The 72,089-nt window shown below is 38.4% G+C and overlaps 2 protein-coding genes and 3 non-coding genes across 5 annotated transcripts; 1 reads left to right on the top strand and 4 right to left on the bottom strand.

Moving 5' to 3' along the window:
• Nucleotides 1–12,487: 12,487 nt before the first annotated feature.
• Nucleotides 12,488–14,064, top strand: LOC110886082 (serine/threonine-protein kinase WAG1). The gene has a single exon (XM_022133843.2). The coding sequence runs from the start codon at nt 12,527–12,529 to the stop codon at nt 13,988–13,990; it is 1,464 nt and encodes a 487-aa protein (XP_021989535.1). The 5' UTR covers nt 12,488–12,526; the 3' UTR covers nt 13,991–14,064.
• Nucleotides 14,065–16,101: 2,037 nt separating this feature from the next.
• On the bottom strand, nt 16,102–21,017 carry LOC110886081 (leucine-rich repeat receptor-like serine/threonine-protein kinase At1g17230). The gene is made up of 3 exons (XM_022133842.2): nt 17,294–21,017; nt 16,813–17,196; nt 16,102–16,539 (listed from the first exon to the last, which is right to left on the bottom strand). Exons 1-3 carry the CDS (start codon nt 20,253–20,255, stop codon nt 16,454–16,456), a joined length of 3,432 nt encoding a protein of 1,143 aa, XP_021989534.1. The 5' UTR covers nt 20,256–21,017; the 3' UTR covers nt 16,102–16,453.
• Nucleotides 21,018–35,124: 14,107 nt separating this feature from the next.
• Nucleotides 35,125–35,231, bottom strand: LOC118483468. Its single transcript, XR_004870757.1, has one exon. It is a non-coding gene; the product is annotated as a small nucleolar RNA R71 (small nucleolar RNA).
• Nucleotides 35,232–56,440: 21,209 nt separating this feature from the next.
• LOC118483631 lies at nt 56,441–56,528 on the bottom strand. The gene has a single exon (XR_004870918.1). It is a non-coding gene; the product is annotated as a small nucleolar RNA snoR109 (small nucleolar RNA).
• Nucleotides 56,529–56,843: 315 nt separating this feature from the next.
• Nucleotides 56,844–56,972, bottom strand: LOC118483617. Its single transcript, XR_004870904.1, has one exon. It is a non-coding gene; the product is annotated as a small nucleolar RNA snoR86 (small nucleolar RNA).
• Between the last annotated feature and the right edge of the window lie 15,117 nt (nt 56,973–72,089).

Genomic DNA, 72,089 nt, shown 5'->3' on the forward strand with positions numbered 1-72,089 from the left:
AATCAATAATAATAAATTAATAATAATAATAATAATAATAATAATAATAATAAATTAATTCGTAGCATGTAGTTATTCTAAAATTAACAAGGGTCGAAATTTACGGGTTGTCAGTATTTCATCCGGTGTCAGTTCGTTACCGTTTAACGCTCGTCAGGTTTTCCCGCAACCACCATCCGCGTATTGTGAAGCCAAATAGATGTCCCTAGGTGTTTCGAAGGCCTAATTAAATTAATTTCCGTCTTAAACACTATTTGTTATCGCCTTAAACGTTTGTTAATTGCGTAATTAAGAGGCGTTAAGTATCGGTTGTCACACAAATCGCTACTACATGAGGAACAACTTTACGCCATGTTGCTCGCTAATCGCAATCGCTATTCTCGAACGCGCGCGGACTGTGAATGATAGGTTTCTGTATTCTGACTGCCTCTATGTGCATCTAGGTGAATTGCGTGCTTATATGCTTCTGTGCTTATGTGCCTTACGTGCTTATGTGCTTCTGTGCTTATGTGAATCTGTGATTATGTGCATATGTGTTTACGTGATCGTGTTCCTGAGCTTTAGTAGTATTAGACGTGTGAGGTGAGATTCGATTTTATTGAGATTGAGCCCTATGATGATGTCTGTTGCAGACAATGTCATCATCTGGACCTCGTCATCCCCGAGTTACTCGTCAGGAACAGAGAGACAAACGCCTTGCTGCTCTCGTCGCTAAGCAAGTGGCAAAGGTAGTTCCTCAGATCGTGAGTGAACTATTCGAGAATGTGAGCAAATCGTCTGAAAAGTCCAGGACCGAAGCTCCTAAGGCTACTCCCAAAGCTGCTTTTAGCTTCAAACAGTTCAAAGCTTGCGGACCGAAAGAGTTCACTGGCGAAGATGGCCCTACGGCTTTATTTCAATGGTTCGACTCGATCGAGGTCACCCTGCGTCAGAGTGGATATCCAGACAATCTCCGCACTCTGAATGCTACCGACGTCTTTCAGTCCCGCGCTATAGACTGGTGGACAGCTGAGAGAAACAAACGCGGAAACGACGCATCTTATGGTCTGACATAGGATGAGTTGAAGAACGTTATGCTCGAAGAGTTCTGCCCTCCCCATGAGCACCAAAAGTTGGAGGACGAATTCTGGCATCTGAAGCAGAAAGAAGGTGACAACACTGCTTTGACTGCTCGCTTCAAGCAGCTCAGTATTATCTGTCCTGATCAAGTCAAGACTGCTGATATGACGATCAAGAAGTACATCCGAGCTCTGTCGGATTGTGTTGCAGATTTTGTGCATGCTTCAAAGCCAGCAACAATCGAGGAAACTTACCTGCTCGCCGCTGAGATCAACGACAAGCGAGTCAAAGCTGGTTTTTGGGATAAAGCTTCGAAGAACCTGCATTAAGCTACCACCGCCGCATCTGCTGAAACCGCCACCGCTTCTCAGTCTTCGAAGTCCTCTCGTCGCAAGAGGAAGAACAACAACAGCAACTCCAGCAACAAGAACTGTGCTGTCACTACCACTGCTGCCCCGCTCCAAGCCGTACCGGCTCAGCAGCAACCTCAGCACCGATCAGCTCCAACACCAGTCACCTATGCACCGCCTGCAAAGCCTGCATACACTGGCCCCCACCCTGCTTGCCCGACATGTACTTATCATCACCCGGTGGGTATCGCCTGCTGATTTTGTGTGCATTGCAATATGTACGGCCAATTCACCGCCAACTGCCGTACAGGTCCCCGACAAGCACCAGCTTAAGCTACTGCTCATCAAGCTCTGCTTCCCGCCCCTCAAGGCCAACAAGCGGCTCAAGCACTCGCGGTCAACGCCAGAGTCTGCTTCGCGTGTGGTGATCCCAACCATTTCGCGAACATGTGCCCAAATAGGGTTGTGAAACAAGAGCCCCAGCAGCAGCAGCCTCAGCAACAGCAGCAGCAGCAACAACAAGCCGCCTGCGCCAGAACTTTCCACATCAATGTGCGCCAAGCCCAGGCTGACAACAACGTGGTCAATGGTACGTTCCTTATGAATGGTATTTATGCTTCGTGTTAATTTGATACTGGAGCTGATAACTGTTTTGTATCGTTTGAGTTCGAAAAGCTCTTTAGTCGTAAGCGCTCCCATCTCCCCTCAACGTTCTATGTTGAAGTTGCCACCGAAAGAACCGTCGCTGTCAATTCTGTTCTTCGTGATTGTACTATTGAGCTCAACAATCACATCTTTCTGATCGACCTTATTCCGATGCAACTCGGAAGTTTTGACATCATAGTAGGCATGGACTTTCTTCGTGAAAACCATGCTGAAGTTGTGTGCTTTGATAAGATGATTCGATTTTTTCTTGCTAGTGGTGATTTATTGTGTGTTTATGGCGAAACTGCTTCGAAGGGTCTTAAGCTCATGTCATGTGTCCAAGCTAGCAAGTATCTCTGCAAGGAATACAGAGCTTTCTTGGCTAACATTGTAGTAGCGAAGAAGGAAAAGAAAGGAAAGACAGAAGTGAAAGATGTCCCCGTTGTTTGTGAATTTCCTCAGGTATTTCCTGATGATCTCCCTGGCTTACCTCCAAGTCGTGATATCGACTTCCGTATCGACCTCATTCCTGGAGCCAACCCTGTTGCTAAAGCTCCTTATCGACTCGCTCCATCCGAGATGCGTGAACTCTCGAGTAAGCTCCAGGAACTGCTTGATAAAGGCTTTATTCGCCCGAGCACCTCTCCATGGGGCGCGCCAGTCCTTTTCTTCAAAAAGAAGGATGGGTCGTTCAGGATGTGCATCGACTACAGGGAATTGAATAAGCTGACAATCAAGAATCGCTATCCCCTGCCTCGAATTGATGATTTGTTTGATCAGCTACAAGGGGTTACGTGTTTCTCCAAGATCGATCTACGTTCAGGCTACCACCAGTTACGCATTCAAGAGGAGGATATACCCAAAACCTCTTTCCGCACTCGATACGGCCACTATGAGTTCGGTGTTATGCCTTTTGGTTTAACCAACGCACCAGCGGTTTTCATGGATCTGATGAACCGCGTGTGTAAACCATTTCTTGACCGCTTCGTCATCGTGTTCATCGATGATATCCTGATCTATTCAAAGTCGAAAGTCGAACATGCGCAGCATCTACGTTTGGTTCTCGAGCTACTCCTAGGGAATCGACTCTATGCAAAGTTCTCCAAGTGTGAATTTTGGCTGGAGGAGGTTCAATTCCTCGGTCACATTGTCAATAGTCAAGGTATTCACGTCGATCCCGCGAAGATTGAAGCCGTTAAGAGTTGGGTTACACCTAAGAACCCGTCTGAAGTCCGTTCTTTTCTCGGACTAGCGGGCTATTATTGTCGATTTATCGAAGGGTTCTCAAAGATCGCCGTGCCGCTTACCTCTCTCACGCATAAAGACAGATCTTTTGTTTGGGGAACTGAACAAGAGTCTGCTTTCCAAACCCTCAAGCAAATGCTTTGCAATGCACCCGTCCTTGCTTTACCCGACAGAAACGATGACTTCGTTGTCTATTGCGATGCCTCGAACCTTGGTCTTGGTTGTGTTCTCATGTAACGAGACAAGGTTATCGCTTACGCATTTCGTCAGCTCAAAATCCACAAGAAGAACTATACAACCCATGACCTCGAGCTAGGCGCAGTTGTTTTTGCATTGAAGATTTGGCGACACTACCTTTATGGTACAAAATGTACGGTCTTCACCGACCATAGGAGCCTACAACACATCTTCAGCCAGAAAGAACTTAATATGTGCCAACGCCGATGGGTAGAACTTCTCAACGATTACGACTGTGAGATTCGTTATCACCCAGGCAAACCAAATGTCTTTGCCGACGCTCTAAGCCGACGAAGCTATCTGCATAGCACCCACAATGTTCAAGCCCAACATCACCTCGAATCTCTCATCCACGAAGCCCAACATGCTTGCTTTACCGAGCGTACTTTGAAGAAGGAAATGATTCATTACGATGGAGCCCATCTAGTGAATAAGTCGAATGGGATATTCCATTATCTGCACCGAATTTGGATCACTAAACGGACCGATTTACGACAGATTTTGATGGACAAAGCCCACAAATCTCGATATTCTATTCATCCTGGTGCCGATAAAATGTACTAGGACCTTCGCTACAAGTACTGGTGGCCGGGCATGAAGAGGGATATCACTCTCTATGTTGGGAAGTGCCTGACTTGCTCGAAAGTCAAGGCTGAACACCAAAGACCCTCTGGCTTGCTCGAACAACCCCCGATCCCTATGTGGAAGTGGGAGAGCATAGCTATGGACTTCATAACGAAACTTCCACGCACGCCATCAGGTCACGACATCATCTGGGTTTTCGTTGACCGATTGACCAAATCTGCTCATTTTCTGCCAATACGAGAAGACTACAAGGTAGAAAGATTAGCCCGAATCTACACCAATGAGATTATTTGTCGACATGGGACGCCTCGCGACATCATCTCTGACCGTGATGCTCGGTTTACCTCGCGTCTATGGGAAACGTTTCAAACCGCACTCGGTACTACGCTTAATCTAATTAACGCTTTTTATCCCCAAACCAACGGTCAGACTGAGAGAACGATCCGTACCCTTGAAGACATGCTCCGTTCGTGTGTCATAGATTTTGGTGGTAATTGGGACGCTTACCTGCCTGTAGTAGAATTCTCGTATAATAACAGTTATCATTCCAGCACTCAAATGGCACCGTTTGAGGCTTTGTACAGAATAAGATGTCGGTCACCTATTGTGTGGCACGAGATCGGGCATTCGCAGTTAACCGGTCCTGAGCTATTACAAGAAACAACTGACAAAATCCTCCAGATAAGAGACAATTTGCTGAAAGCTCGGAGTTGTCAGAAAAGTTACTCCGATAGATGACGTAAGCCCCTTGAATTTCACGTTGGCGACCATGTACTCCTAAAGGTATCACCTTGGAAGGGTGTGGTAAGATTCGGCAAGAGAGGGAAACTCGCGCCTCGATATGTTGGACCCTTTAAGATTCTGTAAAGGATCGGAAAAGTGGCCTACAGACTCGAACTACGGAGGAACTTAGCAACATTTACCCGACTTTCCATGTGTCTAACCTCAGAAAGTGCCTAGCTGAGCATGATCTCTATGTACCTCTGGAAGATCTCCAAGTAAACGAAATACTACACTTCATGGAGAAGCCTGTCGAGATCATGGACCGCCAAACCAAGCAGCTTAGACGCTCGCGCATCCCCATTGTGAAGGTTCGATGGGAAGGCAAACGAGGCGCAGAGTTCACTTGGGAACTTGAAAGCGACATGAAGGAGAAGTACCCGCAGTTGTTTGTTACGGCTGAAGCCTAATTTCGGGACGAAATTCCCTTAACAGGGGAGGCTATAACACCCCGTGTTTCAAAAGTCAAAGTCAAAGTCAAGATTGAAGTCAAAGGAAGAAAAGATTGCTAATTGCGATCTGCCACTCCTTGCTCAATTCCTGTTTTGACTTCTTTGACTATTAGATAGTCTATTTATGCTTTTACGTTAGTTGTATTATGTGGAGTATTTATTAATAATCGAGGTTTGATCAATGTTTATCGCATGTTTTATCGCTCAACGCTGATCGCAATCGCACTCGCAACTCGAATTACACGTTCTGGTTAATGATCTTATGTGTGTGTGCCCTTTATGTGTTACTTGTGCATGTTTATTTATGTTTATGTTGTGGTGATTAATCGAAACTCAATCGCAATGGAATCGCAAATGCTAAACGCAAATTAATTAGGATGATTGTATGTTAGATATAGTAGTTGGGATTAAAAGTAATTTGAATGAGAAACTCTATCGCATCGCAACGCTCAACACACGAATCGAAACTGCAAAAACTCGCCGCGCCATGCACTCGAATCGAGTGGCCAGCCGACCGAGCTGCCACCCGATCGGGCTGCCACTCGATCGACCAGCCCTCTTTTCCTCTTTCCATTTATGGAAACCCTATAAATACCCCCATATGTCAACATCACTTGATGTTGACAGATCTCGCCCTCTCAACTCGCTCCAGCCGCTATTTCTTCATATTTCTCGCGATTCTTGTAAGTTTTCCACCTGAATCTTGTACTTTCTTAATCTACACGCACTCCTACAGCTTTCTATCTTTCGAATCTTAACTTTTAACCGTGAAATCACTAGATTCAAGGTGTTCTAGGATGATGTCGTCATGGTGTTCATAAGAACTTCATGTTTTGGCTTCAATCCCTCAAGAACAACTAAGATCTGAACAATTTCCATATAAATAAACAAAGATCTTTCACAGATCTGAACATATTCATGGTGAAGAAGGATTGGAAGATGGTTTCTAACTTTCTTTCAACTCTTTTACACTCAATGCACTCAAAACCGATAGAATCGGACCTTGTTCTAACCTTCTACTCCTTCTTGGTGATGTGTTGGCTCAAGATCTGAGTTCTACCAAAGAGACAACCGATTCTGGGTTAAGCATGAACAACCGTCACGAATATGTGAACGGGTCGGATTTGGGTGATTCCTGTCCGATTGGGTCATAAGGGTTTTGGCGAAGTTCTATTGCTTAGCACGTAGTCACAACGTCTCGATAAAACGCAAACTATCAAAACAACCAAGTGAAGAAGACGAGCAGGTCATCTGGGACGAATTGTCGTCTGATCGGATTGCCGTTGGATCAGATTGCCACCCGACCGGACAGCCACCCGATCGGCTTGCACCTTGGGTCCCACACTTAACTTTTATTTCAACGATTGAAGTTTGAACATTGAACGGATTACGGTCCGATCAGATTGCCACCCGATCAGACTACCACCTGACCATGTGATGTTAGGACTTCCACACTTAAACAATTTTCAACATGTTCAATGCATACGGATTGCCACCCGATCGGATTGCAATCCGATCGAGTGACAAACTGCTGTGAACTTGTTCTCACGGAAGTGTCCTACCAATCGGATTGCCGCCCGATCGGACCGTCGTTCGATCGACTGACCTGAAAGGTAGAGATACTTATCTGTTTTCAAAATGCTACAACGAAAACTTCAAAGCACAAGCCATCATACACAAACACATCCATCCCAAACGAGGTAACAATCCAATCGAATGGTCACCTAATCGGATGACCATCCGAACGGATTGTCACCCGTTCGACCGGCCACCCGATCGGATTACCGTCCGATCCACTGACACTTCGCACCATTTTACGCGTCGCTTATCGTTTATGCTATCGTTCTGATCAGGCTAATCTCGCTCTAAGCGCTCCCTTCAATCCATCATCGCTGTGAGTATACTCGAACCCTTTTTGCTTTACGCACTTTTGGGTGTTACATACGTTACTTATTCTAAATCACATCGAACACACTACGCAATACTTTAACGCTAACCGCTACCGCATGTTATACGTGACTTAATGAATGCTTTTTTGTTATGTTTACACATGGAATGCTGTCTACCTGCCTTAGCAACGATAGTACTATAGTTTGGACTCAACACCTGTTCACTCAGGGGTTGTTAAGGACAATTAATTACATGACTCACAGTGGTGAGTGTGTATTACGAACTGCCTTGGGCAGTCAACCCGCAGTCATTGGTATCGATAGGTTCATGTCGATAACTAACGTGCTTCATTTCACACTGTGTACGTGCTGGTTATGCGTAATCGATTTCGAACTCTATTATATCTATTAAACTTGTATGCTCACCTTTACACTATGTGTATTGACTTTTACTTTAACGTATGTGGCAGGTGCTTAAAATGTTTATATGCTTGGCTTGCTGTGAAATCAAGGCTAGGAAAGGTCTAGAAACAAATAAACGAATTGTCTGTATTTGAAATCTGAGTTGTCAAAACAGAACAATTTGACTAGATTTTATCTATAATAATTATATTACTTCTTATGTCATGGTATGGGATGTGATGCTTTAAATAATTGGTAATTATAGTTGTTATGAAAACTTCTGGACAATCTGTTTCGCTCAGTGCCGCGTCCCGTTGATTCTGCCATCGGTTGGGGTGTGACAGATGTAATAACTTAAAAACTATGTAAACATAAAGTGATATGTTATTTTGAATTCAATCATAACGTGTTAGAGAAATTATGAAGTTTGTCTCAACTTTTACAATCTTGTAACAAATTTGGTTCCCTAATACTAACCGGCTTCAAAATGGGTGTTAAATTGATATAAAGTGGCCATGCTTCTTTCTTCTTCATCATCGTCTCCTGCTCATCTTGTGAGAAATCCCTAATAACTGCAACGTCACCTCCATTACCACCACAACATCGACGTCTCCGCCACAAATTGTACAATGGTGTTATCTCCTTTAATGGATTCCACCTCTTTGGTTCCTCTAATTTCACAATGTTTATACCAACGTGTGAGTTAAAACAAGAATCAAAGACGATCTCTTGCCGAGAAAAATGAAAGAAATACTTTATTCAGACTCACCCGGTTATATTATCATTTATTTTAAAATTTTGCATTTTATTACAACTTCTTAAGGGGAAAGTAACAATATTAAATCTTGAAAAGAATAATAAAAAATGGTTTTACTTTAGAGTTCACTAATGAAAGGAAAGGAAAGGAAACAGAAAGAAAGAAAAAATATTTTGTGTTCTATAATTTCATTTAAGGAAGGAAAAAAAAAGGAGAACAAAAAATGTTGTGTTTACGAGTTTCATTTAAAGAAAGAAAATAAAGAAAATGAAAGGAAAATAAAGCTAAATTCTTTAGTTTTTCTTTCTTTAAATTAGAAAGGAAATGGAAGGATCATTTATTTTCCTTTCACCCATGGCATTATAGCCTAGTGGTATCTTGGTGGTGGGATAAGGCTTATGACCATTAGGTTATGGGTTCGATTCCCACAAAGGGGGTTTTACCCAGATTTATTGGGTTTCCTCCTGAATTGGTGTATAGGCATTATTGCCTAGTGGAGATGGATATGATCGGGTGGTTCTGCTGGTGGCACGATGATACTCTAGTGGTCCGTCAGTGATCCAAATTTGCCGTTCAAAAAAAAAAAAAAAAAAAATTTATTTTCCTTTCCTTTTTTCCTTTTCTTTTTTTTTTTTTTTTTTTGGTGTGTGTTTGAAGTGGTGGACCACCCAGTTCGGGTTTAATGCCGGCTTTAGTCTTTACACTGAAGGCACAACTATTGAACAACCCTAATTAATTGAACGCCACCCCAATGCTTAATTGCTGTTGCACTTCCAACTCATACTTTTTAATACTTTAATTTATTTACGTTAAAATATGAAGATCACTATAATGTATAATCATAAACGAACTGACTAAAAGTCATATTAAAAAATAATTAAGGTTAACCACAATTAGCACTTTCTTGTCTGACTACAACTAATATATAGGTGATTGTTGCAAGAATTAACTTCTATTTTGCTTAACAAGCTTATAGTTATTAGTTATAGTTTTACAAAAATAACTGTAATATGATTTGAGAAAATCACGAAAGTAGTCTTTCTTTTTGGTATGATATAAGTGTTACATGAGCAAGGTATCATGTATCACCTTTTATTTGTGTATCACTTGAAAGACCCACATAATGTTGTTTGTACACGAAAAAAAGTTATCATGTATCACCCTTCGTCGTGTATAACCAACGTATGTTTTGCTGATGAATTTAAATTATTCGCGAATAAGTGTTGCGATTGTTCTGTAATTTTCACCTTTCAAGCACTTAATATTCGTACTTGATGCATGGAGTTTAGAATGATTTATATAAAAAATCAGAATACTCATCTAAACAACATAGACGTCATTATGAATCAATGGAATTTTATTAGTTATGACAATCCAAACATATCAAAGCTATTTATGATAACAAGACATATCAATGTTCTAGTTGGTTTGTAAGATCAATCATGCCAACGGTGTTGTGCAATGTTATCAACTTATTGAGATGTTAGAACATGACCAATGGCTCTTCATAGGTGCATGTTTTCATCAAACCCGACAAAAAAATGGTCACTGTGTCCAATTCGTTGCTAGTTTCGATGATATGGCTACAAGGTATGGTGATGGTCCTCCAAGGGAGGATGATCCGCCACGTAGGCGCCACGTCATAGTCCTCCCAAGGATGCTCCATCCCTCAAAAGTAGAGGGTATGGGAGGATGGTCCTAGTCATAGTCCTCCCCACCTTTTTTATGTTTTTTTTAATCTTCTACTTTTTTTTAACATTTAACAAATAAACTAACAAAATATTTTCATTAATATTTAAAAATATTACATAAACTTAAAAAAAACATAAACTTAAAAAAACATAAACTTAAAAAAAAAATTAAACTTAAAAAAAAATAAACTTAAAAAAGCATAAACTTAAACAAATCCTAATATATTAAAATAAGCTAATAGTCTTCGTCTTCCATGTCGTCGGGTTCGTTTTGAGCGTTGTTCCAGATGTACTCAACCAAGTCCGCTTGTAGGTTATGATGTGTGTACTCGTTACGTAGAGCGAACATGTTCAAATCTTGTTGTTCCCCACTAACTGGAACAGTATTTCCAGTAGACGCGTTTTCGTCGTACTCGCATATCGCTCTACCTTCGTCTTCAATGATCATGTTATGAAGTATGATACAAGCGTACATAATGTTTCGTAACCGCTTTGGTGTAGCCGAACGTGCTGGATGTTCAATGATGTGCCATTTTTTTGTAGAACACCAAAAGCCCGTTCAATATCTTTTCTCGCACCCTCTTGATACTTCGCAAACTTTTTTCTTTTGTCGTCTGTTGGGTGCGGAATAGTTTTAACGATTGTCGAGTACGTTGGGTATATCCCATCGGCTAGGTAGTAACCTTGCCTGTATTCCACCCCGAAACTGTAAAGCTTGTGTCTGGACCTGTACCTGCCACTACATCCTCAAATATCTGAGACGGGTATATGATGTTAAGGTTATTGAGCGAACCAGGTAGACCAAAAAAAGCATGCCAGATCCAGAGATCCTGTGAGGCAACAGCCTCTAGAATAATAGTCGGATGTCCATGATCTCCCCTAGTATACTCTGACCTTGCCAGGCAACTGGGCAGTTCTGCCACGGCCAGTGCATGCAATCAATGCTCCCGAGCATTCCTGGGAAACCATGTCTCTGTTCGTATGCTTGATATAATTTTTGAACGTCGTTTGCGTTCGGTTTCTGCAGGTATCGCTTGCTATACAATTTCACAACCCATTCGCAAAACTTGTGCAAACATAGACGTGCGGTTCTTTCAGACATCCTTATATACTCGTCTAATGCATCGGGTGCATAACCGTATGCAAGTTGGCAAATGGCCGACGTAGATTTTTTGTAAATTACTGAAACCCCTTTGCCCCCTAGCGTCGTTTCGCAATGTAAAAAACGGATCAGACTGGGCCATGTCGCCTGCAATACGTAAAAACAGTGGACGACTCATGCGGAAACGACGTCGAAAAATATCGGCTGGGTACACGGGTTCGTCGGCAAAATAATCGGCTACTAGTTTAACGTGGCCGGCTATAAATTTAAAACGAAACATAAGTAAAATTAATTATAAAATACATTTTCAAATCTATATAAAACATAAGGAAAAAAAAGTAAAATATCTTCTTGGTCTCGGTTATATTTTGCTCGTCTAGTTTGCCGTTCGGACTACGCTTCATCACCCGCCATGAAGACCTGAGCCGCGTTCATAATCATGTTATGCATAATAGCATCCTCTTCCGAAGATGGTGAATACCCCGTAGACGAAGATGATGAAGAGATGGAAGAAATTGAAGAAATGAAAGAAGGTGAAGCCATGATAATTTTTGAGCGAGAGATGGGGTGGTAGCGTGTAAAAGATGGTATAAAAATGATGAGTTTTTTATAAAAAGGGAAGAGTGGTTATAATGTGAGAGAGATGGGATGGTAATGGGTGAAAAGTTGTGAAAAAAATGGTTAAAAATGTGAGTATTTATAAAAATGGAAGTGAATTGGGGGATTTTTTGAAATATAGCCGTTATTATTTAATTAATATAAAATCTGAAATTAATTTTTTTTTTTAAACGGTCATATGCCAGATGGTCCCACTTGTTTTGTCATTTTGTGCGCGTCGAGATCGTCCGAATACAGACGTTGAGGACGGGACGTGGGGGGGGGGGGGGGGGGCGGCGCGGTGTAGCTGGCGTCACCGATCCAAGACGGTAGGGGACGACCCCATACCGTCTAGCCTAAGTTCTCTTGCCCCTTTTAAAGAATTTAAAGTTGCATGTTCGAGGTTTATCGACCTATTAGTGCCTTAGCACAATATTTATCGGTTGGGTAACACTCAGCTAATTGTTTTAACTGGTAGTCAAAATCGAACTAAAGTTTTATTCGAAAATACTACTGCCCGGTCGGAAAATATACCCTCAACCTTTACTTTTTTTACTATTAAACCTCTTGTTTAAGTTTGGTCAACCAAAACCTACCACACTCTCTCTCCTCCCACATTTGGTCAACCAGACACGTTAAAACATTAAATTACACATGTCCCACTCCCTAATCTTCCAATTTATAAACCCCCTCCCCCCTCACCCTCATCACCACCATTCCCCTACACATAACAACATGGAAGACGATCGCCACCACACTCTCTTCCGTCAAGACTCCGATCTCGACCTCAGTTTCACAAGCTGCGCCACCACCACCACCACCACTAGCGCCCGTTCGAGTCTAGCTCGTTCAAGCTTATGCCTCAGCTTCAACGAATCCACCCGTCTCTCCTCCGCCTCTGCCTCCGCCCCCTCCACCACCGTCCCCAACCTCCACCCCCGCCCCCACCGCAAATCCGACCCCAATTGGTCCGCCATCAACGCCGCCACCAACCTCTCCTCCGACGGCACTCTCCACCTCCGCCACCTCAAACTCGTCCGCCTCGTCGGCTCCGGCAACCTCGGCCGCGTCTTCCTTTGTCGTTTACGCGACTACGAACACGCGAACTTCGCAATCAAAGTCGTTGATAAGAATTTGCTCACTACAAAAAAACTATCACATGTCCAGACCGAGGGTCGAATATTATCTTCACTTGACCACCCTTTTCTTCCTACACTTTACGCCCATATAGAAGTTTCTCACTACATTTGCTTCCTCATTGATTTCTGTCCCAATGGTGACCTTCATTCCTTGCTCAGGAAGCAACCCAATTATCGGTTACCTATCAACTCCGTTAGGTTCTTTGCAGCTGAAGTTTTGGTAGCTCTTGAATACCTCCACTCACTCGGTATCGTATACCGCGATTTAAAACCGGAGAATATTCTGATCCGTGAAGATGGCCACATTATGCTGTCTGATTTTGATCTTTGTTTCAACTCGGATGTTGTTCCGATGCTGGAGAACAGAACTCAATCCACTCGGAAGAATCAGAACCATACTTATTCTCGTACTCGTAGTTGTTATAGCCATTGTTATAGCCGTAGAAGACGTACAGAAACGGCAACGGAAATGGTAACAGAGTTTGTTGCGGAGCCGACAACGGCGTATTCGAAGTCATGCGTAGGGACACACGAGTATTTAGCTCCAGAGTTGGTCAACGGGAGCGGGCATGGTAACGGGGTTGACTGGTGGGCGTTTGGTGTGTTAATATATGAGTTACTTTATGGCACCAGTCCATTTCGTGGAACAAGTAAAGAGTCCACCCTGCGCAATATAGCATCGAGTAAGGGCGTATCATTTGGGGATGATTATAACAGAACGGAATCAGGGATGGATGAAGCTAAAGATTTGATAAAGAAATTGTTGGTTAAGGATCAACGGGAAAGGCTAGGGTGCGCCAGGGGTGCGACGGATATTAAACGGCACCCGTTTTTTGATGGGATAAAGTGGCCGTTGATCCGTACGTATAGCCCGCCGGAGCTCCGTGGGTTGACGGTGAAGAGAAGTGGTAGAGCACATGCTAGTCACGTGAGTTGTTCGTCGAAGAGACGGCGTTGGATTTGGAAGGGGCTCAGTTGTCTATTGATGAAAAGTAAGGGGTCTAGAAGAAATTTGAATTGTAATCAAAACTATTATTGTTATAGCAAATATGTGGTCTGATATAGATATAGTTAAAGTTCAGGGTTGAATGTATAAATTTTGTTTCCCCTCTTCATTCTTCTTGGATACTTTGACTTTTTATTTTTTTATTTCAAGGGTAGTGCTGTGAAAAAGAATTATATTAGTCTACTTATTAATCTATACATGGATGGAATATGGAATTATAGGAGAGTTCAAAGGAAACTCATTTTATTGTAAAAAATTGAAAACTAACTAAAAAATTTTAAAAATATATCAATTTTTTTACAATTTCTTTTTTAAATGTTCGTTACTTTTTTTATATATTTTTTACAAACTTTTTATATATAAAAAAACTTTTTTCACAAAAAAAAAAAAAAAGAAACTTGTACTACACATGTGCATCCTTCAGATGTGCACTGCAGTTTTATATATTTCGCATGTTTTTTAGACTTTTTTAGTTACTTTTCAGGTTTTCACTTTAATTAGTGGTTTTCAATTAAACCCTCGCCAAATGGAATATGACTAGTAAGTTTATTATAAAATACTTACTTCTATACTTTAAATAGTATATAAATTTAATCATTTTAATTTTATTTATTTATTTTAAATCACTTGTGTTTGTTAATTTAAAAACACGATTTTGTTTAGTTTTTCTTCTCAACATCCCAATATAAATTTTGTTGAAAATAAAGTTATTTTCAGATAGAGAATTTTTTTAATCTATACCAACATCAATAAGCATCGATAATAGAATGCAGTATTGCCATTCGTTTTTATGGCTTCGATTGATGTATAAAACACTCATTTCATATTTGTTATAATAAACTATATTGAGTAAATATACCGTAATGAACCGAACCGAATCTGATACAATATTTTTACTTAAAGAAGAAAAAAAAAGATAATATTATACGTTTAAATGTTTTCTTTGAACAAAATTGAATCACATAAATAATAAGTATTTTAAATCTAATATTTTGATTATTAAAATAATACTATAATGATAAAGGATGTCAGATCTGCATTTATAGAATAATTTTAAATTTCTAATTACTTCCAAGTATGTTCCCCTCATGGGCAATTTGGTGATGACCAAAAAAACAATTTAGTCCCTGAAGTTATTGGTTAGTTAAATAGGTCCCTTAGAATATGAAAACAACACTTTGTATCCTTAAAGACTAATAAATCCTTTTCATATCTTCACAAAGGGATTAAGCCTTAACACTATGGCGTAACAAGCAAATTTACCATGATACATGGAGAAACACACACATGGCTATGAGGTTGTGTGGTGGATTTTTCTGTGACGTACATGATTCAATGAGTCTAGTGGCGGAACTTGAAGGAGATTAGGAGGGGTCCAACCAAATAGAGATACTATTTTTTCAAAGGTAATGGGCAAAACTTACACTTTTAAAGGGGTGCGTTCTAGCCCTTAGTAAGTTCCGCCCACGGATGCATCAGATATAAAAGTCCACAATAATATTTACATTCGAGTCTTACATTTTTAACTTATGATCTACCGACTTTGATGACCAATAAGGAAGGTAATTTGTACACCGGTAAACCCTCATTCGTTTTTTACTTCACACATCACAACAATGTTATAACTCGCTTTTGTTATATTTGATTTTGTCATAGCTAAAATTAATTTCCATACCAAAAGTACCCATTCATTTGACCAAAACCACACCCATGTGCTTGAAACACCCAACAAAGGGATTTGACTAGAAACATAACATGTTCCTTGTACCATAAAGAAGAATGGTTGAAAATGATGGTAGATAGCATCTGATCCTGGATATGAGGAAACAAGAAGACTAAAGAACCAAAGTCTTAAACTATGTGTGCATTTAAAAACTAGTTTAATGAGCCAAAGTCTCAAATTCTTACCTAACAAAATGTTAAAAATGTCAAGGTTCAACTCACTATGTACCAACCATGCCCTTTGGACACACAACTCTTCCTTGATCACAACAGCCAAATTCATCACACTCACCCATAAACCAGACTTCATAAAATTACACCTAACAGATTCAAAATTTAATATCAAGATTCAAATTTAATAATTGGGGTTTATGATTCCCATAAAAAGACAAGAAATAATTGAACTTCATTTCAAAATGCTAGAAATAAACCAGAAATAAGTATTATAGCCCATCTTCAATAATTAGCATACAACCTGTCAAAGTTTATGCAGTATTTAAACTTTAAAGTTCAGTTTAAACTTTAAATAATATCCATAAACAAAGGTTGGAACTTGATCATTAGTGTTGGTATACAAGTTATGACAAACAGAACAAATTCTAGACTTGAATTTAGAGTCATGAGAAACATTTCTGCATTGGATTCTAGCTGAAGACTATTGCTATGACAAAACCGTATGCCGGTTGTTGAGGTTATCTAAAGAACCTGTGAACGTCCCCAATTCATAACTAGAAAATATGTTAAACCGCAAACGTTGTGTCTTTTGCTTTTTTGTACAATAAGAATGAGATTACGTTATTTACTTGGATTATCCAAGGGAGACAAGGAAGATGATCTAGAGTGCCAAGGACTAATCCCGAATTCTTCTTGATTCATATAATCTGCAAATCAAATCAAGTTGAATGTGAATTTTGATTGCATATATCCTTTTAGCTTTGAATAGTGTACTCGATTGCATAAAAAAGTAACAAACTTATGCCGATCTCTTTCTTTCTTTATTTCTTTTGGTTGAATCAAGTTTAAAAAAATGATTAAAGGTAATCACACGGGTAGAAAACGATGACATGGCAGCTGACGTGGCGCTTCACGGTTGGCTACCTTAAGTAATTCCCTTAAAACATTTTTTTTGGCTTAAAATAAGTTGATTATCTTACCTTTGCATGAATTAGCATCATCTAGAGGAGTTTCTGATGACGGTGAAATTGGTGAATTAATTTTGACTTCCCTGGAGTCAATCATCATTGCGATCACTTCTCTCATTGTCGGCCTATTTAGCGGAGATGGACTTGTACAGAACAACGCTATCCTTAAAAAAAGAGTCATCTCATCTGTCGTCTTTTTACAACTCAAATCTAACCGTTTGTCAAAAATATCAGAAACTGGAAGCATCCCATTAACCGATCTTTTAACACACGTCACAAGATCCCCACCTTGATCAAGGGGTTGAACCGGCGGCTTCCCTGTAACTAGCTCCAACAGAACCACCCCAAAACTATATATGTCACACTTTTCGGTCACCTTCATTGTATACGCATATTCTGAAAATCAACAATTAAGAAATTTGAATTTGTGAGAAAATTATAAGTTTGAAATTATATCTTGGTAGTTGGTACTATTAAAGCTAGTAATGCTTACCCGGAGCAATGTAGCCGTATGAACCGGCAACCGCTGACATGGATTTCGAATACGGGTTATCCATCAGTTTAGCCAAACCAAAATCTCCAACATGAGGTTGGAGATTTTTGTCTAATAATATGTTGTTTGACTTTATATCGCGGTGAACAATGTGGGGCCTACAGTCATTGTGGAGATAGCATAAACCTTCGGCTGCTCCACGCGCAATATTGTATCGAGCATTCCAGTCAAGAAAACGAGCATTATTATTGTCATTATTATTATTATTATTATTACTATTGCCGTGAAGTAACTCCCCTAAACTCCCGTTTTCCATGTACTCGTATAGTAAAAGATTCGATTCCTGGTGGTAGCAAAAACCGTAAAGTTTCACAATATTCTTATGCCGGATTTTTCCAAGAGTCGATATTTCAGCAAGGAAGCTACGGTCAACAATGGCCCCACCGCCACCGGATTTCAACTTCTTCACCGCCACCACCTCACCATCACCCATCACCGCCTTGTAAACCACCCCACATGCTCCTTTTCCGATCACAACATCTTCTGAAAAGTTATGAGTTGCTTCAACAAGATCTTGATATTTGAACCCGGCTTTTGGGAAGTAATAATTGTCCAACACATCAGGCTTCACTTGCTCTTCTTCAAGTGGCACACATACGGGCTTTCGGTTCTTTATAGCCCAACAAACACCCATCGCAAAGATCAAAGAAAAGAACCCTACAATACCCGACACAACGCTCACGATTTTATCTTTAGTAAGCCCGTCACTAAACCAGCCCGAATGATGATGCGATCGCCGAATTGAAGGTGGTGAACAGTGGTTTGAACCCAAAACGCATAGCCCTTCATTTCCTGCAAAGTTGCTAGAATCCATCCGTTTAAAAACAGGAGTGTTAGGAACCGCACCGAACAAATGATTGTTCGAAAGGTTACAGACCAAAAGGCTCACTAACTGCCCGATCGATTCCGGAATTTCGCCAACAAGTAGATTGTCATTCAAATACAAAGACTCCAGCATTATCAAGTTTCCGAGATTCTGCGGTATCGTGCCCGAAAGAGAATTATGACTAATATTGAGTGAAATCTGAAGAGCAGTGAGCTGACCGAGTTCAAACGGAACATTTCCGGAAAACGAATTACCGCCCATTTGCAATTCGGTTAAACGGGCTAGTTTCCCGATTGAATTCGGTATTGACCCGTTCATTTTGTTGTCAGACAATTTAAGCAATTCCAAATTTACCAAATTGCCAATTTCGAATGGAACATGACCCGTAAACCAGTTTCTGCTAATATCAAGTCGTTGGAGATTCAAACAGTTCATTAGTTCACCAGGAATGTCCCCAAAAAGCCGATTAGAAGACACATTAAACGTAACAAGCTGAACCAAATTCCCGATTTCAGGAGGAATGTGACCGAAAAAGTAATTATCGGACAAATGAAGCCTTTTTAAGTTCTTTAACTGCCCGATTTCTGGTGGTAATGGTCCGGTGAAGCGGTTTTGATGGAGTTCAAGAGCCGAAAGATTATAAAGATTCGAGAATTCGATAAACAGGCTACCTGTAAGCAAATTGTCTCCTAACATTAGTTGTATAAGAGATTTGCATGACTTTAAACCATGTGGAATGTTGCCCGACAACTTATTCGATCCCAGGCTTAAAAACATCAGTTTCTGAGATTTACAAAGATGTGGAGGTATGGTTCCGACAAGATTATTCATCGAAATATCAAGAACCGAAAGGTTACTACTCGCTCCTATCAACGGAGGGATACTTCCCTCAAGATGATTATCGAAAAGCTGAAAACTTTCCAAAAACGGATTATACTGAAAACCTAAAGGAATTTCGCCAGTCAAATTGTTAATAGAAAGATCTAGTTTCCGAAGCTCTTTCAAATGTGAAAGCTCGTCCGGAATGTCACCCACCAAGAGGTTTTCGAAAAGATGAAGCAGATGGAGGTTTAAAATCTGGCCCAATTCTTTCGGGATGAACCCTGTTAAACGGTTTTCAGAAAGATCGATTTCAACTAGATTAACACAGTTTCCTAATTCTCGTGGAATCGAACCGTTTAACTGGTTGGTATACAAGTACAACCTTTTTAGTTGTGTTAGTTTACCAATTTCTTGTGGAATTCTTCCGGAGAAAGAGTTTGCGTGGAGCGCAAGCAATTCTAAACGACTGAAATTCCCGATTTCTGGAGGAATCTCACCGGATAATAGATTCTGCCAAAGGACCAAACTAGTAAGATTCTTGAGCTTTTGAAGCTCTATAGGAAACGGGCCCGATAAAGAATTTTGAGCCAACCCGAGAACCTCCAAGCTTTCACATTCACTGATCTCACTAGGAATCGGGCCGGATAACAAATTGACACCGGCCCGGATTATTTTAAGTTGTTTTAATCTACCAATGGATTTGGGAATCATGCCGGTTAGATTATTACTGTAAACAACAAGTTCCTGTAACGATACCAGTTTCCCAATGTCCTCAGGGATCACACCGTTAATGTAGTTTTCACACAAGGAAAGGATTTTAAGGGACGAAATTGCGGAAAGTTGGGCGGGGAAAGCATCATGGAATCGATTTGTACAAAGGTCTAAAACTTCCAAGTGTTGACAGGAAGCTAAACCATCCGGAATGGGACCGGAAATGAAGTTGGTGGATATGTTCAACACGGTTAGAAACGAAAGCTTACAAATAGTTGATGAAAGAGAGCCGGATAAATTCAAACCATGAAGGTTTACAGAAATTACCTTGTGATCATTGGTACAGCCAACACCTACCCAATTACAAGGAAACGAATCGGATCGATTCCATGTGTTTAAATTGCTGCTTGGATCATCAAGAGAGAGTTTGAACTCCAACAGCACAGCACCCTCTTCGTTAATCGAATCAACAACGACCAAAACGGAGAGCATAACCGCCATCACCAACCCCACAAAACATTTTTCAAGATCAAGAACTTTCATATTCAAACACCAAACAATGAGAAAACAAGATAGGGAACAAGCAAAGAAGGAACGAAACCGAGTTCTGGTTATAACAATAGAAAAAAAAAATATCAAAACAGCATGATAATAAAAGTGAAAGATGTAGCTATCAACAATCCTCCACTGTACCACTGAATGCAAAAGATAAGTTACTAATCTAAGTATATCTAACCCACTTTTACGAGGTTTTAACGATCACAGACAGCACACAACACACAAAAGCTGGTTGTGGCATTTAATCAAACACTTGGAGGGCAACCCAATTATACGTCCCAATAATAACACCAACCCATAAACTTAATAATCATCATCAAAAAGCGCAACGACACAATTAAATTAGATCACAAAAAGGGTGATCAACGGGTGACATAAATGACAGGATGGGCTAGATAAGAAAGAGAGAGAAAACCCATACATACATACATAGATACATACATAAATACATACAGTTGGGACCAGTAAACTCATAACAAAACTGATGTGAGTGTGAAATGAATGACATTGGTGGGATGAATGAAAACAAAGAAAAGGGAGTCAACGAGGAGAAGGCTGCATGTGAAAATGAGGGTCGGATAGAGACGAGACATATGGTAAAAGGTGAGAGCACGATCTCCGCCATTGTTGCTGGGCCTGACAAAATGGGTGTTGAAGAAATTAGAGCTGCTGCTTGTAGTTGTAGTTGTTCTGTGGGTCTTAGGATTCATGATTTGGGTTCTACTGTGGGTAGTGGAGGGGTGAGTTGGAATCTATGTGTTGTTAGTGTTTTCTGTGTGTCATGTTCACATAATTTCAGTCGTTGGATCATCCTTCTTTTCAACTAACATCCGTGATAGATATGTATACTCCTTTTCTTTTCTTTTCTTTTCTTTTTTTCTTTCTAGAGTAGATAGAAGATTAACTACTTTTTTTAAGAAAAAAAATTGGTTTTTGTTTTTGAATATTATATAAATATTTTGTAAATGATTTAAAGTTTAAAACTACATGATGAAAGAAAAGTATCATAATTTTTATGTTGTTTTTGGTTGTATTAAGGATTAAGAGACTTGCACTTTGAGTTTTGATTTTGCAATAAAGTAAGTGAAATCCAAGAATGTGGAAGTAGGAATCTTGATGGAGTAATTGGCGGGGCAACTTTATTATTGGTTATAAGTGTAAAAGGTAAATGTTATATAGATGCGAATGACTACCAGAGCAGCTCTGGTAAGAGGTGTGAAGGTTTATCCACAGGTCACGGGTTCAATCTCGGGTCAGTTGGGTTCTTGCACGGGGCTTAGGGCAGACCGATCCAGAGGTACCGCATTGCAGGCCGGCGGATTTTAACTTGAGCGGGTACGCCTAGAGGCGGCCAAGGTAACCGGTTGATCCACTCCTTTAAAAAAAACGTTATATAGATACAAGTTTATATAGAACTAGGTTAGAATCTCGTGTATTACACGGGTTGGATAAATGTAATTTTATATATTAAATAATAAAAAGTTATATCTTTATGAAACCCGCATATTGTACGATTTAAATAAATGTAATTTTATGTATCAAATAATAAAAAAAAGTTTTATCTTTAAAAACCATGTGTATTTACACAGATTAAATAAATGTAATTTTGTATACTAAATACTAAAAACGTCGTATCTTTAAAAAACCCGTGTATAATCAGGTTGAATAAATCTACCAAATGATAAAAAAAAATTACATCCTTAAAACCCCCGTATATTACACGTGTTGAATAGATCTAAAAAAGAGTTATATCTTTAAAAATCATATGTTTTGTATATTAAATACTAAAAACGTCGTATCTTTAAAAAACTCGTGTATAGTCGGGTTGAAAAATCTACCAAATAATAAAAAAAAAATTATATCCTTAAAAACCCCGTATATTACACGTGTTGAATAAATCTAATTTTACGTAACAAATGATAAAAAAGTTATATCTTTAAAAACTTCGTGTATTAGACGGGTTATATAAATGTAACTTTGTATAGTAAATAATAAAAGTTACCTGCATTTTACACGAGTTGAATAAATATAATTTTGTATACCAAATAATAAAAAAAGTTATATATTTTTAATAAATTAGGATAATATTTAATATTAATTTATTATTTATATATTTAATATAGAGTAAATTACAAGTTTTGTCCTTTATGTTTGTCCCAAATTTCAAGCGTTGTCCTTTACCTTTAAAATTGATGAGTTTTATCCTTAACGTTTCAAAATCTTGCACGTTATGTCCTTTAGGGCAAACCCAGTTAATATTTTTTGTTAAATCTGATCATGTGCAAGGCACATGAGGGCATTTTTGTAATTTCATTTTTTTAATAAATGGAAACAAAATATAATTATTATATGTTATATACATAAGCACACACACTCTCTCTCCTCAATTAACATAACAGCCTAGTTTCAGTCATCATCTCCCCCAAATATGAATCCTAATTTGCGCATCCTGTTTCACATCAAATTCGAGTTATATGATCACAATTAACGAATAAAACCTTAGGGCTTTTGAATGGAAAATGAAAATGAGTAGGATGGTGGCTTTCTTACCTCCGGAGAATCACTGGCATAAGAAACCCACTTGCATCTTAATGACACCAACACAAAAAATGCTAAGAAAAAATGGAAAGAGGCTGAGTTTTAAGTCTTGACCTCCGGAGAGAATGTTAGAATGATAGGAACAACAACTTCACTATATATCATTCAGGTCACTCGTGGGTGACTTTACCAAAATCAAAACCAACACACCAACAATAAAATCCACCAATTCCACTAACCATCTTCATCGAAATCAAAACCAATATTTATGAGCATCGTCGGCACGTTGCATGTGTGGTGTGGTTGTGATGCGGTGGTGTTGTTGTGTGGTTGTGGTGCTGGTGTGGTTGTTGTGTGATGGTGGTGCTCGTGTGGGTGTGGGGTGGTGCAGAGGTGGTGTGTGGCGGCGACAGGTGGTGGTAGTACCAGCGGCGACAGGTGGTCGTGAGGGTGAGAGTTGGCCCTAAACAGGGAAGGGCGAAGCTTGATTTTAGGTTATGGTTGTTGATTTTGGGTTGTGGGTGTTGATGATTTTGGGTGTTTTTTTATGGTGACGGAGGTGGTTGTGGTGGTAGGAAGTAGGAGGTCATGGTGGTAGATGGTGGTGGCAGGTGGTGTTTCTAAAGAGAGAATGATATAGAGAGAGAGAGAGAGAGGTGAGGGAGATGAGCTTAACATCGATGGATGATTGTGTAGGTTTGTAGAAGATAAGCTTTTTATAAATATATATTTAATATTTTTATTAAAAGGGTAAAAAGACAAATTTGCCCTTATGTGGGGTGTATGTGACCAGATTTAACAAAAAAAAAATTAACTGAGTTTGCCCTAAAGGACATAACGTGCAAGATTTTGAAACGTTAAGGACAAAACTCATCAATTTTAAAGGTAAAGGACAGCGCCTGAAATTTGGGAAAAACATAAAGGACAAACTTGTAATTTACTCTTTAATATAAGATACGTAAGAAATAGAGGTATTTGTTTAAAATATATTAAATTAACAATTTAGATTTGAGGATAATATTTATTAAAGTATGATAAGTTTTAATATTAATTTATTATTTATTTATTTAGTTAATATAAGATAATTATATATTTGAGGATGCCTTCAAATGAATGACACGTAACAAAAGTTGGTTTATTTTATTATCGTAGATGGGACAAAGGTACAAGTATATGGTAAATAATTAGGGTATTAGGTTAGTCAAGTTACACTAATCTTTTTCTAATTGGTCCTTAATGAGTCAATCTAACACCCTCTATTCAGGCGTTTAAGAGGTAGGAGTGGGAAAGAAGGGAATGACCCTAATCTTGAACTCTCGAAGTTGGATAATCAAATCCTAAAAGGTCAATTTTAAATTTTGTACATTTGTAACGACTGTTCTTTTAAAGTTAAACTACCAAATACCATTGGAGATAAATGGACACACATATTTTTATATTTTTCAAGATACTTTCAAGAGTGTTTTGGAATTAGTAATTTGCTATATAAAACATATTTTGGTAAAAGTTTAATCAAATGGAACTCGGGTTGAAAACCCTTAATGGTAATATCAAATTCATAAAATGTAAGAACCGTACCAAGAATATATAAAATTCCGCATTTGATTTGATGATTAAACCCAAATTCATATGTTCACAAAAAAAAGTTTAGCTAATATAACGTAAAAGTTTGATTACATAAAACTAATCCACATTTTTGAAATCCCAAGAAAATTTAAACAAAAATCAGGATTAGTAAACGTTCGGGATGTTCGATTCATGACATGGCTTGATCTCCATCCAGTGATTTATTACCTACCATAAGATTCCATACAAACGTTTAGTGTATTAGTTAAATGATCACACACGTTTAAAACCAACAAAGAAAACAATTTTTTGGTTCAGCGTGCCCTCGCGACACGTAGGGGCTTAGCTTTCCCCATCGAGTGACTCGGGGGAGGTATATTTGACTTTTTTGTCGACCAGCTCCCCCACATGGTTCGGAGGAGACCAATTTTCAGCAGGTTTCCAATGTTTTCAATTTTTCCCACACCTAGCCAATTTTTCCAAGTTTTCACCAAGTCTATATCCAAGTTGGTCCAAACCCAAATTGTTACGCTTAGGACTTTTCCTTCAAGCTTTAAACCCAAAATCCATAATCTGGACCCGGATTCTTTAGTTTCCAACTCTTTCATTCGGTTTGGTGTTTTACCCAAACCGACCCGTTAAGGGGCATTGGGCATTATAGTTCAATGCTCCCATTTCCTTATTATCTTTCTCATTTTCCCAGCTACAACCACCAATTGTAGTTAGTAATAATGGACAATACCTTAGCTTCTACGACTCTGTGGGTCGCTTATACCTTGGTTTTACATGTCTATTCTTCATGTGTGGCCCTATAAACCACAAACGACCCGTTTAGTTTGCCACTTATAGTCTTCATTAAAACTATGGGTGGCGACAGTCGTTTATCCATTTCCCACCATGGTCCGCGACCATGGTATTTCTCGATAGGCAATACATCCGCTTCAATGATCTCGTGGGGTCATTTATACTTCGGTTTAACATGCCCCCTTTATCACGGTTTCATTAAGTTTCAATTTCCACATGACCCAAAGGGCCTTGCATATCAATTTCTAGATAGCTTTCAACATCATCAAAATATAATCTTAGTAATTGTAACCATGTAGCTACTTACCTTAGAGCCTTCCCTTTTTGCGAGCTTTCTTTCCAGCTTGGCTTCCCAAAGCCTCACTTGAGTTACCTATAGTTTTAACCCAAGTGACCATTAGCATACAAAACTCACTCATAGCCCTTTTCATCAAAGGTTATCAACATTCACACTTCTAGTCATTTATCAACATTTAATCATCATAATTTCATGTTAAATGGCTAACATCTACATTTAAACCTAAAAATGCTAAAGTTCTATAATTTTGCTAAAATCAACTTCATCTTGATGCAGTTTCACATGCAATTAAATGGCTCAATATCACTTCGTTAATCAAAGTCTCATAACGAACCGATAGGTTCAAGAACAATGTTCTTTTCTATTAAAATTCAATCAAAAACTGAAAAACGATAAACCCTAGATGCCCTACTTATACTAAACAATTAAAGGATAAACATGGAAATTATTATTCAAATAATAAATAAAATATTTTGACTCGATCTCTTCCAAATAAGTAGCCATCTTCAGTTAGCTTTTGTGCGGGTCGAACACATGCGCGAGTTCAGTTCGGTTCACTTGTTGGGTCGGATCTCTTATGAGGGTTTTAACCTAGAACAACCATACATACGATTTCTACATATATTTCTATTCATATCATGATTCTAAACGAAATTCACACATCAATTACATCATAACATCAAAACCCATCTATCATCAAGATTCATAAGATTCATGATACGCAATTTCACCACATACATTAGGTTTGTAATGGATAGTGGTTCAAATCTTCAAGCATGCAAAGATTACACACTCAATTTACTTGTGATTTGGCTGAATTTGAGGATTGAATTCTAGAGAGAAAACCCTCTCTCTTTCTCTCTAATCTCGCCACCCACACACACTACCTATGTGTTTTAATTGTTTTTAGCTTTTATACATCAAACTTTCCATAGTGTTCTATTTCAATTCTATGGTTTGGTTTGTTATTAAGTAACTCATAACCTACTTATTTATACTATTATCAACAAATATTAACTAGGTTAAATATACCTAGTTATAAAGCTCCATTTTAAATATCATAATAGCATGATAATCGAATTTTAATATTTTGAGAGTGTTACATAAACTCACTTAAATTGGCGAAGACATGATCAATTGTTAGTTATAATGTTGAAAATTGGTAATTTGAGCATGCTGAGGAGATATACGAATTATGAGTTGACATAAGTAAAAGTGTTTAAGACTGCAATAAGAATAACAAAGATTGTGAAAGGACTATTTGACATAACAAAATGACTACACATAAATTTTCTCAAACGATTATACATTGACATTAGATTTTTATAAAGATCACTATTGTATAAAGTTAACTAGTTCTGATATCTTTACATGTAATGTAATAAAAGTTAAATATATATGAGATAAGTGACGCTTAAGCCGTGTTTGGCTAACCATATATATATAGAACTCTAAGCAAAGTAGGATTAGTTGGTGGAACATGCTTTGTATATGTGGTCAAGAAACGAAATAAAAATAAGAGTAAACTTTCATTTTGTTCTCTGTGGTTCGTTCGTTTTAACGGTTTTGTCCGGATGGTTTAAAAACTATCATTTTGCTCCAATACTTTACTATGTTTTTTTCCAATCAGCTCTACGATGCTAACTCATCTAAATTGTTTGTTAACTGTAAGGGTATTTTGGTAACTTCAAATATAATACTAATGGTATTTACTATTTTGATACAAGTAATGATTTTATATTATACATGATAAAGTAATATATATATATATATAACAAAACACATATCTTTGTAATCTCTCCTCTCTCTCTCTCTCTCTCTCTCTAGACTCTCTCTCTCTCTAGCATCTCTTCTCCATCATCAACAACCACCACCATCATTAGCCACCGCCACCACCCCCACCCACTCCAAATGACCACCACCACCACTGCCACCCCACCCTAACCCCGACATCGGCCTCATCACTCCAAACAGCCGTCGACCATCCATCTACAAAATCGTATCGCCGCCTCTATGGTTTCCGACGTTTTAAGGCCTTAAAAAGCGATGGTGGCTTTAGGTGATTCCAGGTAAAAAGGCGTCAGATGTGGTGGTTTTGGCCGGCTGGAACCCTAGATCTGCTTAGGGTTCAAGCCAGATAGTGGCGACAAGGGTTAAGACATATTTGGTTGTGGGTGTTTACTATTTTGTATGTGGTTGTGACACGATTTTACAGATGGTTGTGGTTGGATTGAGGGTTTGTGAAGGTAAGAAAAGGAGAAAGAGAGTGGTGGTGGTGGCAAGTGGTAATGGCAGGTGTGGTGGTTTTGGCCGGCTGGAACCCTAGATCTGCTGAGGATTCAAGCCAGATAGCGGCGGCTAGGGTTAAGACAGGTTTAGTTGTCGGTGGCTACAATTTTGCAGGTGGCGGTGGTATGATTTTGAAGGTGGCAGTGATAGGGTTGAGGGTTTGTAACGGTAAGAAAGGGAGAAAGAGAGTGGTAGTGATTGAAGGCTAGAACAGGTTGTACGGGAGAAGGGTGGAGGATGGTGATGGGGGTGGTGGTCGCCGGGTGGTGGCGGCCGGAGATGATGGTTATATCTGGTAGAGAGAAGTAGAGAGAATATCAATAAGTAAAAAGACAAAACAGATTTAAGAAATTAATAATAATTAATTAAGTACTTATATATAAAATTACTGTAATACCCCTACCATTAACTGAATGATTTAACTGAGTTAAGAGTCGGGGAGCTGATTGAAAAAAACATAGTAAACTATTGGAGCAAAATGACAGTTTTTAAACAATTGGGGTAAAACCGTTAAAATGATCAAACCATAGAGAGAAAAAGAGAAATTTACTCTAAAAAAATAAATAATCAATTCCTTCATTAGTAATTGGTGAGCGTGGGATACAAGGAGCAAGATGAATATTAGTTGCCAATACCATGAAAAGGTAAAATGGTGATATATGTGTTCAAATTATCTATATGTTAATAAGGCAAAGGAAATGAATAGTAGTTTTTTGCTGGTAATATGTGATTGGGCCCATTTGGAGGTGGAGGCCTCATCAAAAGAGACACGCGTTTGTCTCAACTGGAGGGTGGTGGTAGAAAAGTACCAAACCCTATCATACTAAAGAAAGAGAGGGCAAAGAAAGAATGCAGACAGAGAACGACTTCCACGATGGGTTACGGCCGATGTTCCATGACAGTGGTTCTGCCGTCGCTGATGGCAATAATTTGTCGGAGAAGACATCCGTTGCATCCGGCGGTCCGGTCAATTACTTTCCACTAGAACCCATGTTTTCACACTTTCAACCCATTTTAAGAGAGAAATTTGTGATAATAAGCTAGTTAAATGATTGCTCTGTTTCCTAACGTTAAAGTTTTAATAAATATAAAGGATATTCATATAATTAACTCTTTCTTTTTTTAAGTATCAAGAGGGTTAATTTGTTGTTTTTTATTTATAACGTTTAACTGATTTTATAGAAACATAGATAAACACCTGTAAATAAAATAAGAATATACTTAATTATCATAATAAATGCACCTCCATTTTTACTCTTTATACCTCCCTTTCCAAAAATATCATTTTTATAATTTTTAAATTCCACCCTTTACCTTCTATATATTACATTTTGTTGTATATTGTTTATAACATAATGTATAACATATTAATATCTACATAATTGCCGTTGATTAAAAAATATTGATACTTGCCGTTGATTCTTCTTAAAATTGATCACAACAGAGAAAAAAATGGCTCAGCCCGTTGGTAATTCGATTCTTAAATCGGGTTCAAGACCTCAGCTAGAAAGAGACCCCACAATTCTGTTGCCTAATCGGCCGATGATGTCTCTCATTTGACTAGTGTTTTGCTATATTTTTTAAAATTTGTAACAGGATCTCTTATCAAGTTGGTTTATTTTTAAAGACATAAGGATCGATTAGTCAAAGAGTAAAGTGTCAACAAAGGAGATATTTGGTATTACAAATGACAACAAAAGTAGTTTTCTAATTCTTGGAGGAAGGCTCCATATTGTGAAATTTGAAAAAGCTAAGATTAATGAATGTTTAGAATTCATTCACTCGAAGCACCTTCATAAACGAGGATTTTGTATGAAAATTTTAATTGTTTAAATATTTACAGTGGATGCAATTTTTAAAGAACTTACAAAATAAAAAGGTTTGATTGTATTTATTTAAAAACTTCAAAGTAAAGATCACCTACATTTGAGGGTGCATTTAGCATCACCCTATTGGGTAAATGTTAACAAATCTACCTTATAACATCAAAATTTTGTTTCAGTATGCTTTTCTCCAAAATTAGTGAGGATATCATCTATAACTTCTCACTAAGGTTGATAGTGATCACAAATGAGTTCTCTCTAATCAAGGTAAAGATCACCTACATCGTAGTGGTTTTGTTAACCGATAACCGACATAACCAATGATTATGGTTATGAAACTTTGTTTAATCGACCAATCGATTATGAAGCTTTGATTAACCGATATAAGCGAAACTGAACCGAACTTGTAATTTTAAGTTTATATAATGGATTTATGTTTTACATTAACCATATAGAAGTTTTTTTTTATTAAGATAAAAGTATGTAACAAAATAATCTTGCAATGTGGATGCCCTTTATATTGATGAAAAAATTTAGATGTTATGGTCGTAATTTTTTTTGTTGAAAATTACCTTATTAAATACAATCCCCAATCAGTAGTTTAATAAAAAATATCTGGTCTTGGTTATCGTATAAAAAACACCCAAGTTAAGTCCAAACCATGCACACCCCTATTTATTTCAAAGCTCGATTGGTTAAATAGCCGAAATTAACCAAAACCGAACCATAACCGACTTCATAACCGATTAGCCATAACCGAAGCTAGCGGTTATGATTATGGTTAATGGTAAGAAAAGAACCAAACCGATCCATGCACACCCCTAATTCAAAATATGTTTCTTTTACATTTTTAACGCTTTAAACACTCTCAAAACAAATAGGATAGAATAGTGTTTGATTTAGAAGATACGAAAGTGACCAATACCTAAAGGTCATGCATCTTTTCTTGCACAACGGAAAAGTGATTTGATTAGACCATACGAAGTAGGATGACTTGAAAAGAGGGTGTTATGCGATATGTGGACGCTACGTGAAACGTGACGTGATAAAAAAAAAGGAAGAAGTGGGACGAGACGTGAAAGGGTGACGTTATTCGACACATGACACACACTTTTTTATTATTATTTTATTTAAAAATTATATAAAATCTATTAAATTTAATTAAAAATACCATTAATACAAATTAAAAAATAGCTTAATAAAAAAGTGTTACGTAATTTAAAAAAAACATTACATAACTTAATAAATAAAAACATTACATAACTTAAAAACTAAACGCAAGTAAAAGAAACATTACGTAACGAAAATTAAACGTTGACCAAAACATACTTAACCAAGGAAACTTAATATTTGTCACGCCGCGACGTGTTTGAAGTCATGACCATACATGTGTCTCTACTCGACGAGGGTGACTTGGATGACGTTGTCTTCGTTAAGCTCACCATCGTCGTTGTCCACAGCGTTGACAACCATCTCAAATCTCGAACTAGCCATATAAATAATCTGGAAACGTGAACAAAGTGCGTCCATGGTTTGGCTGGCCTCACCCCTATGTTTACAAAATTGTTGGAAAACTCTTTTCCAAAACGTATACGTGGGTAAGGGAACCCCGTTGTAGGTAACTATTGCAATCCACGATTAGGAAATACCTTCAAAGTCTTCGTCCTTCCATCCGCGACGTCACTCAAGCTACTAGACCCGTCACCATTGAGCTAGTTTATCGTTTAGCCGCTAGTCTCGACGAAAAGCGAGTAAGAGATAGGCAATCCTCAACCCAGTCACCATGAAAACAGCTAATCATGCCACTACCTCACCCAAAGACACCAAATCTCAACCGCGAAACAACAACGGCAAGAAATGAAAGTTTCAAAGCCAAAGTTGCAACGCCATCACACCTGAACACCAATCCCCACAAGACGCAGCTAGAAAACCGTACATTGGTACTCATCCCAAGTGTAACACTTGCCACTACCATCACTTACCGGCTACTGCATGCCACCATTGTACCAATCGTAACCTTTTTTGGGAATCTTGCACTATCTGCCGGAGTGGCCCAACGCCACAAGGTAACCGAATTCAAGCACCACCCTAAAACCAAAATCGTCAAGCACTCGCAAACAATGGTTGAGCTTGCTACAAATGTGGTGGCCCTACCCACCTTCGGCCTCAATGTCCGCAAAACAACCAAGAGCAACAACAACCTCATGGATGTGCCTTCAACATCAATGTGAATCAAGCGCAACACGATAATGAAGTCGTAAACGGTACGTTCCTTGTAAACGTGTAACGCCCTGCTTCTTCGTACCTTCCATAATTAGAAAGTCTTGTTTGTATTTCTATTTTTGAAAGTCTTGTGTTCTTGTAATCGTCCTTTCATTGTAAACGTTGTAAAATCCGAGACTTGGATCATAAATAAACTTTGTATTTCTTTAAATTCATGTTATACATACTTCATACTTGTTCATACGTTTAATTTCGTGAAACAATTGATACAATATTCGTAATTCATGGAAACTATGTGTTAAACTTGCAAATACGTGAAACATGTGAATCATATGTTATTTAGATACATATGATACTTATTTACGACATTCATACACTAAATTATACTTCATCATACTTGTTTTCATATTTCATACTTAACACACCATATAATATGCTTAAATGTCATAAAATACCCTTGATATACGTATACCTTAAAACATTCAATAACTAACATAAGGGACCAAAACTGTCAATATCCAAAACTTAAACGCAGCCCCTACCCCGGGTCGCGGCCCGCGACCCAGCCCCTTACCTGGCTCGCGGCCAGCGACAAACTCGGATCCGCAGATTATATAAAGCAGCTTACGGGATTGGTTGTTTTTGGGTGTTTTGATGTGTATTTCTTGCATATATGGCCAACTACAACCCACCCAACTCTTCCCTATATAACCTAACACTTCTCCAAGCATTTTTCACTTTGCAAACTGATGTGCACAAAATGAAAATATAAATTACATCAATAATGGCTTAAAACTAACCATTTTTTAGTACTAATGTTGGAAAAAAGGTGCTTTTGTCTTCCTTTTGCATTTTCAGGATTAAATAAGCTCAAAATAACAAAAGAAGCAAGAAGACAGCAAAATCCAATATAATTACAAGAAAAGGAACAAAAGTGATATGCCGACCCTCCCAACAGCATCTTCCCAAGCAAAACAAAGAAATCAGAAGACTGGACACGCCCCGTGCTCAGCGAGCACGGGGCCGTGCCCAAGAAGCAGCAGAAAAGACAAACCTATAGAAGCTTCTACTGCCCACTACGGGGTCGTGCCCAGCGGACACGGGGGCGTGGTCAGAATGTTGCAGGCGCATTTATTGTAATTGCGAATTACAATTAATGAAGAGAGAGAGTGTCAGACGGACACGGGGCCGTGCCCAGGCTTCTGTTCATCCTATAAATAGGAGTGCTTGGAGCCATTTCAACTCATCCCTTGGCACACCACCTCTCTCACACTTCACCCACCACCCACCACCACCATAACACCATCATCCACCACCATCATCCATTGTCCATCATAGAGTGTGTAAGTCGTCTCGGGATCCAAGATTGATCGTAAGAGTTCTTGACAATCAAAGGCCATGTTTGCCTAAGTCTCTTACATCACTTGGTGAAGACAAGTGTTTAGTGCAATACTTTTTATTTTTAATCTTTTGCACTTTTTAATTGGTTTTGTATTAATGACTTTAATTACTAGTTTCTTATGTTGAAGGTGATTCTTCCTTATCGTTTGTCCGTGGTGTCTTGGCATTATTTTACTGTCTATATAAAATAAAAGATTTTCACCATTCATATCTCTACGGTCTATATGGAGGTATGTTGGCTACTTGGTCGGGGGTTAAGGGAACGGTTTGGTAAGAGTCTTGCCACTGTTCAGTGTATAGATCCTGCAAAGGACCTGGGTCAAATTTAGTAGGACCTCCTTCAATACCCAAGGGTATTGGATGGCGGGGGTCCAAACTCTTTGACCCCCCTCATAAGTTAAACTACTATTAAAACTTTAACCCAGCTACTTAGGACTGTATCCCTGCTGACTCAGACTACTTAGCTGAGGGTAACGTCACCTTCAAAAGAGGGGCCTACCACATTATGCATTAATAACTTAATTAATTATCTTTCAATAATCTGACTTTTTAGGATTGTATCCTTGCTGACTCAAACTACTGGGTTGAGGGTAACGTCACCTTCAAAAGAGGGGCCTACTACAATAACTAAGATAATCTCTTAAACAAGTGCAAAAGTGCGAAAATAATCAAAGGTTACACTAACACACGAGTCGGATCCAAGTGATTCATCTTGTCTATCTGTTTTTATTTTTATTTTCTTTTTCAGCATTTTAGTTAGTTTTATTTTCTTAGTTTAAAAACCTTTTTCTAACATTTTGATTGATTAGACGTCGAGGATAAACCGGTACTAAAAGCTCTTGTGTCCTTGGACGACCTCGGTATCTTACCAACACTATACTACGTCCACGATGGGTGCACTTGCCCATATGTGTGTTTAGTGTTAGTAAATATCATGTTTTATAAATTTAAAACTTGGCTAAAAAGTGTAAAAGGGCTTAAAATATACACCTAAAACATATACACACTTCACACGCATCAAGTTTTTGGCGCCGTTGCCGGGGACACAAGGATTTTGAGAAAGTTAGGAATCAACGGCCTAATCATTTTTTTTATTTTCTTTTTATTTTTTAGGATTTTCTTAGTTTTTCAGCTTCTGCAGAGCTCAGCACGGGCCGTGCCTGGTCGGACACGGGCCGTGCCCAGCAGTGTTACTGGCAGTTTTTAGTTTTCCGAGTTACAGAAGGCTGACCACGGGGCCGTGTCGGTGCAACACGGGGCCGTGTCCAACTCTCCAGTAACAGGGATCCGGAAAACAATCACTGTAACTCCGACCACGGGCCGTGTTCACTGAGCACGGGGTCGTGTTGAACTTTCTGACCAACCTTCTTTTCTGTTTTTGTTGCAGGACTTGGAACCAGACGCCACTTCTACGTAGTGTATGAGCTCCAGTTCTAATAAAGACACAAAAGAACCTCTTGAAGAACCCGAACGCTTTCTCAGAAAAAGACTGAAAGCTAAAAACCAAGAGAAGGTTTCGGGGAACCCACTTCCAATGGCGGACCAACGTACCCTCATGGATTATCTACGACCCACCGTGGGTAATCTCGGCGCCGCTATCAATGCAACGAATGTCGAAGCCAATAACTTCGAACTTCGACCGCATTTGATACAGATGCTTCAAAACTCTGCAACCTTCCATGGGCTTGTGGACGAGGATCCCCATCTACATATTACTAATTTCTTAGAAATATGTGATACCTTTCGGATCAATGGAGCATCAAATGACGCCATCCGCCTCCGAATGTTTCCTTTTTCACTAAAAGACCGAGCGAAAGCTTGGCTTAATGCCCTCCCAGCGGGATCGGTAAACACCTGGGATGAACTAGCCCAAAAATTTCTATATAAGTATTTCCCTCCCGCTAAAACGGCTAAATTAATGACTGAAATTAATACATATTCACAAGAGGACGGGGAATCCTTATATGAAACTTGGGAAAGATTCAAGGAGCTATTGCGAAAGTGTCCTCATCACGGTCTTGCGATATGGCAACAAGTATCCACTTTCTATAATGGGTTGTTGCCACACACAAGACAAACACTTGACTCTAGCTCCGGGGGACTTTTAGGTAATCGCCGCCCGCATGAAATATATAATCAAATTGAGGAAATTGCTCAAACCAATTTCCAGTGGCACACTCCCCGAGGCAATAAATCTATTGCCCCGGGCGCCCATAAGGTTGATGAAAGCACCCCTTTACAAGCCCAAATCGAGGCCCTTTCTTCTAAAATTAAAAAGTTAGAGATGACAAAAACAGTCTCGGTTATGGCTTGTGAAGGGTGTGGTGGGCCACATGAAAATTAGAGTTGTATGAAAGAAATAGATGACCAACCAGAATTGGTATACTACATTGATAATAGACCTAGGCCGTCGGGTCCTCCAACGGGCACCTACAACCAAGGATGGCGCAACCACCCTAACCTTGGTTGGAGAGAACCCGGCAATAGTAGTAACCAACAAAGCATAAATCAACGAACAAACTTTCAACAACCAAGAAATGAGTCACAAAATTTCCCTCAACAACAAGGTGGACGAGAAAGGCTTGAAGATACTATATCTCGCCTCATCTCCGACACTGAAAAGAAAAACTCGGATAGGTTTCTACAATTAGAATCAAATTTTAGAAATCAACAAGCTAGTATACAAAACATCGAAAAACAAATAAATCAACTAGCCCAAAATTTCTCCGAGAGACCGCAAGGCGCGTTACCAAGTAATACCGAAACAAACCCAAAGGCACAAGTTCATCTCATCACTCTACGGAATCATACCGTAGGTCCCGCGGAAGGGCCACCACCTACTGAGGAGATCGCATCGCCGCCCCAACAAGAGAAGGTTACTACTCCATCACCAGAGCCCACCAAGGCTCCTCCGGTTCCGTACCCTGGTAGGTTAATCCGTCAAAAGACCAATGAGCAATTCGCAAAATTCGAAAGTCTACTAAAACAATTGCATGTCAACATTCCTTTCATTGACGTCCTAACCCAAATGCCTAAATACTCAAAATTCATGAGGGACTTCCTCACTCATAAAAGGAAAATTGAAACATTGCAATTAGTTAACTTAGGCGAAGAATGCTCCGCCCTCGTACTCAACAAACTCCCCCAAAAGAAATTTGATCCCGGAAGCTTCACAATTCCTTGCTCGATCGGGGATTCCCCCGTTCGTAATGCACTAGCCGACCTTGGGGCTAGCATTAACCTCATGCCCGCATCAATGTTCAAAAGACTCGGCTTAGGAAAAACGAGTCCTACAAAGATGAGTATACAACTTGCTGATCGATCCGTCAAATTCCCGCAAGGTGTCGCTGAAAATCTACTAGTCAAGGTCGACAATTTCGTCTACCCGGCCGACTTTGTCATACTTGATATGGAAGAAGACACCGAAGTCCCCCTCATACTAGGGAGGCCATTTCTAGCCACCGCACAAGCAGTGGTGGACATGAATGACGGAACACTCACTTTAAAATATGGGGATAATAAAGTAAAGTTCGGGGTTGAGAAGAGAATAGAGGACGATGACCCGGTCAATTACATGAAGGTTATTGATTCGAGTTTGGATGATGCTCTCCGACGGTGCAACATGGGATGCAAAACATCCCGCTCGAAAAATATATAACCTCACCTTGGGTCTAGCCAAGGACCCTTATAAACGTGGCGCACCACGGAGGCATTCCGCAGAACTATCCTTAGTTTAGTTTAATCTTTTAGTTTTAATTTGCAGGAATAAAACACACTCGGGATGGTCAAGGATAACAAGGGAAACGAGAAACATAGCCCCATGCACGAAAACAAGGCCATCCGACAACAATTTCTTCATTACAGTAAGCTCAGCACGGGGTCGTGTTGTCCAGCCAACACGGCCCCGTGCTGAACATCCTGCAGAAAATTGCCAGTTCAGGTAACTGGACGCGGGCCGTGTTCGCTGAACACGCCCCCGTGTCCAGGCTTCTGTTTCTTTTCTTTAATTTTTATTACTGGCACCTGAACACGGGGCCGTGCCCGGTCACCACGGGGCCGTGTCCAGATTGCCAGTAACATAAAATTTTGCTTTTAACACCATTTTACACATTCAGTCAACCTAAAAACTTGTTTTTGGGACACATTGAGGACAATGTGTAATTTAAGTGTGGGGGATGCTAAAACCTTGAATTTTGCAAGTCCTAATAACAAGCCTTACACAAAACTCTATTGGAAACGCTAATCACCCCAAATTTTTTTTCAAAAATTTTCAATTTTTTTTACTTGTCTAAGTTTAAGTTGGGAATTCGAATTCTAACAAGGTTATATTTTTATAAATTTACAACTGATAGCGTCGTGATAAAAAGAACCAACATAAGAAAATTATGAAACGGCATGACAAGCTTAGTTAAAATTTGATTATATATACTTGATCACATAAAAACCCACTCCCACAAAAGTGAGTTTTGAGCCTTTATTGAGCATACAAATATACATCTTTACACTAAATGCTCATTTTTCGTTTCTTGTGTGAATAGCCGCTTGGTTCTTACGACTCTAGAACTTGCCACGACAATTCATTCCCGGTCCTTACCAACTTAAACCTAAGTAAGTAAATGATGGAGGCATTGGGACTAACCCTTTTTCTTTGAACACCATTATTTTCATTTTTTTACCTACCCAAAAATTCCCCCTAGTTAACCTCCTTTGAGCCTAAACCTTTTCATTTCTTAACCCAAAACCCTTTTACCCACCAAAACCCTTTTTTCATTTTTAACCTTTTATTTTAGTAACAAAGCTCGGTTTTCGCGTGACTTCCTTGAAATATATATATATATATATTTGATAATGAAGTTGGAAATAAACAAACAAAGCTCCTCAAACAAAGGCTTGTTTGAATAAATACTTCATTAAAAATAAAAAGTCACAAAAACAAAATGTTTTACGAAAACCGACGCTTTTTACGCCTTTCGCCCTTTTCTACTAACCACTAACCCAACCACCCACCTTTAACCCAAGCCTAACCCTTCACCCAAAAAGTCCTCTTGATATTTACAAAGGTTTAAAGTTAAAAAGGAGGAGGATTGATTGCTTGGCAAGCTTATGGTAGGAATAAGTTCCATGCCGCTCTCGAGTGATTCACTAAAAAATACACCTTCGGCCGAGTGTGAGTGATTTCCCCCGTGAGGTATGTGAACTTGTATATAAATGGAATTTTAAAGAGGTATGTTATGCCTTAATAAATAATTTATCTTATGAAATGTTTTTAATAAATCATGACGAATAAGATTGTAAATAAATAAAAATAAAACCTAGACGATCTTGGAAAATCCCGACACTCTATGACAAGTCCAAAAACCTTCTCTTCTACCCATTCCATTTGGGAGTGAATAAAGCCACATTATAAAGAGTTTTGCTTGAGGACAAGCAAAGATTCAAGTGTGGGGGTATTTGATGTGCACAAAATGCAACATATAAATTACATCAATAATGGCTTAAAACTAACCCTTTTTTAGTACTAATGTTGGAAAAAGAGTGCTTTTGTCTTCCTTTTGCATTTTCAGGATTAAATGAGCTCAAAATAACAAAAGAAGCAAAAAGACAGCAAAATCCAACATAATTACAAGAAAAGGAACAAAAGTGATATGCCGACCCTCCCAACAGCATCTTCCCAAGCAAAACAAAGAAATCAGAAAACTGAACACGCCCCATGCTCAGCGAGCACGGGGCCGTGCCCAAGAACCAGCAGAAAAGACAAACCTATAGAAGCTTCTACTGCCCACCACGGGGCCGTGTCCAGCAGACACGGGGGCGTGGTCAGAATGTTGCAGGCGCATTTATTGTAATTGCGAATTACAATTAATGAAGAGAGAGAGTGTCAGACGGACACGGGGCCGTGCCCAGGCTTCTGTTCAGCCTATAAATAGGAGTGCTTGGAGCCATTTCAACTCATCCCTTGGCACACCACCTCTCTCACACTTCACCCACCACCCACCACCACCATAACACCATCATCCACCACCATCATCCATTGTCCATCATAGAGTGTGTGAGTCGTCTCGGGATCCAAGATTGATCGTAAGAGTTCTTGACAATCAAAGGCCATGTTTGCCTAAGTCTCTTACATCACTTGGTGAAGACAAGTGTTTAGTGTAATACTTTTTATTTTTAATCTTTTGCACTTTTTAATTGATTTTGTATTAATGACTTTAATTACTAGTTTCTTATGTTGAAGGTGATTCTTCCTTATTGTTTTTCCGTGGTGTCTTGGCATTATTTTACTGTCTATATAAAATAAAAGATTTTCACCATTCATATCTCCACGGTCTATATGGAGGTATGTTGGCTACCTGGTCAGGGGTTAAGGGAACGGTTTGGTAAGAGTCTTGTCATTGTTCAGTGTATAGATCCTGCAAAGGACCTGGGTCAAATTTAGTAGGACCTCCTTCAATACCCAAGGGTATTGGATGGAGGAGGTCCAAACTCTTTGACCCCCTCATAAGTTAAACTACTATTAAAACTTTAACCCAGCTACTTAGGACTGTATCCCTGCTGACTCAGACTACTTAGCTGAGGGCAACGTCACCTTCAAAAGAGGGGCCTACCACATTATGCATTAATAACTTAATTAATTATCTTTCAATAATCCGACCCTTTAGGATTGTATCCTTGCTGACTCAAACTACTGGGTTGAGGGTAACGTCACCTTCAAAAGAGGGGCCTACTACAATAACTAAGATAATCTCTTAAACAAGTGCAAAAGTGCGAAAATAATCAAAGGTTACACTAACACACGAGCCGGATCCAAGTGATTCATCTTGTCTATCTGTTTTTATTTTTATTTTCTTTTTCAGCATTTTAGTTAGTTTTATTTCCTTAGTTTAAAAATCTTTTCTAACATTTTGATTTGATTAGACGTTGAGGATAAACCGGTACTAAAAGCTCTTGTGTCCTTGGACGACCTCGGTATCTTACCAACACTATACTACGTCCACGATGGGTGCACTTGCCCATATGTGTGTTTAGTGTTAGTAAATATCGTGTTTTATAAATTTAAAACTTGGCTAAAAAGTGTAAAAGGGCTTAAAATATACACCTAAAACATATACACACTTCACACGCATCACAAACACCCTAAATGCACTCTCAAACACACTAAAACGCAGTTGTGAACAGAAGCAAGGCAGATTCATATCAACTCACAAAAGTGAGCATAACTTCCTCATTTCTTAATCTTTTCCCATGATTCTTCTTTCTAAACACTTGGAACAACCTTAGGTATATTTCCAATAGGTTTTCCATGAAAAACCAAGGCTGGAACATCACCAAATAAGGCTTCAAACTTTCTGTTTTGATTAAACACTTGATTAACTCACTTAACTTGAGGTTTCTCATACGCATTCCTATGTCCTTATGCTCATAATCATATCTATGGTTAGTTGGGCTTAAAAACAAGGTTATGACATAAAAATCCAGAGGTTTAATTCTCATAAACATTTTGTTTTGACAAGGTTTTAGCCTACAAGTGATGAACAAGCTTAAAGCTTGAAGTTGTGTGTTTACTTAGATTAGCTTGGGCTATCCTACCTTCAATCCACACATCACTTGATGTTTTCTTAGTTAGATGTTATGTATTTCCATTTCCTTATTGTATGTATGTCTATGACCATCCTTGTTATCTTATGACAACTTGTATATTGGTGACAACTGATGCGTGTCAGTGTGTATATGTTTTTAATAAATAATTAAGCCCTTTTTACACTTTTAACCAAGTTTTAAATTTATAAAACACGATATTCACTAACACTAAACACACATATGGGCAAGTGCACCCATCGTGGACGTAGTATAGTGTTGGTAAGATACCGAGGTCGTCCAAGGACACAAGAGCTTTTAATACCGGTTTATCCTCAACGTCTAACCAAATCAAAAAGTTAGAAAAAATGATTTAAACTAAGAAAAATAAAAACTAACTAAATGCTGAAAAATAAAATAAAATAAAAACAGATAGACAAGATGAATCACTTGGATCCGACACGTGTATTAGTATAACCTTTGATTATTTTCGCACTTTTGCACTTGTTTAAGAGATTATCTTAGTTATTGTAGTAGGCCCCTCTTTTGAAGGCGACGTTACCCTCAACCCAGTAGTTTGAGTCAGCAAGGATACAATCCTAAAGGGTCGGATTATTGAAAGATAATGAATTAAGTTATTAATGCAAATTATGGTAGGCCCCGCTTTTGGCGGTGACGTTACCCTCGGCTAAGTAGTCTGAGTCAGCAGGGATACAGTCCTAAATAGCCGGGTTATAGTATTAATAGTAGTTAGCTTATGAGGGGGTCAAAGAGTTTGGATCCCCGCCATCCAATACCTATGGGCATTGAAGGAGATCCTACTAAATTTGACCCAGGTCCCAAGCAGGACCTCTAAACGCTGAACAAGGGCAAGACCTTTACCAAACCGTTCCCTTAACCCCCGACCAGGTAGCCAACATATCTCCATATAGACCGTGGAGATATGAATGGTGAAAATCTTTTATTTTATATAGACAGTAAAATAATGCCAAGACACCACGGACAAACGATAAGGAAAGATCACCTTCAACATAAGTAACTAGTTATTAAAGTCATTAATACAAAACCAAATAAAAAGTGCAAAAGATTAAAAATAAAAAGTATTATACTAAACACTTGTCTTCACCAAGTGATGTAAGAGACTTAGGCAAACATGGCCTTGATTGTCAAGAACTCTTACGATCAATCTTGGATCCCGAGACGACTCACACACTCTACGATGGACAATGGATGATGGTGGTGGATGATGGTGTTATGGTGGTGGTGGGTGGTGGATGAGGTGTGAGAGAGGTGGTGTGCCAAGGGATGAGTTGAAATGAAGCCAAGCACTCCTATTTATAGGCTGAACAGAAGCCTGGGCACGGCCCCGTGTCTGCTGGACACGGCCCCGTGCCCGTCTGACACTCTCTCTCTTCATTAATTGTAATTCGCAATTACAATAAATGCACCTGCAGCACTCTGACCACGCCCCCGTGTCCGCTGGGCACGGCCCCGTGGTGGGCAATAGAAGCTTCTATCACTTTGTCTTTTCTGCCAGGGCTGACCATCCTGGACACTGCCCGTGTTCGCTGAGCACGGCCCCGTGTTGAGCTGGACACGCCCCGTGTCCGCTGGACACAGCCCCGTGTTCAGCTGGGCACAGCCCCATGCTCAGCTGGACACAGCCCCATGCTCAGCTTTCTTCTTGTTTTTTGCTTTGGGAGATGCTGTCGAGGAGTCGGGCATGCCACGTTTCTTCCTTTTCTTTGTATTTATGTTGTATTTAGCTGCATTTTTGCTTCTTTTGTTCATTTAAGCTCTTTTAACCCTGAAAATACAAAAGGAAGACAAAAGCACACTTTTTCCAACATTAGTACTTAAAAAGGGTTAGTTTTATGCCCCATTTGATGTAATTTATATGTTGCATTTTACTCACATCAAATACCCCCACACTTGAATCTTTGCTTGTCCTCAAGCAAAACTCTTTAATATGTGGCTTACACTCCCAAATGGAATGGGTAGAAGAGAAAGTTTTGGGCTTGTCTTGAGTGTCGGGAATCCAAGATCTTTATTGGGTTTTATTTTTATACTATTTACAATCCTATTCGTTATGATTTATTTAGAACGTTTCATAAGAGAAATTACTTATTTGGGCATAACATGCCTTTTTTAAAATTTCATTTATATACAAGTTCACATATCTCACGGGGGATCACTCAACACTCGGCCGAAGGTGTATTTTTAGTGAATCACTCGAGAGCGGCATGGAACTTATTCCTACCATAAGCTTGCCAAGCAATCAATCCTCCTCCTTTTTAACTTTATACCTTTGTAAATATCAAGAGGACTTTTTGGGTGAAGGGTTAGGCTTGGGCTAAAGGTGGGTGGTTGGGTTAGTGGTTAGTAAAAGGGCGAAAAGCGTAAAAAGCGTAAAAAGCGTCGGTTTTCGTAAAACACTTTGTTTTTTTTTTTCTTCTTTTTTTTCACTTTTTTTTTTATTCTAATGAAGCATTTTTCAAACAAGGTTTCTTTTGATGAGCTTGTTTGTTTATTGCTAACTTCATCTCTTTTTTTTTCTTTTGTTTTTTTTTTTTGTGTCACAAGAAAACCGAGCTTTGTTACTAAAATAAAGGGTTCAAAATGAAAAAGGTTTTGGTGGGTAAAGGGTGTTTGTTTTGGGGAAAGAAACGAAAAGGTTTAGGCTCAAAGGGGTTAACTAGGGGGATTTTTGGGTAGGTGGTAAAAAAAAAGAAAATTAATGGTGTAGAAATAAAAAGGGGTTAGTCCTAATGCCTCCATCATTTACTTACTCGGGTTTAAGTTGGTAAGGACCGGGAATGTATCGTCGTGGCAAGTTCTAGAGTCGTAAGAACCAAGCGGCTATTCACACAAGAAACGAAAAATGAGCATTTAGTTTAAAGATGTATATTTGTATGCTCAATAAAGGCTCAAAACTCACTTTTGTGGGAATGGGTTTTTATGTGATCAAGTATATATAATCAAATTTTAACTAAGATTGTCATGCCGTTTCATAATCTTCTTATTTGGTTCTTTTTATCACGACGCTATCGGTTGTAAATTTATAAAAATATAACCTTTTTAGAACTTGTTATTCCCAAATTAAACCAAGACAAGTAAAAAAAATGAAAAGTTTTTGAAAAAATTTGGGGTGATTAGCGGTTCCAATAGAGTTTTGTGTAAGGCTTGTTATTAGGACTTGCAAAATTCAAGGTTTTAGCATCCCCCCACACTTAAATTACACATTGTCCTCAATGTGTCCCAAAAATAAGTTTTTCGGTTGATTAAAATGTGTAAAAGTGGGTTAAAAACAAGACTTTATGGTACTGGGTAGCTGAACACGGGGTGGTGTTGGCTGAACACGGCCCCATGTCCAGAATGCCAGTACCAAAAGTAAACAGAAGGCTGGGCACGGGGGCGTGTTCAGTGAGCACGGCCCCGTGTCCAGGTACCTGAACTGGGCATTTCTGCAGATTTTTGGGCACGGGGGCGTGTTGGGTGAGCACGGCCCCGTGCTGAACTTGCAGTAATGAAGAAAAATTGTCGAGAGGCTCTGTTTTTGCGCATGGGGTGTTAGTTCAAGCTTCCCTTAGTATCCTTCACCATCCCGAGTGTGTTTTATTCCTGCAAATTAAAACTAAACTAGAAAGCATAAAAGTTAAACTAATCTAAAACTAAGGATAGTTCCGCGGAATGCCTCCGTGGTGCGCCATGTTTATAAGGGTCCTTGGCTAGACCCTCCTTATCGGGTGGTTCTGGCTCATCTTCAATTAGGGGGTCATTATTGCCAAAAGGATATTTCATTGAGCGCTCAAGATCTATGCTCCTTTTGAATGCCCCTAATTGAAGAGGTAGATTGTTGTGCTTCCGGTTTTTCAAAGCTTCATGAGTTTTTACAAAAGGCCGTCCCAACACTAGAGGAGCGTCATCAAGGATGACAAAGTCGGTTGGGATTACCATTTGATTTGTTTGAACCAAGATATCCTCAACTACACCGATTGATTTTATTATTTTCCGATTAGATAGAAAAATGGGTATTTGAAGTGGAGAAAAATCACTAATACTTAATTTTTCAAAAATGTAGTTAGGCATTATGTTAACGCAAAGATCCTTATCGATGGTGATATTACTAATAAATGAATTTTGAAAGAAACATGGAACCGGTGTAATGTTAATTTCAAACGGATCTTCTTTTATTAGTGAAGTTTGATCATTAGTTAACTTAACACTTACCATTTCCTCGATTTTCGTATTAGTGTTTAACTCTTTTAAAAACTTAGCATGAGTGGTTACTAGACAATGATTTTCAAAAGAAGGTGACAAGAGATTAATTTCTTCAAAATTAGACTCTTCTTGAATTTTAACGTTATCGGTCTCACCTCTTTCGTTGTTTATCTCATGAGTTGGTTTTTCACTTATTTGTTCTTCCATTTTTAACTCCTCAATTATCGTTTCTTCCTTTTTTAATTCTTCTCTTGCGCGGGACTCCTCTTCCCTTGCGCGAGATTCTTTTATGCATCTTTCGATAAATTTGAGTTTTTCTATTATCCTATCGGCTATGTCGGTGATAGAGTAAGGATCGGGATCCTCAAAGCTTGAATCCGGTTGTTCGATCCTTGGTTCCTCATAGTACCCATATGAAGTAGATGGTTCACACCATTGTTCTTCATTATAAGTATATGATGGATAGGGGTCGAAACTTTGTTCTTCATAATACTCATATGAGGTGGGTTGTTCACGCCATGGTTCCTCATAATAAGTATATGAAGGTGGTGGCTCATACCTTGAATCTTCAAAGTATGAGTATGAAGGCTCATACTTTGGTTCATCAAAATATGAGTATGAGGGAGGAGGTTCATACCTTTGGTCTTCATAGGATGTGTATGAAGTTGATGGCTCGTACCTGGGCTCCTCATAATGGTTGTATGAATTGGATGGTTGATATGAAGTATTATATTGAACCGAGCGTGTGTTACGACAATTAGTGCAATAATTACCCCTATAATCATCCTCATCATAGGTGTAGTTGTAACCTCTTGAGTATTGATCCATAAGAATCACTCAACAGACCACAACTGAGTCTCGGGACCAGAAAACAAAAATAAGACGGAAACAGAAGCTGGACACGGCCCCGTGTTGAGTGAACACGGCCCCGTGTTCAGGGACTGTATCTGGGCGTTTTAATTAAATTTACTGGTCACGTTGAGCACGGGGGCGTGTTCAGCGAGCACGGCCCCGTGTTCAGGCTACTGTAAATGCAAAACTAAACTAAAATGCAGAAAAATGCGCGCGTTTTGAAAAAGGTTTTGAAAAACTGATTAGGCCGTCGATTTTAAGCTTTCTTAAAATCCTTGTGTCCCCGGCAGCGGCGCCAAAAACTTGATGCGTGTCAGTGTGTATATGTTTTTAATAAATAATTAAGCCCTTTTTACACTTTTAACCAAGTTTTAAATTTATAAAACACGATATTCACTAACACTAAACACACATATGGGCAAGTGCACCCATCGTGGACGTAGTATAGTGTTGGTAAGATACCGAGGTCGTCCAAGGACACAAGAGCTTTTAATACCGGTTTATCCTCAACGTCTAACCAAATCAAAAAGTTAGAAAAAATGATTTAAACTAAGAAAAATAAAAACTAACTAAATGCTGAAAAATAAAATAAAATAAAAACAGATAGACAAGATGAATCACTTGGATCCGACACGTGTATTAGTATAACCTTTGATTATTTTCGCACTTTTGCACTTGTTTAAGAGATTATCTTAGTTATTGTAGTAGGCCCCTCTTTTGAAGGCGACGTTACCCTCAACCCAGTAGTTTGAGTCAGCAAGGATACAATCCTAAAGGGTCGGATTATTGAAAGATAATGAATTAAGTTATTAATGCAAATTATGGTAGGCCCCGCTTTTGGCGGTGACGTTACCCTCGGCTAAGTAGTCTGAGTCAGCAGGGATACAGTCCTAAATAGCCGGGTTATAGTATTAATAGTAGTTAGCTTATGAGGGGGTCAAAGAGTTTGGATCCCCGCCATCCAATACCTATGGGCATTGAAGGAGATCCTACTAAATTTGACCCAGGTCCCAAGCAGGACCTCTAAACGCTGAACAAGGGCAAGACCTTTACCAAACCGTTCCCTTAACCCCCGACCAGGTAGCCAACATATCTCCATATAGACCGTGGAGATATGAATGGTGAAAATCTTTTATTTTATATAGACAGTAAAATAATGCCAAGACACCACGGACAAACGATAAGGAAAGATCACCTTCAACATAAGTAACTAGTTATTAAAGTCATTAATACAAAACCAAATAAAAAGTGCAAAAGATTAAAAATAAAAAGTATTATACTAAACACTTGTCTTCACCAAGTGATGTAAGAGACTTAGGCAACCATGGCCTTGATTGTCAAGAACTCTTACGATCAATCTTGGATCCCGAGACGACTCACACACTCTACGATGGACAATGGATGATGGTGGTGGATGATGGTGTTATGGTGGTGGTGGGTGGTGGATGAGGTGTGAGAGAGGTGGTGTGCCAAGGGATGAGTTGAAATGAAGCCAAGCACTCCTATTTATAGGCTGAACAGAAGCCTGGGCACGGCCCCGTGTCTGCTGGACACGGCCCCGTGCCCGTCTGACACTCTCTCTCTTCATTAATTGTAATTCGCAATTACAATAAATGCACCTGCAGCACTCTGACCACGCCCCCGTGTCCGCTGGGCACGGCCCCGTGGTGGGCAATAGAAGCTTCTATCACTTTGTCTTTTCTGCCAGGGCTGACCATCCTGGACACTGCCCCGTGTTCGCTGAGCACGGCCCCGTGTTGAGCTGGACACGCCCCGTGTCCGCTGGACACAGCCCCGTGTTCAGCTGGGCACAGCCCCATGCTCAGCTGGACACAGCCCCATGCTCAGCTTTCTTCTTGTTTTTTGCTTTGGGAGATGCTGTCGAGGAGTCGGGCATGCCACGTTTCTTCCTTTTCTTTGTATTTATGTTGTATTTAGCTGCATTTTTGCTTCTTTTGTTCATTTAAGCTCTTTTAACCCTGAAAATACAAAAGGAAGACAAAAGCACACTTTTTCCAACATTAGTACTTAAAAAGGGTTAGTTTTATGCCCCATTTGATGTAATTTATATGTTGCATTTTACTCACATCAACAACTTAAGAGGTTCCTAAAGGAAGATTTATCTTCCTACCTCCTACATGACTTCTATGACATCTTTGTGATAATCTTGGACTAATAACTTATGATATAAACTATATATGATATATAATACTTATAATAACCAAACTTTTGATGATAACCTAATGGTTACTTGACAAAATAGTAGGTTACACCACCTAAGAACATCATAGTCGTCACGATTCTAATGGGCATATTGACCCATGAAAACATTTAAACTCTTTAGAGTTTCATAGTGTCAAGAATGAGTATTTTGTGATTAGATGGTTATTTTTCTCCTATGTTACTTTCCATATTCCTTTTATTCCAAATCTTTAACCTTCCGTTATCCTCCAATACTCATACACCTTCGTTTCTTCGTGTAGAAGGACTTGGTCCAACCTCCCACAACAACAACTCTCTCGCGGATTAACAAGTGAGAAGCTAGCAAAACCGTGAGTATACTCGAATCCCCTTTACGTTTACCACCTTTTTGGGGTGTAACATGTTTACCTATGAAACTTACACTTAAACTTTATTCGTAAATGCACAAACATTCCAATTACATGCTTGCATACTTGATTACTTGATACATTGAACTTGGGGTTATACATTTTGTGTTAGACTTATCATTAGCTTCTGTCGAGCCTATCCTTGACATATATAGCGCTATAGGATTAACGCACCACCCGTATTCTTGAGGTTATGTGAAGAGCTTTTTGCGTTTCATCATTGGTTTGATTAGTTAAACACATGCCGATTTTAATGTTTATCTTGTTACAATAGCTTGCCATGTGGAATTGTTTAAACTCATTTTTATGCTATGTATGTATGAAAACTTGTATACTCGCCTTTGCTTTTGCATTGAACTTTATTTTAAACATGTTACAGGTTGAGGATGACGATGCTATGAAATTGAAGTAGCGATGATTCTTAGATACACATATAGACGCCTTAGGTTTTAATATGATGTATCAATTTTGTTCTTGTTGTTATGTTATTCTCATGTATTGAACTTATTGTTATTTGAATTTCCTTGTAATGTTTGACAATTTAAAGTATGAAATGAAAACGGTTTGATTTAATTATTATCACAAATAGTGTTATGTGTGATGAGCAATCGTTCTTCGTCCCACTCCGATGTTTCCGCCATTGGTGGGGGTGTGACAAAACGATTTATATGCTTAATTACTATTTGATACCGGTGCAGATAAGAGTTTTGTATCCGTGGAATTTGAACCAATGCTTAAACGTACACGCTCCAAACTCCCAAAACCATTCACAGTCGAAGTTGCCAATGGCAAATCAATCACCGTTGACTCCATCCTCCATGAATTTTGACTTTTGAGACATTGCAACATTACTTGGTATTAGAGAGTCTTACGACGTTACATAAGAGCTATGTCAGGGAGGGTCGCACCTGCTTTCTTCGGAAGGCCCAACTGTGCTATGTCGAGTAGCTCGTTGATGTGTGTAAAATGCAACATATAAATTACATCAAATAAGGCATAAAAGTAACCCTTTTTTAGTACTAATGTTGGAAAAAGTGTGTTTTTGTCTTCCTTTTGAATTTACAGGGTCAAATGAGCTTAAACGGACAAAAGGAACAAATATACATCCAAAACCAACATAAATACAAAGAAAAGGAAGAAACGTGGCATGCCCGACTCCTCGACAGCATCTCCCAAAGCAAAAACAAGAAGAAAGCTGAGCATGGGGCTGTGCCCAGATCAACACGGGGCGTGTCCAGCTCAACACGGGGCGTGTCCAGCTCAACACGGGGCGTGCCCAGCGAACACGGGGTCATGGTCAGCCTTGGCACAAAAGACAAACCTGTAGAAGCTTCTACTGCCCACCACGGGGCCGTGCTCAGCGGACACGGAGGCGTGGTCAACTGTTGCAGACGCATTTAATGAAATTGCGAATTGCAATTAATGAAGAGAGAGACTTGGATGGACACGGGGCCGTGCCCAGGCTTCTGTTCAGCCTATAAATAGGAGTGCTTGGAGCTCTTGCAACTCATCCCTTGGCACACCACCTCTCTCACACTTCACCCACCACCCACCACCATCACAACACCATCATCCACCACCATCATCCATTGTCCATCATAGAGTGTGTGAGTCGTCTCGGGATCCAAGATTGATCGTAAGAGTTCTTGACAATCAAAGGCCATGTTTGCCTAAGTCTCTTACATCACTTGGTGAAGACAAGTGTTTAGTGTAATACTTTTTATTTTTAATCTTTTGCACTTTTTAATTGGTTTTGTATTAATGACTTTAATTACTAGTTTCTTATGTTGAAGGCGATTCTTCCTTATCGTTTGTCCGTGGTTTCTTGGCATTATTTTACTGTCTATATAAAATAAAAGATTTTCACCATTCATATCTCCACGGTCTATATGGAGGTATGTTGGCTACCTGGTCGGGGGTTAAGGGAACGGTTTGGTAAGAGTCTTGCCATCGTTCAGTGTATAGATCCTGCAAAGGACCTGGGTCAAATTTAGTAGGACCTCCTTCAATACCCAAAGGTATTGGATGGCGGGGGTCCAAACTCTTTGATCCCCTCATAAGTTAAACTACTATTAAAACTTTAACCCGGCTACTTAGGACTGTATCCTTGCTGACTCAGACAACTTAGCCGAGGGTAACGTCGCCTTCAAAATAGGGGCCTACCACATTATGCATTAATAACTTAATTAATTATCTTTCAATAATCCGACCCTTTAGGATTGTATCCTTGCTGACTCAAACTACTGGGTTGAGGGTAACGCCACCTTCAAAAGAGGGGCCTACTACAATAACTAAGATAATCTCTTAAACAAGTGCAAAAGTGCAAAAATAATCAAAGGTTACACTACACACGAGTCGGATCCAAGTGATTCATCTTGTCTATCTGTTTTATTTTTATTTTATTTTTCAGCATTTTAGTTAGTTTTATTTTCTTAGTTTAAAAACCTTTTTCTAACATTTTGATTGATTAGACGTTGAGGATAAACCGGTACTAAAAGCTCTTGTGTCCTTGGACGACCTCGGTATCTTACCAACACTATACTACGTCCACGATGGGTGCACTTGCCCATATGTGTGTTTAGTGTTAGTAAATATCGTGTTTTATAAATTTAAAACTTGGCGAAAAAGTGTAAAAAGGGCTTAAAATATATACCTAAATTATATTGCACTTCACACGCATCACTCGTTGTCTTCTTTATTGTTGGACCTTCAATGTTTTACGGCCGCGAGTGTTTTCTTGTACGACAAATGGTTTTTTGTCGCTCATCAATGGGTTTAACATCGACTGATCTTCGACATCATGCTTTACTTCACTTGCGGGGGTTCTGATTGCATTTTCTGTTTCAGATCATCGAATTATTTTTCAAGATCAACGTCTTTATTATCAACTATTGATGGATGAAGATCAAGTTTTCTCTAGAATATGTCTATAGCATTGAGCCGAATAATGCGACATGCAAACAAAAAAATGATGACATAGTTGCTCGCATATTAAAAGAATATAATAAATCGTAAAATAAGCTTATAAGAACCTATATTTTGCATTTTCTCCAGACGACATACACATAGCAACCCACAACTCGTGTACAGCTGGCAACCACATGTTGAACCAAATGACCGCAAGGTGCATAGTTTCCGACGTAGCTCGTTTTCAAGTAGGTTAAGAGCGTGGATGGAAACTTTACGAAGTAGATTGCGAAACAAAGGAATCACAAGGTGGGGGTTTATTCGCTTGGAGTTACTTTCTTCCAAACATTTGTTTATTTGTTTGTGTTGTTTTAATACCATTTCATCGACCTTGTTCACCAGGCTATCCACACTTCATTATTATGATTAAGTTGTCTTTTTAATTCAGCATGCGTGCTCTCGGCTCTATATGTCGTAGTTTGGTGAAAGTTGACAGTTCGATTGGTCCATGCAGATACAATATTATCTCACCAGTTATTCCACAGGTAAACAAAAATATCTGAAAATATAAAACATAATAAAATTAAGGATTTATTTAAATGAATGTATTAATTTAAAACAAAACTTACGTTCACGTTGGTCCCTAATAAGGTGTTTATGAAGGTTGGAGACGTTATAGTCGTAAAAATATTCGTTTGGAAAATCACACATTGTCGACCTTGCACGAGTAAAGTCCTCGCATTCCTATTTAGTAAAGGAATTCTTGCAGTATTTTATCATATCTTGTAAAATGTGGAACCTGTTGAACCTGGAAAGATATTTGTGTGCGTTAGTGAATACTTTGTGACGCACGTTTATCAGGGCTTGGTCATTGTCCGTAAGAATAACACGCGGATCCATACAGTTGTGCAACATAGACCTGATCCTCTCTCGGACGATGTACGTTACTTCCTGCTCGTTTGAAAGAAATGGATGCTCAACACAAAAAGTCTGGTTTGTCAACATCATACCCACAACTTGCAAAAATGTAAGATTATACATGTTAATTTGGTAGGTCGCGTCGATTATCAACACATGTGGGAATGCCTGTCACATTAAGAAGGACAACTAATGACAAAAAAAATATATTCTCAGCGGTTGGTGGAGGGATCGTATTGTGTGTGATAGCTCATGTGTTTCTCCTGGAGCATTTGTTCCGGTATGTGCATGGGAGATATTTTTTTTATCAAACTTTGTGGTTCTAATCTTTTGGTGAGTGTTGTGTATGTTCGTCAGAACAGACTTGTTTTCAGGGTTCTATTCGATTATGGCTTCTAGATTTACGAGGCTTTGTTAACCATTTATATGTACCAATCTATTGAGTCATCATTTTGTTATCCATACTATTAAACTAGCCCAATATACAACCCAAATATCCAACCCAATTAACAATTGAAACCTAAAAGTGTAAACGTATAAAATACTGATCAAAATACAAAAACTCGCTTTTAAGTTTTGGCGTCTCATATCCCTTAACAACACAACCATCCCCCCACCAATTAAATTTTTCATGACCTACCGAAGGACTTCACAATCGAGAAGTCACTATTAGTTAAACATCTCGATGTACATGTAATCATTGATTCTTATTTTGTAGTTTGTTGATTTAAAGGTGGATTCTTATTATAATGTTGCCAAATTGCTTAACGCTCGAAATTTGCTCGACCCTCGCTCGGAAACTGCTCGAATTGAAAATACGCCGGTTTGATTTCGGTTGTTTAGGTTTGTAAACCAACAAAGCATAGACAAAGATACACTCGTTGGTTGCTCACTCATGAACGAACACCCTAGTTTACATGTCATGGATTTTCATATAATCAAGTTTGATTTTTTTTTTAAATTGGATCGTAATGGACAAACCTCTGTTTTATGTGGGGTCCATTTGGTCAGATTTAACCACAAAAACTTAACTGAGTTAGGGCTAAAGAACATAACGTGCAAGGGTTTGCAAACATCGAGTACGTTTTCTGTAATTATTGAAGATAAAGGACACAGTTTGCAATAAGTGACATACATAAAGGACGACTTTTGTAATTTACTCATTTGGTTTTAATGATTTAGGCTGCAAGTTTAAGTGGAACAAACATCGACCCATCTACATGGGAAGACAAAAAGAACCCTGGTGAATCACAGATTCCGGCTCAGGTACAAATAATAACTAGGAAATTAGCTAAGCCGTTGAATTTCATTACACATGTGATTCACCGTTCTAATTTTGTTGCACAAATCTGTTGTTAAGTTGCTTTGGTCAAGCGCTTGGTAACCGTTGTTAAGCTGGTTTGGTCAAGCGCTTGGAAAATTGATAACTTTTGGATACCTATTTTACTTTTGGTAATTCCAAGTAAATGTTGTATCTTTGAATATTTTTGTATGTTAGTTAAATAAATTTGCCACTAAATTGCTTGCTTATGCGTATAGAGTGGAAAAGAGGATGACTTTACAACTGTCTTTGCAGCTGTGAGTATGAGCAGGGCTGTAAACGAACCGAACGAACACGAACAATGTCATATTCGTGTTCGTTCGTTAAGGAAATTAACAAGTTTGCGAACTGTTCACGAACACATACCGAACATAAGTTTATGTTCGTGTTCGTTCGTTAAAGAAATTTAGTTGTTCACGAACAGTTCGTGAACACTGGTCTCGAACACAAATGAATGCAAGCAATAAAAAAGAACGCAAACGAACATTTAACTTGAAAATAAAATTAATATAAATATTGTTATCCTTAAACATTGGATATAAATAGTTAAATACAACCATCAAATGATAAATCAAAACACAAGAAGTCTAATACACCACCAAACGAACTTTAACTAACTTAAACATAATTATCCCCAAAAATGTTTTAGCATGTCTAAATTTTAGCTAACTTAGGAAAAAAAATAGGGTTTCAAGTTTTCAATATATTTAGATAAAAGGTTAATTATTTATTATTTTTAATATAATCAAACGAACAGGGACGAACGTAACCGGACATATTACCGAACACTCACGAACGCAGTCGAACAAACGAGACCTATGTTCGTGTTCGTTCGCTAAGCTAACCGAACGAAATTTTCTGTTTGTGTTCGTTCGTTAAGCTAATCGAACGAACATAAACGAACTTTCCGCCGAACAGTTCACGAACAATTCGCTGAACGTTCGGTTCGTTTACAGCCCTAGGTATGAATGTGAGCATGGAATCTGTGTTTCTTAAACGTGATTTCCTAAAAGAATGCTTATTTTATAACACCTATAATATTATTATTGGTAATGACAAACATATATGAACACAAGCATGAACCGTCAAGCACAACTTTTCTACCCTACATTTCCTTTCTTAGGCCATCCGTAGTCATAAAGCCCCTTGTGGGGCGTTATGTGACACGTGTCATGCCACGTCACACGGGGGCTTTATGGGGCGTTATATCACTAGAGCCCGTAGTCATAAAGCCCTTACCCATCATTACCTATTTAATAATTTTCAGTTTTATTAATTAATATAAAAAAGCTTGCTTGTTTCTGATTGGTCCAATCCTTTTAAAACCCTCCCCATACCGCGCTATAAATATCGCGCTCTCCCCCCAAATTCAATTCATACCGCCCCAAGTATTGGTGTTCCGGGCGTTTTTTGGGCGCCATGCTTGGCCAAAGCGCCCCATTACACAAGGGCTTATAGTTTGTCTACCAAGAGTGTTACTATTACACAAAAAGTACATTCTGAAACAAGGCACCAAAACACCAGTACTGATGGGGTGTTTGGATGTTAATTTTCAAAAGAATCATATAATTAGTTGTAACCAAACACAATTTACCCATTGATTAAAAAATGGTTAACCGGAAAAAAAAAACGATAATGTTATATAAAAAACGGTTTTTTTTAACTGGATCGTGTATTTTATGTTCAACATACTTTATGTTCGGCAGCTTTATTTCAGCAAAAAACGGCAACAAAACAGCAGGTTTTTTCAGCAAAAAAAAACCCAGAAACATCATGTTTTTTCAGCAAATAAATGCCAAAAACCTGCAGTTGTTTATGTTTTTTCAGCAAAAAAGGGCAACAAAACAGCAGGTTTTTTCAGCAAAAAAAACCCAGAAACATCATGTTTTTTCAGCAAATAAATGCCAAACACCTGCAGTTGTTTTCAGCAAAAAAACATGTTTTTTCCGCAAAAAACAGCATGTATTACCGCAAAAAAAACGTCAAAAAGTGCAAGTTTTTTCAGCACCCAGTTTGGCCAAAAAAATGCAGTTTTTCAGCAAAAAAAAACCTCAAAACATGCAGATTTTTTCTGCGAAAAACCTCAAAATAACACAGTTATTTTAGAGAAAAATGCAACCAGCAGCAGCGTCGCTGAAGTTTTTTTAAAGGTTTTGGACCAGCAAAACAGCAGCAGTGTTCTGCAGATTTTTGGACTGCATTCGGGCGTTCGGCAAAAACAGCAACACTGCAGCAGCGTTCTACAGTTTCTGGACTGGTTTTTGGGACTGGTTTTTTGAATCGGTTACAAAAAAACCGGTTCTAAATAACCAGTTTTAAAACCAAACTGTCTCGGTTGGACCAGTTTTAAACCCGTGTTAGAGTTTAATGATAATACTTTTATTTATTTTGTTTATTGTAGTCTTTATTATCCATTATAACCATATTGTGGTGAATTATTTTAGTTAATCTTTATGCTACAACTACTATCTTAAAATTATCGAGTCAGATCAATGGAAACTCGTTTCGATTGATCAAATTACATTGATTGTGTAACCACAAAAGATGTTGATCAACCCCTTAATGTAGTCAAAGAGTCCTTCCATTCAGGCACTAACAACTCAAGCAGAAGGAAGAAAAACTTGCACGCACTCCCTTACACAACTACTTAAATGACAAGTCTGAAAATTACTCCGTATTTCAAAAGTCAGTTACTACCACAAATAACTTTTGTTTATTGATTATCAATTTTTATTTATTATCAGAATATATTGTTTAACCCGGGTATCTTACGGTAGAAAACCTAGCGTGCTATAAAGCTTATTTTCTTGAAGAAAAAACTGAAAAAATGTATGAAGTTCAGTAAGCAGATTTATCGACTAAAATTAACGACAACCGGCCAGTAAAACTTCTAAATTCATTTAGCTACGGCCTATTTGGCAATCAAAAGTAAGGTATCTATCATCCTTACTCTTGGTACAACGCAGCAATTTTGATTGAATAAGCTATGTTTTTATTAGAAGTGCCGCTTTCATTAAAAAAATAAAAATTAAAAGATAAACGCCGAGTAATAAAAATATTAAAACCTTTTAAGAAAATTAAACAACAAGCTACATTTTTCAGTTCGTTAAAAAAAGTAAAACTTAAATTTTTCAGTTCGGCTTCGTTTTCTGTTCAGAAAAACTCACTGATACAATCAGATACACAAATTACAAACAAACGGATAACAAAATGATATAAAAGAATAGAAATGTAGCGATTTGTTCGAGGCCGCATTGAAAATTAGAAGATTTGATGGGCACGGAGAATCGCAGAAACTTTTTTGATTTTGCCAACCTTCAATGCAAGTTTCGTCACGATTTATAGGCGGCCTTGCTCTGCAAATTGGCTTTTTTTCATATTTATAAATGTTCCAACAACAGATGGAGATAAATTGCAAATAAATTAGAAAAAAGAAATATATAAAGATTGATGAGCGATTTTGGGTATACAAAAGATGAAGATGATATAGAAGGAGCAAGTTATAATATATATATAAGGCTGATAAAACCCTAACCCTAGTTATTAGGGCCAGATAAGTTACCAAGAGTCCAACAAGGCTAGTATATGGGCTTAGGCCGTAAGGTATGGTGGGGTTTGGGTTGGGGCTTGGGTTGGGTAAAAGGTGACACGTATAAAGGGAGCCAGCCTACGGGGTGGTTACGTGTCCGCTAGGTATGGCGGGATGTGGGTTGGGCGGGTGACTATGCCATCTCAACAATTAATTTTAATATATATTTATATTTATAATTATACAAAAAATAAACATACATATAACATACATATTTTTAAAAAAAAAAATACATAAACATACGTAACATACATATTTATATTTACTCATACGAAACGACGCCTAAACATTTTTTCATCATACTTAGGTTCCGCTGAGAAGTAATCGCTTACCAACAAATCGTTAGCGGTGTGCCGTTCACAAGCGATGTACCTCCTCCTCCGTTTAGGTTGTTGAGTCTCTTCCTCATCGTCTTCGTCTTCCACGATAGCTTTCACCACAGCCGCGATCGTTTGTAGAAATATTTCCGCACCATCGTCAGATGATGATGACGATTCACTATAACTTGAAAAACTCATGGTAATAAGGGTGTGAGTGTCCATATGAAAAAAAACAATCAAAGCCCTTAAACAAATATTGATTTCATGTGTTATATTATATGTGTATTTTTTAGAGTTAATTACATAGTTTGTCCTTGTGGTTTGCACAAAGTAACATATTTAGGTACTAATAGTTTAAAATCACCTTCTAAGGTATTAACTTTTCATTTTGTAACATTTGGAGGTATTAACGTTAATTGTTTGTTAAACTATTAGTATCTAAGTATGTTATTTTGTGCAAACCACAGGGACTGACTATGTTAATATCCTAGAAGTTAATACCTCCAAACGTTACAAACTGAAAAGTTAATACTCTAGAAGGTGATTTTAAACTATTAATACCTAAGTATGTTATTTTGTGCAAATCACATGAACTAACTATGTAATTAACTCTTTATATATATATATATATATATATATATATATATATATATATATATATATATATTATGCTTGGTTGATATTTGTTATAGGACCTTTTTTTCATTAGTGTTTGTTATGGTTTGGGGGGCTGTTAGACATATGATATGAACATGCGTCAAAGGGATCGAACTCATACACGCCTGTCATCTCATGCTATATGCTATAAACAACGATGTAGTTTTTTAATCGAATTTTTCACAGAATGTAAAAATTCTTTACACTAATGTGATACTTTAAACTTTTAGGACATTTTTTTGGTAAATCACTAAATAACTCAATAAGGATTACAAAATAAGGATGTCACAAGTTTGCCTGTCACTTCCTTATTGAACCAACTTATTTTTAATTTAATTTTATTGTCAGTTTAAAATTTGGTTTGGTCATTCGTTTAAAATTACGTTTTTGCCCCCGGTTCAAAATAAAATTATAATTTTGCACCTAACTCCAAAATACGATTTTGCCCTCAGTTCAAAAACTCATTTTTTATTTTATTCCCAGTTTAAAATTACGGTTTTGCCCTCCATTTAAAATTACGTTTTTACCCCCAGTTTAAAATTAAACTATGTTTTTGCTCCTAGCTCAAAATTCAGTTTTGCCCACATGTCAAAATAAAATTATGTTTTTCCCCTAGCTCAAAATTATGATTTCGCTCTCAGTTTAAAATTATGATTTCGCCCCCAGTTCAAAATATAATTACGACTTTGCCCTCTATTCAAAATTATGATTTTGTTCTCATTTCAAAAATTACGATTTCTCTCCCAGTTAAAAATTGTCATCTTGCCATCATTTTACCTTTTTTTACAAAACTATAGTAGAGTTTTATTTTGCTTGGTTGACTCAATGTAACTTTTATTGTGTCAAGCAGTTGTCTAACATTCGCTCATTGGTCCTGAAAAATTAGTATCTTACCTCCAGCTCAAAATTACAAACTTGTCATCGTTTTAATTTTTTTTTAGCAAAACTATGGTGGTGTTTTGGTTTATCGATTGTCTCAGTGTATTTTTTTAGATCGTGTTATAAGTACTATGTACAACTAAACTAAATAGATGCATACGTGTTATGAAACTAAGAAATATTCAATTTAACGTCCCGCAACGCGGGCGGGCATAAGTGTAATTTTTATTCGTCCATGCATGCCTGGTACATGCTCATTTGTCCTAAAAAATTACAATTTTGCTCACAGTTTAAAATTATAATCTTACCATCGTTTTAATTTTTTTAGTAAAAGTATGGTAGTGTTTTTGTTTTAATTGGTTGACTCGATGTAATTTTTTTTAGATCATGTTATGAGTAGTATGTACAAGTAACCGAAATACAGACATACATGTTATGCGAGATAAATATTTGGCTTATTTGTCACACCCCCGACCGCGTAAAACAACAAACCGCAGCGGAAACGTCGGGTAGTGGAGCGACAAAATTATTGTTTCACAACCATGGTATTTAAAGTTTCGTTTTATTTGAAATAAAGTGATTACATTGTCTTAGAACAAAAGAAAACATAACATAAGTTAAACTATTCTTTCATCTTTTATGTCACTAAGGCCCGAGTCCGTCTAAGTGTGTCACGATCCTTATCATGCATTAGCTCCTGAAAACACATGTGAAAATAGGTACGTCAGCATAAAAATGCATGTGAGATACATAGGTTTTGTTGATGCACGATTCATGACTTGTAAGTTGAAAGAATTGTTTAATAAATAGTAGTCATGAACCTTATAATAATGTTTTCTTTTATAAATCATACGAAAATCGATATGAAAATCAGATGATATAAAAGAATAATGCATGGTTAAATAAATAACCAAGTGAAAATGAATTTGTATAAATGATGTCGTTTGTAAAACAATGTCTTGTGAAAATATGTTATTTGTATAAAATGTAACATGTCCTTGTCGAAATGATTTAGATAACGCTACGATATGTAATATCATAAAAGCACTTATATAAAGGAAGTACCAGCGGTGTATCCACCATGCTTTTATCATATTACACACGTCTCGTTATTTAAATCACTTACCAAATAACCACCAAAATTTCTTGTTTAAACAAATGTCAAAATGTTTATGTGTAAACAATGTCCAATGTCAAATGTAAATCATGTCTTGTATAATCAAATGTTATGTATGGCAAGTAAAAAGTATCTACTCAAACCATATGTATAATATTAATGTGTAATCAAATGTTATGTATGGTGAATAAAAAGTATTTACTCAATCCCATAGGTAAAATGTACAAAACAATGTATTTGAATAAATCATAGTTTAAGTCAAAAGTTATGTTTTGCAAAATCAATGCTTTACTGATACAGACATTTATGCGGTAATGTTTATCGTATACATTCAAGCCTTGAGACTGTCGGATAAACCCTTAAACAAATCAAAGGTTTATCAAAAATGTTTTCGGATTCTGTCATTCCTTACGTCCAAACAAACCTAGGATTCCAGGAATAGGAGTTGTCAATTCCTATGGTACCACTACATACTACCGAGCGGCATGATCAGTGTTAATGAACGTATTTTAGTTTCGCTATACAAACCAAATGTCATACCAAATGTAAGCATGTTGTGTGAAAATAATGTACTAAGTATGCTAAGTAAACATACAAAGTAGAAATGTTTATGAAATCAATGTGCTAGCATGCTAAGTAAACACACATAGCAGAAATGAAATGTAAATCAATGTGATAGCATGCTCAGTAAACATACATAACAGAAATGTAATGTAAATCAATGCGTCCATATGCTAAGTAAACATATGTAACAAAAATGTTTATGAAATCAATGTGCTAGCATGCTAAGTAAACATACATACCAAAGCATAATAGAAATCATGTAGTATATGCGTACTAATGAACATAGCAAGTATATGTTATGAAAGCACGAAAAGCACGAAAGTAACAAGTAGGCACATGTATATCACCCCAAAATATTTGAAAGCGGTAAAAGAGGGGACTATATACTCACTTGATATTGATTAGTAGTCTTGATATAACAACCAAATAACGCTTGAAAGATCACGGAATCAAACGGCACCTAATATAGGTAACTATGTTAATAAACCGGACCTAAATCGGAAGATCGGATAAAATGAGGTCTCATAAACCAAATGAGTATTGTAACTCATATAATATGGTTTAACAAAGCCTACATTCTAAATCAGAACCTATCCTAAGTGCTTATGATCCGTTACGACTGGTTAAGGTAGTTTACGCTACTTTAACGCATCGTTCGCACAAAAGCGCGTTCAGACCGCCTAACTAGTCCTATGACAAGTATTATATGCCTTAACATGTCTAATAACATTGCATAATCAGTTTAGATGTCAAAATTTAGGTTACATATGCTTAAAATGAAATTATGCGTAAAAAGGGCATTTTGGTCATTTTCCTAAGGCATATAAACTACCTATCATACAACTAACTAAACGTAGTGACCATAAGGTATAACCTCGGAAGGTTATTCCCTATACAACTATGGTCACAAAATATATTTGGTCGTATTCTAATGATTGACCAAACGGGTCGGGTTCGAAAGTCTAAGCGGTTGTCTAGACCGCTTAACTTACGACCCTAATTAAGCATTAAACTAAAAGTGACGAGTTAAACATGTTAAAACATGTTTAACTAAGTTAGAAAACAAGTTTGATATCAAAACAAAGTGTTTTGATACCCGAAAATAGTTTCGTCGCAAAATGCATATAATCGGCATTTTGACCGAAACTATGACTCGTCACTACACCTAATCAACGTGGTAATCAGTAGGTATAGTCACAAGCGACTATATCCATCGTGATTATGCTCACGTTGCAAAGTTCAAACGAACTTTGACTGGACCATAACCTGGTCAAAGCAGAAAGTCAAACACTGTTTGACTTTCATGCTTGAAATGCATAACCAAGCATGAAGGAGACTTACAAAGGGTCCAAGCTTGGATCAAGAACAAGAATACTGAAGAATGGAGCCTTCAACCAACAAGGGATAGCTCCAATAAGCAGATTAGAGAAGGAATTCTGAAGTGAGCAAGTTGAAATGTGAAAAATCTTGGGTTTATATAGAAATTCAAGAACCTTTAAGATCATTCCACATGTTTAGAGGCTTGATCATATCCATACACTTGTGGCACATAGTTTTAAATACTAGGGGAGTCCAAAAACAAGCCCAAAGTATGTTAAAACAATGGTTAAAATCAATGGAATCAGCTGCTGTTGCCAGGTTCAATGTTTCTGCCCAGATAGGGCTGTCGCGTGGCGCGACAGAGATGGCTGGAGCCATCGCGTGGCGCGAGCAAAGTTTCAGAAAATGGCAAAACAGGTCCCTGCAAGCACTAAACTTGATTTCCGACACATTTAAGCCTTGTTAACCCATTTTCAAGGCTAAAAAATGAAGTTAAAGTACAGGGGACAAGAAATATGCTTGAAAATATCATGGATATCGGTTCGTTTGGTCGTACGGTCACGTTATTCGGTTAACGAAACACGAACGGACGCGAAAAACTATCTAAATTACGCGACGAATGGTATTTTAGCATTCCAAATATTTTAATGATTACAAAAATTTTTGGATGTCCGGATATGTTCAGAACGTAAGATATGCAGGTAAATGCAAACTTATGCACTTTTTGACGCTTTTAGTCCCTGTTTGATCAAATAAGTTTATTTTCGCATACCGAACCCCTCAAAGCCTATTTCTAAGCTATGTAAAGGATATTTATGGTATGTTTAACTTATGATCATGTTCCGGAGTGTACGTTACTATACGAATCGACAGACTTTCGCAGTTTGACGCAAATAGTCGCTATGAGCGAATAAACTTGTTTTTGCCATGCAAAACCCTTCAAAACTTATTTCTAAGTTATGTAAAGGTTATTTAAGGTATGTTAAGCATATGTTGATGTTCCAGAGTGTTTTTCGCATTAAACTGATTACGTTTACGCATCAGTTTGCGTATAACTTTCTAGAAAGCGATATAGAGTTTAAAATCGAACAAAATCAAAATGTGCAAAATGTCAAACATAAATAAACAAATATTGGGATCAAATCACATTGTTTTATTGATAATTGAATTATTCAGAGTTTGTACAATGATTACAAGCACAGATGTCACATTATTGCCCCACAACACGGGCGGGGCAAAAACTAGTATAACCTTAAAATGAAATGTCGGTGGGATAGGCCACCAACAAAAAGACATAACTGCTCCTAAGGTTTCAAACTTGACAAAAAAGCTTTTAAAGTTTCAAAATTGACATTTACACCCTTAAATTTCTAAAAACTTTATAGTCTAGTGGTATCTTGGGGGTGTGATAAGACTTTAGGACCAATAGGTCCTGGGTTCGATTCCCACAAGGGGGGTTTTCCCATATTTATTGGGTTTCCTACTGAATTGGTGTATAGGCATTATGCCTAGTGGAGATGGATATGATCGGGTGGTTCCGTTTGTGGCACGATGATACTCCAGTGGTCCGTCAGTGATCCAAATTTGCCGTTCAAAAAAAAAAAAAAAAACATGTAATCATTGATTCTTATTTTGTAGTTTGTTGATTTAAAGGTGGATTCTTATTATGATGTTGCCAAATTGCTTAACGCTCGAAGTTTGCTCGACACTCGCTCAAAACCTTCTCGAATTGAAAATACGCCGGTTTGATTTCGGTTGATTAGGTTTGTAAACGAGCAAAGCATAGTCAAAGATACACTCGTTGGTTGCTCACTCATGAACGAACACCCTAGTTTACATGTCATGGGTTTTCATATAATCAAGTTTGTTTGTTTTTTATTGGACCGTAATGGACAAACTCTGTTTTATGTTAATGTTTTTAACAGTAGATAGGTCCTAACTGGCTCGATTGGTATAATTAAAACTAGCACTAGTTGAACCAACTAACTTTTACTAGTTGTGATTAAACGACCGGTTCATTGACCTGAGTAATTTTTCTATTCTTAAATGATCTCTTCTACAATTACACTAGTTGAAAAATGAAAACCATTCATTTGCTTTTTTTAATTACAGCAAAATTATAAAATTAGTTAACCGTGTTTAAAACATCATGTATTAAATTTAATTGTTTTAGGTAATTAAATGTCTAAAATTAGATTATATTTTAAGAGTCATTACTAGTATAAATTGTTTTATGTTGTGAAACAACGACCTAATAGCAACAATGTATAAAGTATAAACATATGAATTAGGATTATAGAGATTATGGAGACAAAGAGGAAATAGAGAATGTAAGAAACTTATTCTTATTGATGTAAAATATGGATCACATATGCCTCTATTTATAGGCTTACAAGATGGGAGTTAAGTACTTAAAGAGATGGGAGTTAAGTACTTGAAGAGTCATGATATAATGTTAAACATAAATGGATAGTCACACAATACATAAATATTAATTCATAATACTCCCCCTTGACTATCCACTTGACAAAACTATCCACATGATGATATACCATTCTTTAATACGCTTGGTGATGCTGCCTCGTTAAAAACCTTGCTAGGAAAACCCAGTGGGACAAAACCTCAGCTAAGGGAAAAAGAGTGCAGCGCGTATTGTCTCCCCCTAATACTTCTAGATCAGGTATGTTGCCTTATTAAAAACCTTACTAAGAAAACCCAATGGGACAAAACTTAGTCACGGGAAAAATAGTGCAACTTGAATAAGTCTCCCCCTCATTTTAACATGTATCCTTTAAGTGACGTGTGTACATCTTCCTTGAAAGTCGAATAAAGCTTTTGTAGTGAATGATTTGTCGTTTGATCGCTTAATGTGCAAACCTTTATGTTAAGAAATGTTGTATAATCTTCTAATCGAGACTTTAGGTGCCTCCTTCCAAAAATTATCATATCCACGACTGTGTTTCGTTACATTCCTGCATCTACAAGACTAACCAAACTTGTTTTGATGGGTTAGTAAAATATACTTGTTTTGGTCAAAAATTACCGAAGCAATTAAGTGATCAAATCAGTTAAGTGAGGTAGTGTGCTGAAAAATGTGTTGAAAATATGTTGGTTATGTTCTTTGGAAAAACAGTGTTCAGGATACAGCTCAGGATATTGAGCTGTATCTACGATCAAACAATGAGCAAAAAGGTAAATTAAATGACACGAGATGTACGAGGAAAGCGCTTGATCAATCTAGATCGCCGGCACAAAACCTCGGGAGCTGACAATCGCAGCTGCCTTGTTCTTCTTATTGCTTTAAACTTCAGGATACAGTGCAGGATATAGATCAGATCGCTAAGTGTTACAATGAATTTGTGTGAAAGTTGCGAGAGAGCAAGTGTTGGAGTGTAGAGAGTGTGATTGTGATGTCCTATTCGATCTGATATACCCATCTATTTATAGTAACGAAATGCAAACTAAAATTCCTATAAACATGGGATGCTCCGAATATTCCAATGTGAACGTTGTAGACCGAGTAATGCGGCTTCAACGGCTTCTTGTGAACGACTAGGACCGAGTCTTCAGTAAAAAAGGTCTTCATGAACGTTGCTAGCTTCTAACCCACGTACCTGCATTTAATCCGTTAGTGATCCTGAGGATACCATTCAGGATGTTACCAATATCCTGAATCAGCATCCCGGATGTAAACAGATACAATATAAATAAGATATATATCAAGATATTTTCCAGGATATGGGCTCAGAATTTCACCCATAACAATTGTCCCCAAAAATGTTACCGTTTGATATCCTAACGGTTACATTTTTCACAATGGCCGAGGCAATTAAGAGATAAGACCATTGATGTGACAGCTTTCAACCACCCGGCCTATATTTACTCATCATACCCTATATCTTCTCATCCTCATCTTCATTTAACCTTTACCGGAGAAAAAAGGTAAACATTTCTCTCTCAACTCCATTTTTCATTCTCCCCAATATTCCGGTGATAATATGGCAAGGCAGACAAGATCTAGTTCCGGCGACTCTGCTCCCACGTTCATCCACCAAAATATTCTCCAGGATCCGGAGAAAGAAATATGTACCTTCGACGGTGCACACTTGTCAGCCCTTAAAACCTCCGGCATCTTCCCAAAAGGGACGGTGTTCCGGCCGTTTGATCGGGAAATCCGATCAGACATGGTTTCTGACGAGTGGTTGTGTTTTAATGCCTTTCCTTTCACCTTAGGGTTGCAATTTCCTTTCTCGGATTTCATCACTGAGTTCTTTAATGTCACAAAGATCTGCTTCAGTCAGACAATGCCAATGCTTTGGCGAGTCTTGTCTGTTCTTGATCAAATCAAGAACAACCATATCCCTGATCTTTCTGTTAATGACCTCCCTCTAGCATACCAACTTAGGTGCCACGGCTCTTGTCGGTTCTTGTTTTATTCTACCTCCAGTGACCCATTGATCCTCCGAGCCACCAGGAATGAAGAGGAATGGAAATCCAAATTCTTTTTTGTAAAAAGAGATTCAATCCCTGGTGGAGCGGATTATCCGGTGAATTGGTTGAAGAAGGGTAGGATTTAGGGTTTAAAGATGATCCTGCTTGTTATCCTGCTTTATATCCTGAACTGACTTTGTCGTTTTCTTGTACAACTGATTTTAGGAAGCTAGCACCTCCCCTTGCAGATTCTCAAAAAAGAATAGACGCCATCAGGCTCCTTCCAGAAGCAGAGAGAAGTTTCAACCCATCTCCACCAACTCCAAGCCCTCTTTCAAGCGTAAACATGTCTGGTAAGGATCCTGCAAGATATCCTGTAGATACATGTTTTTATTTGATATCTTTAGGAAAGGTTTAGAATTTTACTCCCTGTGTGCAGATTCCAGCAAAGTTCCAGTCTATCTAGACCTTGACGAATTTGACAGCTATCCAACTCCCACCATAGTCAAGAAGGAGGCTCCTGCTGCCACTAGCTCCAAGCCACTCCCAGCTCCCAAGGCCAACCCAAGGACTCGTGCTTCCACGGCGAAAAAGAGGAAAGGCCTTGAAGTCAGTGCTCCAAGCTCAGAAGGGTTCTCCTATGACGAACTCAGCTTCACTGATTCCTTAGAGCCAATGACATCCTTCCTCAACAAGGTAATATCCTGACACATATTCTGCACGCATATCCTGCACATATATTCTGCCTGGATATCCTAACAGGATATCCTGATAGGATATCTTAGTCATTATATATATATATATATATATATTCTAACTTGTACCTGTTATTGATGTGCAGGGCCTCCAGCATTTGCTCCACTTGTACAATGATGCATGTGGTACTGTTGCACTCCATGAAGCCAGGATCAAACAGCTTGAAAGCACCGTTGCTGACCAAGGTGCCATCGCCGAAGCGAAGAGCCGGCACTACGAAAGCCTGCTGAAGAAGGCTACCCAAGAAGCTGAGGTCAAACTTGCCACCGTTCAAATGGATCATGATCAAGCCATGATCAATTTCCGGGAGGGAATCAAGACTTCTGCTATCGTCTCCCTGCTACAAGCACGCATCAAGATGGCCTACGAGGCCAAGGAGACGGGTCTTGTTTGTCCATCTTGGCCAATTGAATCCTGGGTGGCCAAGTTGAAGGAGCTCGGAGGCAAAGCTGTGCCACTCCCATCTGAAGCCGGTGAATCTTCCAAGTCAGCAGAGGTGGCGGATCAGGCTGGAGACAAGAAGGATGCCGGAGCGGATGCTGGTGAGGATGCTGGACAGGATGCTGGTGAGGATGCTGATGCTGAGAAGCCGGGGAAAGCAGGAGAGGATGCCGCTGTGTGAGGGCAGCTGAGTGGGCGATGATGGATATTGATGCCTAGGCCGGAGCCCACTTTTTTAGGTTTAATGGTTGATGTCTTGAACAATTTACTTTTCTTGTTTGTTGAACAATTTCAATTTCCTGCACGTAGACAATATGATGGCCAAAGGTGGAGGGATCCTGAGTTTCAGGACGAAGCCCTTGGTCATCAGTTAGTATGGTTTGTTTTGAACGCTTTTAACAAGTGAAGGTGGAGGTATCTTGGGTTCCAAGACGAAGCCTTCATTTGTTAAGTAAATATGTTAGGAAACTAACTATGCTTTTGGTGGATGGGTCTCGGTTTGAGACGAAGCCAAGAGCATAATCTTTTGCTATGTTAATAATATAACCCTTTTTTGGCTTTATCATTGTTGTCGTTGATATATAAACTTCACTTGTGAAAATTGTTTTGTTTGAACATTTTTTAGAACACATTTTAAATGTATCCCGGTAAATATCCTGAAAGATATTCTGATTAAAATACAACCTATTAGTTGTCTAAATAAAAAAGGAAAGATTATACCAGAGATTCTTAGTGAATCAATTTCAATTCTTCATTATAAGCTTGTCCCCAGTGCATACTTATAAACTTGAATCCATCCTCAGAATAGTATAACGTATGTCCCCTGTACTTAACATAGAAACACAAATGTATTCATATTTTTGACTCGAATGAATTCCAAATACCCCAGGGCAAAACCCTTGATATCTTGAAATGAACCCTTAGTATACTGGGGATAAACCCTGAGTTTCATGCGCTACAGGCGGGAGTGTATAAACTCCAAGACTTAGAAAGGTGAAAACCTTTAAACCTTAGAGAGTATGAAAATACCCTTTCGTGAGAGAGGGTGATCAATCCTCATATACCTTTAGAATTCAGGATATAGCCAACAGTAACGAAATTGTCAGCCACTTTTACATGGACTGGTCCCGCCACCTTGAACTATCCCTGAATAACTTGCGCTCCAGGCGGGGTGTTTAAACCCAACTCGGGAGAAAGGTGAATACCTTTAAACCTGTGAAGGGATCAGTATCCCTTAAACGTGAGAGAGGGGGCCAATCCTCTAATCTTCCGAGTTACCCTGAGTACACATCCTGGAGCTATATCCTGGAGCATATGCTGCAAAACGATTGTAAACTAAGGTGGGTGTTAGCTTGGCTAACACCCCTCCGATGCCTAAGTCAGTATTGGGTTCAAGATAATAAACAAATATATTTAAAAGAGATAGAATACATACCACTCTAGGATAGAATTTGAATTCTATTCTTACTTGAAATAGAGCTTTAGGTGTATTGCATTCCAAGACCTTGGTAGCATATCCCCTTCCATATTCTTGAGTCTGTATGCTCCTTTCCCTGCTTCTGATTCAACTTCGTATGGTCCTTCCCATTTTGGAGCTAACTTGCCATCGGCAGGATTAGTAGTATTCTGAAAAGCCTTCCTTAGCACCCAATCACCAACTTGAAATCTCCTAGTCCTTATGTTCTTGTTATATGCTCTGGATATTCTTTGTTGATATGCTGCCATCCTTAGCCTTGCTGCGTCTCTTTTTTCGTCTATGGTATCCAAATCTTGACATAAGGCTTCAGGATTCTGTTCAGGATTCTGTAGGATAGATCTTGCAGTAGGTATCACCATTTCCGTTGGAATTACTGCTTCTGCTCCGAATACTAAGGAGAATGGGGTTTGGCCGGTTGCATTTTTTACCGTTGTCCTGTCAGCCCATAACACAAAGGGTAATTCCTCTGCCCATCTTCCTTTTTTGGCTCCAAATCTCTTCTTTAAGTTATTCACTATTATCTTGTTTGAAGATTCAGCTTGTCCATTCGCTTGAGGATGCACCGGAGTAGACGTTATCATCTTGATTCCCCAACTCTTGCAAAAGTCAGTAGTCCTTTTGCTTATAAACTGGGACCCATTATCACAAATAATTTCAGCTGGTACTCCAAACCTGGTCAGGATATTCCTCTTTATGAAGGATACTACTTCTTGGTCTCTAACTTGCACAAATGCTTCAGCTTCAACTCACTTAGAGAAATAATCCGTCATTGCCAGCATAAAGACTTTTCCTCCCGGAGCTTTTGGTAACTTCCCTACTATATCCATCCCCCATTTCATGAACGGCCAAGGGGATGCTACAGGATATAGTGGTTCAGCTGGTTGATGCAATATGTTACTATGCCTCTGACATGCATCACATCTTCGAGCATATTCTGCGGCATCTTTTCTCATTGTTGGCCAATAATAACCTGTCCTCAACACTTTCGAAAATAATGACCTGCCCCCGGTATGGTTACCACAATCCCGTTCATATATATCCTGAAGTACTTCTTTGGCCTCAGGATCTTCCAAGCATCTCAAGTATGGTCCTGCAAGAGATTTCTTGTATAAAATATTATTTATAATAGTGAATCGTGATACCTTCATCCTAAATGCCTTAGGATTTTTATCTTCGGGGATATGTCCTTCCTTGAGATATCTCATAATTGGAGTTGTCCAGGACTTAGGATCCTGTTCAGGATACACCACTTCAGGATCCTGAATACTTGCTACCTCCTTATGCTGAGGATCCGTTGCAGGATACAGGACATGTAATATCGGTATTGGGATTCCTTCCGGTATCCTGATGGATGATCCCAGATTTGCCAATGCGTCTGCTTCATCGTTATCCTCTCTTGGTACCTGTTCAAGTGTAAAAACATCGAAATATCCTGCTAATTTTTTAAGAATACCGAGGTATTCCATTAGTTTCTCACCCTTGACTGCATAGGATCCATTAAAATGGTTAGTAATTAACAAAGAGTCAACATATACTTGCAAATTTTTGATACTCATACTCTTAGCCAATTCTAATCCTGCAATTAAAGCTTCATATTCTGCCTCATTGTTAGTAGCAGGAAATTCACATCTAACTGCCTGGGGTATTATGTCCCCCTGTGGCGATTTTAGTAGTATTCCTAATCCTACTCCTCTTACATTAGATGCACCATCAGTATATAATGTCCAGGATCCCGAGGATTCTCCTAACTGTTGAACTTCTAGGTCTACCTCGTCCTGAATGTCACTACTAAAATCAGCCACAAAGTCAGCTAAAGCCTGAGACTTTATGGCATTTCTAGGTTCATATACTAAATCATAAGCACTCAACTTTACTGACCACTTAGCCATTCTGCCTGACATTTCTGGTTTCCTAAGCACATTTTTGACAGGATAATTAGTTTTAACATGAATCCTATGTGTTTCAAAATAATGTCTAAGCTTTGTTGATGCCATTACTAGAGCCAGTATTAGTTTTTCTAGGTGAGAATATCTAGTTTCAGCATTTAACAAACTTTTGCTAACATAATAAACAGGATACTGCTGACCTTCGTGATCTTTTACGAGTACTGCACTTACTGCATTCCCTGATACTGCCAGATACAAGGATAATGGTTCACCATCCTCAGGCTTCATCAACAGAGGTGCAGTTGAGAGATACTGCTTCAAATCCTGCAGGGCTGCTTCATGCTTCTCACCCCATTCAAACTTTTTATTCTTTTTCAGGATATCATAGAATTCTTTACACTTTTCTGAGGATCCTGATATAAATCTGTTTAAGGCTGCCACTCGTCTTGTTAACCGTTGAACATCCTTCATATTTGAGGGAGACTTTATATCCAAGATAGCTTTTATCTGCTCCGGGCTCGCCTCTATCCCTCTTTTTGTCACCATGTATCCTAAAAACTTTCCTGCCCCCACTCCGAAATGGCACTTTGCAGGATTAAGTTTCATATTATACTGGTCCAGGATATCGAATGCTCCTTTAATATCCTGAAGATGATCCTCAGCTTTCTTGGATTTAACCACCATATCGTCAATGTACACCTCCATGGTGTCCCCCAGTTTGTCTTTAAACATCATATTCACCAATCTCTGGTACGTTGCACCTGCATTTTTAAACCGAAAGGCATAGCAGTATAACAATAAATACCTGTTGGTGTCATGAAAGCGGTAACCTCCTGGTCTGAAGGTTCCATCTGAATCTGCTGGAATCCTGAGGACGCATCCATGAAGGTCAACATTTCATGACCGGCAGTGGCATCCACCATCAAGTCTATATGAGGCAGAGGGAATGGGTCTTTTGGACAAGCTTTGTTCAGGTCTGTGTAGTCTACACAGACTCTCCATTTCCCATTCTTCTTTTGTACTACAACCACGTTTGC

The sequence above is a fragment of the Helianthus annuus genome, chromosome 10 (assembly GCF_002127325.2).
Source record: "Helianthus annuus cultivar XRQ/B chromosome 10, HanXRQr2.0-SUNRISE, whole genome shotgun sequence".
Taxonomy (NCBI): Eukaryota; Viridiplantae; Streptophyta; class Magnoliopsida; order Asterales; family Asteraceae; genus Helianthus; species Helianthus annuus.

Bases quoted from the DNA above. Each gene is read 5' to 3' on its own strand.
- LOC110886081 (XM_022133842.2), bottom strand. From the start codon at position 20,255: ATGAAAGTTCTTGATCTTGAAAAATGTTTTGTGGGGTTGGTGATGGCG. The intron at 17,197-17,293 runs GTAAGCATTACT...GTTGATTTTCAG, and splicing joins ATACGGCTACATTGCTCCGG to AATATGCGTATACAATGAAG. The intron at 16,540-16,812 runs GTAAGATAATCA...TTTGATTTGCAG, and splicing joins TGATGCTAATTCATGCAAAG to ATTATATGAATCAAGAAGAA.
- LOC110886082 (XM_022133843.2), top strand. From the start codon at position 12,527: ATGGAAGACGATCGCCACCACACTCTCTTCCGTCAAGACTCCGATCTC.